The following is a 72,089-nucleotide window of genomic DNA, read 5'->3' as shown; positions in this document are numbered from 1 at the left end:
TAAACAAAGAATGCTTTCAGAAATATAAATGATTGTTTATTGTTATCAATACAAAATGCAAAGTGAGCGAACAAAAGAAAAATCTAAATCAAATCAATATTTGGTGTTACTACCTTTTGCCTTCAAACCAGCATCAATTCTTATAGGTACACTTGCACAAAGTCAGGGATTTTATAGGATTCTAGTCAGGTGTATGATCAAGCAATTATACCAAACAGCTGCTAATGATCATCAATGTCACACGTAGGTTGAAACACAGTCATTAACTGAAACAGAAACAGCTGTGTAGGAGGCTTAAAACTGGGTGAGGAACAGCTAAACTCTGCTACCAAGGTGAGGTTGTGTAAGACAGTTTCATGTCATGGCAAGATTGAGCACAGCAACAAGACACAAGGTAGTTTATACTGCATCAGCAAGGTCTCTCCCAGACAAAGATTTCAAAGCAGACTGGGGTTTCAAGATGTGCTGTTCAAGCTCTTTTGAAGAAGCACAAAGAAACGGGCAACGCTGAGGATCGTAGACGCAGTGGTCAGCCAAGGAAACTTAGTGCAGCAGATGAAAGACACATCAAGCTTATTAACCTTCGAAATCGGAAGATGTTCAGCAGTGCCATCAGCTCAGAACTGGCAGAAGCCAGTGGGACCCAGGTACACCCATCTACTGTCCGGAGAAGTCTGGCCAGAAGTGGTCTTCATGGAAGAGTTGCAGCCAAAAAGCAATACCTCCGACTTGGAAACAAGGCCAAGCGACTCAAGTATGCATGAAAACATAGGAACTGGGGTGCAGAAAAATGGTGCTCTGGACTGATGAGTCAAAATTTGAAATATTTGGCTGTAGCAGAAGGCAGTTTGTTCGTCGAAGGACTGGAGAGTGGTACAATAATGAGTGTCTGTAGGCAACAGTGAAGCATGGTGGAGGTTCCTTGAACGTTTGGGGCTGCATTTCTGCAAATGGAGTTGGAGATTTGGTCAGGATTAATGGTGTTCTCAATGCTGAGAAATACAGGTAGATACTTATCCATCATGCAATACCATCAGGGAGGTGTATGATTGGCCCCAAATTTATTCTGCAGCAGGACAACGACCCCAAACATACAGCCAAAGTCATTAAGAACTATCTTCAGCGTAAAGAAGAACAAGAAGTCCTGGAAGTGATGGTATGGCCCCCACAGAGCCCTGATCTCAACATCATCGAGTGTGTCTGGGATTACATGAAGAGACAGAAGGATGTGAGGAAGCCTACATCCACAGAAGATCTGTGGTTAATTCTCCAAGATGTTTGGAACAACCTACCAGCTGAGTTCCTTCAAAAACTGTGTGCAAGTGTACCTAGAAGAACTGATGCTGTTTTGAAGGCAAAGGGTGGTCACACCAAATATTGATTTGATTTAGATTTCTCTTTTGTTCTTTCACTGCATTTTGTTGATTGATGAAAATAAATGATTAACACTTCCATTTTTGAAAGCATTCTTTGTTTACAGCATTTTTTCACACCTACCTAAGACTTTTGCACAGTACTGTATATATATATATAATATATGTGTGTGTGTGTGTGTGTCCACTAGAGGACACCAGAAAGCCCTAGACCCAAAACACAGTATAACACCACATGTTATATGAATACAATAAAGAATATTTATTCACACAAACACCTTTAAACACAATATCCAACAATACTAACAATTCTTCCTCCTGTCTACCTCCACTAAGTGTTGCCCACTACCTCCTGACTCTGACTCAACCAAAGTGAGTAAGTAGGCCCCTTTTATGTCGAACCCGGGAATGCTTTCAGTGTCGCACCATTTCTTTTGGGACACACTTCTAGGCAATAAAAAAGTAGGGCATTCTCTTCTCCTGAAAGGGCTTCACTTCCACATTAGTCCCAAGCATCCCTGTGGGTGTCCTGACTGGGTTTCCATACAAGGACCACTGCAACCTAGCACATGGGGGATGGAACAACTCCTGATTCTCTGCTTCTGCTGGTCCATCCATTATTCCATACCGGTCGGGCAGAAAGTTATTTTCTCATCCCACTGGCCAATCCATCCATCATTCTACTGTGGCTTCCTGTCCAGGTAATAAACCACACACATACACAGAGAGACAGAGAGAGAGTGAGGGAAAGCACAATCTCACATGTCCCCAGTTGTTTAATCCATTGCAAATATAAAGAGCAATCTCTTGCGGTGCAGTGCACTAAAGTTATCTTGACCTAATCTGCTATTGTATTTTTTCCTTTGACACCGGAAGACTCTGGTTGAACACATTAAGATTAATAGATTAATATTGTTTTCACCTGTGACAGCTATTCACAGAATTTCATAGACCTTTAAAAGGTGATTTTTTTTTTTTGCTTTCTTACTAGGTCAAAAGATAACAATATTAGCTTATAACTTGAAGGGGTTGACTTGCTGAGGACAGAAACAATGATTTTTAGGAATTATATATCTGCAACTGGGCCTCAAAATAGGCTTCAAGAAGAAAACAGCTCAACAAAAGTCAGTAGAGAAGTCTGTTAGAAAAGGGAAGTGTGAACATGGAGCATGAAGTAGCAACAAAATTGGGGACTAATGAGGGAAGTCTTGAGCCATCCCCAAACATTACATTCCCATTAAGTTTATAAATAATTTTACTCTAAATTTCTGTGATTATTCAACTGCTGGATTTAAATTATTACTGTTGAAGAACTATCTCTATTTGGTTTTGGCCTCTATGTTAATTATGTCTTAAAAAACAATGGCCCATGTGGTTGTAGATCTTACAGGCCTATCAGCTTTTTGTATTTTGTTTATTAAATACTTGTCATAATCCAACCCACCATTATTACTGTACATTCTATTAAATTCAGTTCAGTTGATTTTTGCATAGTGCACTTCACTGAGTAAAGAAGGAGGGTGATGTGGCAAGTTCTCACATAACATGCAAATATCCATCCATTTTCCAACCCGCTGAATCTGAACACAGGGTCACGGGGGTCTGCCGGAGCCAATCCCAGCCAACATAGGGCACAAGGCAGGAACCAATCCTGGGCAGGGTGCCAACCCACTGCAGGACACACACGAATACACCCACACACCAAGCACACACTAGGGCCAATTTAGAATCGCCAATGCACCTAACCTGCATGTCTTTGGACTGTGGGAGGAAACCGGAGCGCCCGGAGGAAACCCACGTAGACACGGGGAGAACATGCAAACTCCACGCAGGGAGGACCCGGGAAGCGAACCCGGGCCTCCTAACTGCGAGGCGGCAGCGCTACCCACTAACATGCAAATATAAACTTTGCAAATGGATGGATGATTAGTGTACTGCGGTGGGTTGGCACCCTGCCCGGGATTGGTTCCTGCCTTGTGCCCCGTGTTGGCTGGGATTGGCTCCAACAGATTCCCGTGACCCTGTGTTCGGATTCAGCGGGTTGGAAAATGGATGGATGAATGGATTATTAGTGTATCTACTAAATCAGGGGTGGGCAAAGTCATTCCTGGAGGGCCGCAGTGGCTGCAGGTTTTTGTTCCAACCCAATTGCTTAATAAGAAGCACTTATTGGTCAAGTAACACTTCTGCTTCATTTTAATTGTCTCAATTGCTAAGATTTTGAATCCTTATTGCTTATTTTAGTCTTAAACAGCTGTTGGTTTTTAATTGCTCCTTATTAGCAATAAGATACAAATAACAAAACAAACCAGCATTTCTCTATTTAGTTTGTTTCCATTTACACCTGTGTGTATTTATCATGCACTATTTGGCTTTATTAAATACTTGGTAGAAAAGTGAAAGGAAAAAAAGTGAAGGACTGAGAATTAGTCATCTGTTTTAGCCTTCAAATCATTTAAGTGATACCCTTAGAAAGGAAAAAAAATCTAGGATATGAGAATGACTTGACATGGCAGAGTTAAAGCACTAACAAGCCATGAAATTAAATTATTGGCACGGATTTTTTCTAATTAAGCAACTGGATTGGAACAAAAACCTGCACCCACTGCGGCCCTCCAGGACTGACTTTGCCCACCCCTGTACTAAATCATAATGTTCAGCGTTAACTTAATTTTGCACTGTTAATTGAAGTTTTTTCTTTTTGAGATGTACATATACAAAGATTTATCCATTCATTTAAAGTGAAACACAAAAATGTAAATTGTTAAAAAATATTTATTGTTCTTCAGTGTTCTATTTATACATTATATACATAAACATATACACACATATACAGCACAGTTCGATTAAAAAAAAATCTTCCACACTTTATTGCTATTAAAAAAGAAACATGCTCTTTACTTATATATCTTGAAACAAAATAAGTTTATAGGAGCTTAACATCTTTAGATAAATATTGGCCTATCATACAGAATGACCGCAAACAAAAAATATGCTAGTTCTAAGAACGCATTTCCATGCAGTTTATCAAAAAATGTACTTACTCCTCAATACAAAGTCACACACAAGCTGAAATAAAATCATGCATCCTTTAGTTTGTGAAGATATAAACCAGAGACACACACAGTTCAAGAAAGACAAGACTGCAATAAACACAAACAACATATACCACCACAACATGCTCAGACATACACGGACTACCAAAGGGCTGAATGTCCTATACATTTAGTAGGCGTCCCAAAAGTAAGTGCTCTTTGTGCACCACGGTAAGAGGTCATGAAAGGCGGGCAGGTGAACAGGGAAAACCCTTTTGGCCAACAGCTGACAGTATACATGTGGGACCCTATCATTGGAAAAAATGGGTGCCATGATCTTGCCGGCAGCTTCTGGTTAGAGTTCTAACTTTTTTTTCCATATGGCAGCCAACTACTGTACTGTCACCTACCAGCACATACTGGTTTCACTGACTTCCTGCCTGCCAGTCATGACCTCTGTTTACAATGAAGCACAGAGACAATTTATTTCTAGGACATGTACTAACACAGTACAACACACCCCAGCCTGCCATTGCCAGTGTGGGATGTTATCTTTATTGCCCTTATTTGGCTCATTCTTCATCTTGTGTAACATTAATGTTACCTTGAAAATAAATTGATCAGAAAAACATATTCTCCTTCAAAAATAGTAACTATTCATGGGAACCTGGCAAATGTAACATTTTTTATCCAACTTTTGCTTCTTTAAAATAAATGGCAATATGGCACAACAAACCAGCTATACTCATCTGCCTTATATGTCATTTGCAAATCAGAACATCTGTGGAACAAAAGTTATGTGGAACAATGGATATGGAACAAATATGTTAACAATGGTATACATATTTTTATTTGGGTATTTCAACATGGAATGTATGCAAATGTTCATTAAAACTGTAAAAGATAGCCCAGACACAAACATACACGAACTCCAGATGTCCAAACCACACGTTTTATTCCTCTTTTTCTTCACAGCACACAATATCACACAGTGCAGACAGTACTCCTTATCTTTGTTTCTTCTGCCGCCTCTACTCCACTCCTCGCAAGCTCTGTCCTCTTCCACCTGACTCCGGTTCCTTGAATGGAATGAAGCGGCCCCTTTTATAATGCACCTGGATGTGCTCCAGGTGCTCCCTGATGATCTCCCTGCAGCAATTCCTGGTGTGGAGGAAGTGCTGCAGTCTTTGGCTCCTTAGTCCTTCGGGTGCCCCCTGGCAGTGGCCATGGATCCCCACAGGGTTGAGCCTTCCAATTCCATGGGTTCAACACAATCCAGGATGGCTGCCCTCTTACATCCTGGGGAATTGCCCCTCGCCTGGTCCTCTACTTCTCCAGGCCTCCCAGTGGGGCAAGGTCTCCGGCCATCCATCACAAAACATATAGTCTCTATAGCTGTAACAACTAAGAATACTTGTTCATCTATTACTATAATAGCTTTTATTTTGTGAAACCCTGGAATTTCATAAGAAACTTCAGTGGAAACAATCAAATCTGTGTGATATTCAGCCCCAATATACTTAACCCATTTCACCGATAAAACACTGGTAGACTCTGAAATGTTTAATTTATGAGTAAGGTCTTTACCCACAGGCATGTGACATAAAGGTGTTGCTTTTCCCGGACCAAACATAATTCTTTGTTGGCTAAAAGTTTCCCAGTTAACTGCCATGAAATTCTGGTGTTTTTTGGCTAATGTTAATGTGATATTTTTGAAACATTTCTGTTGTTTTTTGAAAAAGTTATACTTGGGTTCAAAACGCATACACCACATGTGAATAATTGGACCGATCTTTCTTATACAGCAGGGATAGTGGACCATAAAATGGTGTTTTGGTAGCAGATTCTTATAAGGAAAGAAATGCTTAAACAAACTATGATGTTCAACTATCAAATGCTTTAAAAAGTCTGTTAAACCTGTAGTCAACACTGGAGCAAAGATTATATTTATAATCTGTAGCAACAGGAACAAAAGATACCAGTACTGATCATTTGTTTGGACTAGATCACCAAAACATAATGGTATATTACGAAACAAACACCAGGGGCCTCATGCATAACGCTGTGCGTAGAATTCACATTAAAACATGGTGTACGGACAAAAGCGGAAATGTGCGTACGCACAAAAAAAATTAGATGCATAAATCTGTGTGTACACCAACTTCCATGTTCTTCCACTACATAAATCCTGGGGCCTCATGTATAAACGGTGCGTATGCACAGAAATGTTGGATACAAATGTTTCCATGCTCAAATCGCGATGTATAAAACCTAAACTTGGCGTAAAGCCACGCACATTCCACGGTACCTCATACCATGGTGTACGCAATTTCTCCGCTCAGTTTTGCAGACTGGTGGCACCCAGCGTCAAAGCAGTGCTACTGTTCCTGTGTGGTCACCCTTTCTTTCTTAGATCCACATTCCTGACGCGGCTTTATAAATACACTGAAACTAACTGCATATTGTTTATTAGTGTAATGCATCAGATTGTAATTAACCTGCAGCAATATAATGGTCCAGGGAATAGCCATAGTATTCCAAATACCTTAACTGCTTTAGCGTTGTAACTCTCACTGCATCTTCTTCTTCTTTCAGCTGCTCCCATTAAGGGTTGCCACAGCAGATCATCTTTTTCCATATTACTCTCACTGCACCACTCGGATTATTTATATCACTGTATCTGAGTGGGGAATCACAGCAGCAGCTGATCGGAAAGAGAATTATTGGTACACAGCATGAAGCAGACGCTGCCTGAACCATGGCAAAACGCTTCAGAGACTTCCCTGTACGGACTTCGCAGTTTAGAAAAAGTTTCATCACAAGAACTATAAATGCACTCAATCAGTCCATCAAGTGCTCCTTGTAGAACTGTTTGTACTTATAAGTACAATCACCTCACTGTAAAGTTGCACTACAGTTATAATATTGCACAACCTGCGCTACTTTATAAAGCGTGTATTTACATATGATGACGATATCATTTTTAAGATGAAATGCAGCAAAATATGTTGATTATATTATACAGATAAAACTTTAACTTCATTTAAATAATCTGTATTGTTAATAAGTAAACATGTGAGGACACGGTGCCACAGTGCTAGCTAGTTCAGGGATTGTTCCTGCATTGCGTTGTATTCTTGCTGGTGTTGACGCGACACTGGAAGGATAGACGGACAGAATAATTAAACGTGTACTTCAAAGATATTTCAATGTTCCTTAAAAGTTTTGAAGAATCTGCGTTTTAAGCTTTGTAAAGGACAGCCGGGTCCCATGCCCAGCAGGGACGCCTCTGCTACATCTGTTCCGGGGGAGCAGCCATGGACTGTTCAATACCTCCCACAGGACGCTTGGTGGCAGCCTCCCTGGCAGCCAATGATTCCCCAACCCGGCGCATGGCTCCATGGGAGATGGAGTCCTCCACAGCCTGGTTGGGGGCTCGGATGGCCGCCAGGGGGAGCTGCGTGGAGTCAGCAGCCTGGCTGGTCATACCTTCAGCCCCACCCGGAAGGGCAATTAGGACCAGGTGGCCAAGCGCCTGGACCGCTTCCGGGTGGGATATAAAAAGGGCCAGCCATCACCACTCAGCCAGAATCGGGAGGAAGAGGATTAGGTTGCCTGGGAGGAGTGGTGGTGCTGCGGTGGAGAGAAGAAGTGTGGTTTGTGTGTTATTTAAGTGCTTGTGGGGCTGTGTTGGGCCTGTGGGACACAGGAAAGGTGTGCCCCACGGCTGAAGAAAAATAAAAAACTCTTTGTGTTACACGTGCCTCTGCCTCAGTCTGTGCCGGGTTGGGCGCTATATAGCGCCATATTACATTGGCGTAGTCGTTTGGATCCTGGTCCGTCCATTTGGACCGGAACCTGCATAGAAATTTGTATACCAGCTCGGCACAGCACCCAGAGGCACGTACACCACAGCGCGGGGAGCGCACACAACACCGCAGCGTCAAGCGCGCTCAATTGACAGAGAGCGTGCTCCAGCAGACTACAGAGCTGAGAGCGCCCTTTGGACTTCAGAGCGGGGCACGCTCCTGAGGAAAGCGCGCCACCGAGGAGCAGCGCGAGGTATGCGCCGATGGGACTAGCCGGCGGACACGCGCAGCACAGCACGGGGAGAGCGTGCTCACAGCTGCAGGGAAGCCGCGCAGCTCAGTTCACTGAAAAGCGGGTCGCAGCCGGAGGTAGGTGACGAGCCCAAAGGGGATGGGCCGCGGGAAGGGTTTTCCTCGTTCGCGTCAGCCTACCTCCAAAGCGCCGAGGGGCGAACCACCCGTTGCAGGGCTGAGGAGGTTTGTCTGTGGCGTGACGGCGAAGGGAGCTCAGGAGAGAGCAAGGCTGGGTTGTGTCTTCTCTTCGGCCCGAGTAAGCCAGTGAAGGAGGAGAACCCGGATATGCTTCCCAGCGTGGTGTCGCCGCTCAAGGAGCAGGAGCTCCTTTCGGAAACAGGTGAAGGGGGGGAGGGCGTGTGTCAGTTGCCCACCGAGGGAAGGTCGTAGGCAGGGCCGATGGACCTTCTCCCCGAGCCTCCTGGTTACCCGAACAGGCCTGCGGAGAATCCGTAGGGCCGTGATGGCTCGCGGTCGGCAGAAGGGGACGAGGGGAGTCCAAGTCCACCGCCAACCGAAGAATTTAATGTGTTTTGGGCTGCACAGGAGTTGCAACATGTGCTTCTTCCCCTGCAGTCCCTGCTTAAGCTGTTTCAGGTCCTGCAGGAGACGAAGGTCGATTTGGAAAAGAGGATTGGTGCCCCGACGGCAGCCGTTGTGGAATGGCTCGAGAGACGGGGGGCGTCGGCCTCCAGCCTGCAGGACGCAGCGGTGCAGGTAGATGGAGCCTGGGCCGCAGAGAAATTGGGGGGGGCGGAGCGCAGCGACTGCAGTGGTGCTCAGTACTGCTTGCCAGACCGCTCCGCCCACTACACAAGACGTGGCTGTAGTGACAGATGGCGTGGCAGAAGAGTGCGCGGGGAGGCAGCTGGTGAATATCAGCTGCCAAACGACTCCGCCCCGACTTCCCGCCCCGTCTTACGTCCGTCTAAAGGGGTGCAGACGGCACAGGGTCTCCCTTCTTCCCATAAGTGGATCCAGGCTGTCGGTGCACCCCAGAAGAAAAGGAGGACCCAGAAGAAGAAAACGGGAACTCCTAACAGAGCACAGCGTAAGCCCGTTGACTTGACGGCGCAGGAGGGCTACGCTGTAGAGAGGCGGAGACGAAACGTGCCCTCCTCAGAGCGGGCGAAGGGGCAAGGGTTTCCTGCCTGCTTCCGGTCCCACAGGGGTTGGACTGGAGGGGGTCGGGTGTGCTTTAACTGCGGCAGCGGTGGCCACTTCTGGAGGTGTTGTCCAGAGAGGACGTCCGAGTGGCAGTAACGTCGGGGCAACACCCCCAGACCTGTTTATTGTGTTTTTACAGGACACAGCCGCGGAGCTAAGAATGCCGACTCCCTGTCCTGGAGAGGACCAGCCCTCGCGGGGCAAGCCCCAGAAGCCTCATCTGAGAGAGGGGCACTGTAAAGGACAGCCGGGTCCCATGCCCGGCAGGGACGCCTCTGCTACACCTGTTCCGGGGGAGCAGCCATGGACTGTTCAATACCTCCCCCAGGATGCTTGGTGGCAGCCTCCCTGGCAACCAATGATTCCCCAACCCGGCACATGGCTCCATGGGAGATGGAGTCCTCCACAGCCTGGTTGGGGGCTCGGATGGCCGCCAGGGGGAGCTGCGTGGAGTCAGCAGCCTGGCTGGTCATACATTCAGCCCCACCCAGAAGGGCAATTAGGACCAGGTGGCCAAGCACCTGGACTGCTTCCGGGTGGGATATAAAAAGGGCCAGCCACCACCACTCAGAGAGCCAGAATCGGGAGGAAGAGGACGAGGTTGCCTGGGAGGAGTGGTGGTGCTGCGGTGGAGAGAAGAAGTGTGGTTTGTGTGTTATTTAAGTGCTTGTGGGACTGTGTTGGGCCTGTGGGACACGAGGAAGGCGTGCCCCATGGCTGAAGAAAAATAAAAACTGTTTGTGTTACACGTACCTCTGCCTCAGTCTGTGCCGGGTTGGGCGCTATATAGCGCCATATTACAGCTTACAAATGGCTTCACGTCTATTACATAGCTGATTGTGTGGCGACTGGGATTTTGGAGAAAGAAAAGTAAGGACAGGAATTGGAGGTTAGTACGTTTGAAAGAGACAGTACTGCTGTGATAAATTATTTCATTGAAGGTCGCGCAGCAAGCCTCTTGTGTGTGACATAAACAAGCACTGCGCCACCGTGTTCCCATGTTTAATCATCATTCCTATCATCATGAAAAAGATATCACGTATACATCTCAGTATTTTAATTATTCAGAGTGCTGTAATATCAGGAATGTAATGGATTATGTGTCCTGTCGGAGAAAGAGAAAGCCCGTTTAAGAAGCAGGTAGTGATTCACACACATAAAGCACATAGAAGATCAAATACAGAACAAAGCATTTAACATGCCACTTTAGTTACAATGGGATTTGTGAAACTAGTAAATTAAACGATTTTAAGATGAAGTTTATGATGTTCTACTTTAATGGCAAAATAAACTACGTGATTAAAGTGGAAATTTCGAGATTAAAGTTGACATTTCGTGCTTTTTTCCCACTGTGTGCCTATTTTTTTTGTCTGTACCCTAATAAGCTTTCATATGACACTCAGACAGTGGGCTACAACTCGCCTTTTCACGGCGACTTTGATATGTGATTTCTTTTTTATTTCGGGCACTGTGCAACTTTGTGAACTTGAGCCTTCGAGTTTCTCCGACACGCTATGTCACTCGATCAACTTCCTTTTGTTGATTATATCACTGTTTAAACCAACAAATAGTATGTTTTTCCTTTGCCTCCATTTGGTATTCGCTGAAATTCTTATATTTTCCACCGTGCTTTTCCCATTGTCTTTTCACAGAAGGCTATTTATATTGATTTGCATATTCAAAGAGGCGTAATTCTGGGAGGAGTTGGGGCGGGACAGAAGGCGCGTGCACGTGCATTACTTTTCAGGCTGATTGGGATTTATGTAGCGGAAGAACGTGGAAGTTTGTGTACGTATAGATTCCTGCATCTGGATTTTTCTGTGCGTACGCACATTCCCGCTTTTGTGCTTACGCCATGTTATAGTGTGAGTTCTACGCACGGCGTTATACATGAGGCCCCTGGTCTGCATGAAAAGTAACGTACGTGCACGTGCCTCCTGCCACTCCCCAACTCCTCCCAGAATTACGCCTCTTTGAATATGCAAATCAATATAAATAGCCCTTAAGCTCAGCATTCTGTGAAAAGACAATGCAAAAGCACAGGGGAAAAAGAAAAATTTCAGCAAATATCAAGTGGAGGCAAGGAAAGACTTACTATTTGTTGGTTTAAACAGTGGTATAAACAGCAAAAGGAAGTTGATCGAGTGGCAGAGAAACTCGAAAGTTCAAGTTCAGAAAGGCACATAGTGCCCGAAATAAATAAGAAGTTGTCAGATATCAAAGTCGAGTCGTAGTCCACCATCTGAGTGTCATATGGAAGCTTATTAGGGTACAGAGAAAAGAAAAAAAATAGGGACCTAGTGGAAAAATGCTGAAAATGTCAACTTTAATCTCGAAATTTCAACTTCAATCACGTAGTTTAATTATGTCATTAAAGTAGAACATCATACACTTCATCTTAAAATCATTTAATTTACTAGTTTCTCAAATACCATCGTAACAAAAGTAGCATGTTTAATGCTTTGTTTTGTATATGTTCTTTTATGTGCTCTGTGCGTGTGAATCACTACATGCTTCATAAACAGGCTTTCTCTTTCTCCGACAGGACACAGAATTCATTACATTCATGATATTACAGCTCTCTGAATAATTAGAATACTGAGATGTATACTTGATATCATTTTCATGATGATAGGAGTTAAAGCGGGCGGCACGGTGCCATAGTGGGTAGCGCTCCCGCCTCGCAGTTAGGGGACCCGGGTTCGCTTCCCGGGTCATCCCTGCGTGGAGTTTTTTATGTTCTCTGTAGTTAGGATATAGCGGGTTGGATACTGGATGGATGGATGGAGAGGAGTTAAAGCATGTATTAAACATGGGAGCACGGTGGCGCAGTGATAGTGAAGATGCTTGCTGTGCCGTGCACTACCTTTGATGAAATAATTTATTGCAGCAATACAGTCCCTTTCAAGGTACTAACCCCAATTCCTGTCCTTACTTTTCTTTCTCCAAGTACCCGATCGCCACACAATCAGCTCTGTAATAGATGTTAAGCCATCTGTAAGCTTAGAACGCTGATTCTTCAAAACTTTTAAGGAACATTGAAATATCTTCGTAGTACATGTTTAATTATTCTATCCATCTATCCTTCCAGTGTCGTGCCAGCCCCAGCAAGAATACAGCGCGAGGCAGGAACAATCCCTGAACGGGGTGCCAGCTCGTTGCTAGACACCGTGTCCCCACATGTTAAATTATTAACAATATAGATTATTTAAATTATGTTAACATTTTATCTGTATAATGTAATAAACATACTTTGCTGCATTTCATCTTAAAAATGATATCGTCATCATATGTAAATACACGCTTTATAAAGTGGTTCAGGTTGTGCAACATTATAACTGTATCGCAAGTTTACAGTGAGGTGATTGTACTTATAAGTACAAACAGTTCTACAAGGAGCACTTGATGGACTGATTGATTGTGTTTATAGTTCTTGGGGTGAAACTGTTTTTGAACCGTGAGGTCCGTACAGGAAAGGCTCTGAAGCGTTTGCCGTATGGGAACAGTTCAAATTGACAGCATGGCAGAGGTAGCATGTGCTAGATGCTGTATACCGATAGTTCTCTTTCTGATCAGCTGCTGTAGAGCTGTGATTCCACACTTAGATACAGTGGGATAAATACTTGAGCGTAACAACGTTAAAGCAGCTATGGTATTTGGAATAGTTTGGCCATTCCTTGGACCATTATGTTGTTACAGGTTAATTACAATCAGATGCCTTAAACTAATAAACAATATGCAGTTAATTTCAGTGTAAATGATAAAGCCGCGTAAGAGATGTGGATCTAAAAAGAAAGGGAAACCACATTGGAACAAAAGCACTGCTTTGACACTGGGTGCCGCCAGTTTGCAAAACCGAGTGGAGAACTTGCGTATGCCAGGGATTGAGCTAGCATGAAAATGTGCATGGCTTTATGCCAAGTTTAGTTTTTATGCATCGCGGTGTGAGCGTGGAGATGGGCATATGCAACATTTTTGTGCGTATGCACCATTTATACATGTGGCCCCAGGTCTGTATAGCAGTGAACCCCAAATCTTTAAACCCATCATCTAGTTTTACTGCAGTAGGCTTGTTCCTTCTTTCTAAGTATCCGTAATTAAAAGAATGTATTCTCTCATTAATTTCTTGGCAACTGACAAAGTTTTCTTGTATATACTTCAAAACAAGTTTTATTTCAAATGGCACTAGTCCTTATAAGACATCATGCATAATATCTATTGCAAAATTATCAACTGTTTGGAAATACTGTAGAGTATTTAAAGAGACAATTACGTTTCACACCGTACACATTAGATTGTGAAGAATTAGATTTTATAGACTGACAGTGCACGTCATCATTTTTAGTACGCAAAATTACTTTAGAATCATCTTTGGAGAACACAGTCTGAGTCTTCTCTATCCATGAGGCAAAAATGACAACAGTTCTTCCCATTAAACAATTCAATAAATACAAACAATGTGTGAAGACCAAGATTATCTCCTGTAACTTGAAAGATACTTCCACGAATATGGCCACCCAGTGCTGGAACATCAACTCCCTCACTTTCAAGAATTTTGAGGTCGCAAACCAGGGGCTCAAGGATAGAACTGAATCCATAAGTCTTCACATCCTGTGCATGGAACTGTACATAAATGTATGCGCACATAAATGTATGTTAACTAAACTTGAATTATACTTTGGTGGAAAATTCCTCAAAATAAAATAAACTTGACCTAATTTATGTATTCCTTTTTTTGAAACTAGGGGATTGGCAGTTTCAGATTCATCATAAAATAGTTAAATTTGTTGTGTTATTTCTCTTTTGAAAAAAAAGGATGTCTTCTCCAGTAAGATCCATCCTTCACATCTACATAAACATCATCAGTTGGCTTAATACATTGCTTAGTTCACTAATGTTAGAATTTTTCTGGATTGACTGTAAGGTTTGTAAAATTGGAATATACTGTATGCAAATTTGTCAGTTACAACCCTTGATCATAAGTTCCAGTGGTTTTGTTCCTTCTGGTATCAAATCTAGTACCAAGTATTATTTCTACTGGACTCACAACACTCCACTTTTGAGAAAAGTAAAACTGTCGCTTTGCTACCGAATTTAACTTTGTAAAGGGGTTATTAATCTCCTGAAAACACTGCTCAACTCCATCTAAACATTCTGGGTGTTGTGTGGACAAATGTCTGAGTATTATGTCTTTAGGTTGACTTTGGAATTCAAATACAACTTCTTCCATTGAACATACAAAGTTGTTCCCTGTCAACTGACTAATTCCTTCAGTTTGAAGGTGTGCTACAATGGATACACACATGTCAACAATACTGTGGTTTGATACTGGAGACACAGTGGGCGTAGCTGGCACCAAATTTTCAAAATCAGTTTAAAATCATCAATATTCTCTACAAAAGCATTTGTTTCCTCATTTAACACAGTCAAATATTTTCATTCGTGTACCCTTTTTAGATGCTTCCTAAAACCAGAAAATGTACCTGATACATGAAAACAGCCTACGTCACCACATTTGAGTCTAAGTGTTTTACCAGGACATAGGCCATTAATTAATTTTAAATGTTTTACAAGCAAACTTGCATTTAAATGATATGACTTACAAGTAAAACACTTCTTCTTTGAATAGTTACATGCAGTTCTGCGTCTACTGTATAATTCTTTCTCTTAACTCAGACACTCGTGGACTTTCTTTTACTTTACTTATATCTGTTATACACAGTTGTCTGAATAAATGTGTACATGTTGCGCAAACACTTACTGTATGCAGTTCGAAAAACAAAATGTGCTTTAAATAATTCATCAAAGGCTCCAAGTGAACAAACTGCCTTGCAAGGATTGGCGAAATTGTCCATTATGATATAATATGCATGGATACTGCTTCTTCTGGTACCAACAGCAAGGAAATAGGGCTGGCATCTTTGGGTTATGGCATCCAAATGCTCTTGGTGGCTGGTTCCAGTCTAAAAGGAGCAAAACAATTGTTGTATCACTTCAGCTATAAGCAAATACCTGATTATCTAACTCCAAATACATACTGTACAGAAATAAGAATTAGCCTGTAAGAACAATCACAAAACAAAAGAGGTCTTTGTTTAATAGCTATTAAATGTTCATTAACACTGAAGGAGACTGTTTCAAGTACCTATATTTGGCATTTCCTAGCATGTCATTTTAAAAAATAAAGGCTGGTGTGTTTGATGGTCCACAGATTCGGCAGCTCATCAAAGATGAACGCTTCATCAGGACAATGTCAGAATTCAAAAAGAATGCTTGGTTATCATTCAAAGCCATTGTCAAGGACTTTCTTGGAAGCACACAAGCAAATAATTACACAGAAATTGTCCAGAAACTCTTGGAGAGCTACCAAATACTTGGTTGCACTATGAGCATCAAGGTGCATTTTCTGCATAGCTATCTTTCTAACTTCCCGGAAAACCTTGGTGCAGTCAGTGGGCATCGGGGTAGATGGGATGTACATATGATGGATGACTATTGTTGGAGCATCCGGCGGGATTGTCCTAACACTGAACATTCCAGGAAAAGCTATAAGCGTAAATTTTTACCTTAACCACTTACCCGATTAATTTTCAAATGTTTTACTGTAAAAAAATGTCATAGAGTAACAATAAATCCTTTGTATGAACAAAAGAAATTCAAATAAACAGTACATTCAAGTTATTATTTCATTATTTTTTCATTGTATGTAAGATTTGTATGTTTTTTGACAAAAATGGAGGGTACCCTGTATCGTAAAAACTGAATGTAATAGCAAAAAATGGGTCATTTCTGGATTCACCACCCAAAAATTAGTAAAAAAACAAATGTAAGATCTAACTCAACAAAAAATGCGTTCCCCAGTGAATTATACAACTCTCACTTCCTTAGGAATATATATAATATGGGGACAAAAAGAAATAAAAGGAGAAAAATCAGTAACACAAATTGAATTATAGTTAATGAATATAAAATATATGTAAAGGAGAAAAGATTTTGCACAAATGTGAAATTAGACTCTTATCAAAGATGAAGTTAAAATGCCACATGCTGACAAAACCTGTACAGAAGTGTTGGAAACACCCTTGGGCCTTTCTGAGATTCAAACTGCCGTCACACCATTACAAAGTGGAACAGCTGCAGACGTAAATGGGTATCCATCATAAGTTTCTAAAACATAACTAGTCAATTAAGTATTTTGATGCTGTCTGTGTTTGAGGAAGCAAACGAAGAGAGCCTTCTACCTGCAACATTAAAGCAGACTTTGATCAGAGCCTTTCCAAATATTAAAACATGCACGCACAAGAGTCCATAATTTTGCAAGAACAAACAAGAAGATGTATAATATACTATCAAACCTTCAAGGAGTGTTTACTGTAATATATATTTCTGTAGCCCGTGAAGTTCCCTGGTGCTCACTCTTGATGCAGCAAATTAAATTTTGAGGAGAATTATCTTTATAATAAACGAACAGAAGGACCAATGGAAGCTAGAGTAGAAACCAAAAAAATCATATTGATTGAAACAAGAGACAAAAATGAACCACAGGGGAAAAAAAATGCTGCTTCGGGAGTATACAGTATGGGAACATAATAGAACAACAACAAAATAAATGAAAAAAGGAAGAAATCAACATACACATTTATGTTGTATTAATTTTAAATCAAGCATGGGAGGAATAGTCTACAAAGTAAAAAATGGTGATGGAGAAGGGATGGTGTTTTAGTATGAAGTTAACAGTGAATGTGTACATCATAGTAAATCTGAATTTTATGCTCAAGTATAAAAGGCAATCTGATTATAAAGAAATAGCAATATGTGTGTTTCAGACAAATACAAGATAATAGTCAGTTACTATTTCATATTACTTTTCATTGACCTACATTTTAGTAGTTATATTTCACAAATTGCTATATATCGTTTTCTTGAAACATTTATTACTGATGTAAGTCATGAAAGCTATTAAAAGCACCTGTTCCTTTAATACTCATTTAATAATTTTAGATCAAGCTGGCATGTTAAGTATTCTACATAAAATTGTTATTTTTTTCTCCCCTTTACAATTCCCTTTATTCCTGATATGCCCTGTTAATGAAAGCTGCCAGGTGTTATTTTCTGGCACCTTAATCTGTCTGCTGCATTTCAGCATGAACATCACAACCCATATGGCAGTGGCAGTTGTGCAGATTGTTGAGTATTTAACTACAGCAGCAGAAAATAATATACTGTCTGTAATGCTGGATTTAAATTTATGTGATTTTTTTTGTACTTGACCATGTGTTACAAAAAAAGATGAAATATTTCCTGCTCATTTAATAAAAACAATACTTTTTTTAATCAAATGCATTACCTCAAGTGAATATAAATAAAAGAAAGTACATGTACTAGCACTGTAATTGATCACCAATCAATACATTTTCACTTTGGGCTATTGTGTGAGTAACAGTATATCTTGTATTTTTCTGCAGCATCCATCCATCCATTTCCCAATCCTATGGCACCATCTGATTCTTTTGGCACAGATGTATATAGCTGCTGTTAGTTATGTACAGCACATTCTTGCAGTGTGAAGGTAAATAAGTGTAGTTTTTGTAAATAAAATTTAACACGCAAGAACTGGACACTTTCCCATAATCAGTTTCCTTTCTTTCAGTTTTCAGACCAATATCTTAAGATTCAACACAAGAATTGGTCCTGAACATTATTTACAAAGTACACAAGTTTCCCTTCAAAACAAAACAGCTTCTATGGAGAAGAGTTTTAAGATAAATAGTAATAATGACAATTACATTTAAATGAATCCAAAACCAGCATCTGCTGTTTTAATGCAAACTAACAATTCAGTTTTAAAAAGGCTGTGGGATAGGTGGCATGGAAAACTTTCACATAAAGGTTCTTGGTTGGAACTTCACATCCAACTCAGAGTTTCAGGAGGTTCTTTAGCTCAGCATCAGGTGCTAGGATTTAAAAATAGAGTTAAAAAAAGGCCCTACTATTTTCAATAAATTGGTGAAGATATTCAGGGATGCATCTCTTTGTTTCATGCGAGAGTTTATCTTCAGAATCATTTAATTCAGGCCACTTGATATGCTGAAGCAGCAGCTAAACCAAAAAAATATTTAGTCAGAACAGGAAAAAATACACTGGTATATTCCATTAATCCATGCTGAACTGCACCCTTACTTTAAAAGAAAGTGGAGATATCAGATTGCAGATCAACCTTCAAGGACTTTCCAAATATCTTACTGTATATACTCACATATAAGTCAGGTCTCAAAACCGAAAAATCGATCATAAAATCAGACCCGACTTATATGCCCGTTCAAAAATACAACAATTAAATCTTACTTTTTTTACATCTTCTTGCCTCCTCCAATCTTGCATCAGTTTCTCAGATGCATCGAATTTTGTTGCAGCAGTGCAGTTACCAATTTCTTTCACTACTTCAACGACGTTTAATTTAAAACCAGCTTCATATTTTCTTCTGATCGAACGCTCCATCGTAGATAAGGGATGCTCTTACGATAAAGGTGTATGAGGGCGTGAGATACAAAAAAACACAAAACAGTGCAAACGTTGCTTCAGAATAGTTCGGGTATTACCGTGTGGTCACATAGGCACAGTAGAGAGAGAGAGAGGTTAGGAGCACACGCTAATACAGCGCATTGCCGCACCCACATAGAAAAAAAAAAAGAAGTGTGCTCCGTGGTTACTCTAACAAGTGGGCGTTAGCATATCATAATCTCTTGGACCAATAGCATGAGTTTTCCATGTTCGACTTATACGACCTACATTATAAAATACCAGAAATTATACGATAAATTCAAGTCCTTACTTATCCGCGGGAGAACTTATCTGCGAGCATATACGGTACTTGTGAGTCACATTTGAGATTAGAATTCCTTAGAAAAACCAAGGGAATTACATCAGGTTTCTGGTTTTTGAGAGGCCAAACTTTAGTGTCTTTTAACCCATTTCTTATACAGGTATGTTTAATTTGGTGCATGCTTCTTCCAATAACCTAACAGAAAATTAAACTTACTAAAATTCATTGATACTGCAATTAGGAACTCAACATTATATGTTTCCGGACATACAAAATTATAGCTTGCCCATTTCTTGCATGACAGGATCGATGTATTACAAGTTTCTCGAACATAACAATTCTCACACACCCACACACACAAAAAAAAAATACATCACACGTGTGACTGGGTCTTATTGGGTGGATGCTTAATAATGTTGACCTTGGCTTTTGCAAATTCTGAATGAACTTTGAACCTTAATATTACAATTCAGCATTATCAAGGTGCATTTTTATTGAATCAATTTCCAACTTGTCAGACAAGATGATATTTCAGACCATTACTGCATGAATATACAGCCTTTCAAACAGCCACTTCCAATTTTTTTCTGTTACAGAAGGTACTTCCCAATGTTCTACTAATCTTTGAAAAGCTTCTTTCTCCACATCCGACAGCCTCAAATCCCCGTTAAGTTACAGGGAAGAAATTTGTATTAAGAAAAACCACACACACACACCACCGCCTTGCAGTAATCTGTTTGGACATTACATCTAAACTAAGAAATACACCTTATCCACCAACTGAAATGTCTAATACTGCGTGTGTATGTTTAAAAAAAACAAACAAAAAAAACCCAGTTACCACATACCAACATGACTGTATTACGAGTACGTAGATTAGGACAATCTCTGATCTGAATAGTTGAAGTTTCGGCAGTGCCTCCCAACAATACATGCACCAATCCAGTGAGACAAGGACCTGCATGCAAAAACATATGTCCATGTGCCATCAGAAACAGGTCACTTTCTATGAGGAACTGAGAAGATGAGGGCACCAAGTGGTCTGGTTCCCCCTCAAACAAATGTGTGTAACTGCAGTGTTTCATGGTTGAGAGGAGGGGAAAAAGTACATCTGCAAAAACAGGTCATTTTATGATGTACCACAACTTCAAATGATGTAAAACATGGTTTTGCCTGTGCAGAATTCAGCTGAATAAAAAACAATATACACCATCTCCAACAGCAGCATCACCTGTTTAAAACAAAACCATTTTAAACACACACCCAAGAAAAAAAAACACTGTAACTTGTGTTTTTCTCCTATAAATTAAGATTTCACACATTCATGGTTCTACAAAATGCACAATAGTCAGATTTATTGATCTCATATAACGTAATCAGAGTTCAACGTATGCCAAATTCACAAAAAATACTATATGGATTGGCTGAACAAGGACCTACAGGTTAGATTTGATGATATTTACACTAACTGTAATAATAATTGTTGTGATGGATGGCCGGCAGCTCAACCCAGCCGGGACTACTTTTGGACAATGCCTCCCCAAAGATGATAGATGGCAGCTGCAATGGAATACAGTGGTGCCCTGGATTCCCACAGGGCATCCTGGGACTTGGAGTTTGGTTTCTCAGCTGTGTTGGGTGCTGTGGGTGATGCCAGGGGGTGCTGTTGAAGGACCTGGGGAGTCATATTTTCCCTACTGCCCAGAAGTACTAATGGATCATGCAGATGGGAGCCCTGAAGTACTTACAGACTGACTAAAGAACTTGGATTCTCCAGCTGACCCGGAACTGCTGGCATATCATGTGGGAGGAAGAACAGAAGCACTTCCGGGTCAGGGAGTTTTTAATGCACTGCTGGGAACCCAGCAAGTGGGCCGGAGTTGGGAGTTGTAGGACAGAGCTTACTGGGAGGTGTGGTGGAGAGAGAATTTATTATTGTACTTGCCATTTCTCTTTCCTGTTTATTTGTAGCTGTGGTGCTTGTGGGCACTTCATAGAAGGAGAAGAAGAAATTAAACAACTTCTTTGTGTTTTTAACCTGTGTCCTGCGTCTATCTGTTTGGTAAAAGGGGCAACGGCGACCCCTAGTGTCCACACATTTACACTGTATACACACTAAAGACAACATAAGTAGCACCTTTCTCCAAATGTGCATCTCAATTTGCTCTATAGGTTAGTAGTCTTGACAAATGGGACATCTGAAGTTGTGTTCTGATGGGAAGAGAGACAGGGAGAAGTGCAATTGTGATTGGTTATGTTTAAAACAAAAATAGGAAGAGTATATGCAAAAACAGTAGGTGACTTGATTATCTTTATTAAAACTATTAATAATCTTGAACCACAGAAGTCAAATAAAGAACCTTAGTTTTAAATACCATCAAAACCTATTTTTCAATGTATGAGCAGTTGCAGTTAGCCTCAGAATCTTCCACTTCCCTTTCCGAATTGACTGCAGTCAAGATTTTCAGGGGAAAATATATTTTGCACATAGGAGAATTAGACACAATGTATATTAAATATTTTGTTTTCTTTAAACTTCCAGTATTTCTTTGTTGTACTCCACACTGACCTGTGCAACATGTTTCACATCTTTGCAGCTATCGATATGTAGAAGGAGAAATTGCAAAGGCATACTGACTCCACATTTTTGGCAGACTTTGGCATCTTGCTAAACTCTGCAGCATCATGGTAAAGAAGCACAACATCAAGTTCCTCTTGAAAAGGAATTATATAGAGAATGATTTTTCCACTTTGTGAAACGTTCTTTAGTAACTTGGCTGCATAGCGACAAGTTTCTGGTGGAACAACTGAAAGTTTCCGCTGCCCAGTTCCTCCTATTTGAGAAATCAAATTAAAAATGGCAGTAGAATCATAAAGAAAAAACACTGAGCAAAAGATATTTTTCAAGATTACAATGTTAAGACTAATGTGTCTTGATGTAAGGTATAGGAAGAAAGGAAGACCTTATGCCTTGTTATTGTATTTTAGTTACCCAGTGCACTGTAAAATACCCATCCACCAGGCAGGTTTTCCAGTTTTGGGAACTCAGTTTTAAGTAAATTATTTATCTACTGAAAGGAAATAATCATATAAACTTTAATTTAAATACAATATTATACTACTTTATTATGCACCCTCACAAATAGTCAGCAATGCCAAAACATTTGTTTTATAATCTTAAGCTGGAATTCTTTAAAACTATTGACATATACCTATTCATGGTCGCTATCTTCTGACATTGTAACTGTTCGTTTTCCTAGGCCTGTCATTAGTGAACCTAATTCCACTGAGCACTTTGGGGTTCAGTCTGTTGCCCTTGGTAGCAAGTAAAACTGCACATCAGATGATTTAACTGCAAATGTTTTAGCTGGTGCAAAGAAACTTCTTTCACCTCGAGGTTGTTGCTTTCTAATGAGTGCAAACAAAGAAAAGTGTTATAAGAAGTTTATCTTAAAAGTTACAGTAATATTAACCTTACCATATCTTGTTGGACAGGGATCGCTTCTGGTGAATCTCTTTATTGTTGTCCAAGAGTCATATCTAAGGAGCTGTAAGAGGTCTACATATCTTATGAAGCCCACATGTCACTATGGGTTTGACAATGAACCAACACCTCCTGTTCAAACTGCCTGGAAAACTGGCCCGGAAGCTGCTGCAATTGTGGTTGGCTTTGATTCAAACTTTGGGATAAAGCCAAAATAAGATTCCTAGCTGCCTATTCAATATATAAATGGCTGACCTAATTTAAAGTAAATGGTATGCATACTTTTAATAGAAACATATTAGACTTGCATATTTCAAACAATTACAAATGGTTTTATCTCATAAGTTTTCGCATTGGACTCCTGCCAGCTGCTGTTCTGCTGTACTAAAACTATTCGCAACAGCCACGTTGAGGGTAAATATACGTTTTTTAATTAGTAACTTTTAGAATGCAAACACAGGGTTTTTTTTAAATTTCATTCATGTTGCACTTAATTTCTTTATCAGAGGTCAGATCTTTTAAATTGGAATGATTAATGTTACACATGGAAGCCTGGCAGAGTGAAATTAATGTGACTTAATATTATAGACATAGCAATTAAATAGTATAGTAATAACAAAAAATCACCCTGTCTGTAGCTGTGGTTTGTTCAGACTGAAACATTTTCACTGTGTTTTAGAGAAGTATGTCTTACAAAATGCATGGTGCTCACACATGGACTTTTGCCAGTAGCGCCGCACAAGAACACTGCCAAAAATCACGTGACTCCAAAAACAATTCCAAATGTATCACTCTTACTCAGAATATAACCTGCGCTTGTAAAATGTGCTCAAAATGTAACTTGAGTTTGAAAAATGCACTTAAAATGTAACTCGCACTTACAAAATGTGCTCAAAACACACCTTGTGCTTATAAAGGCCGGGATACTTGACTTTTGCCAGTAATCTAACTCCATAGTATTACCTCAAGAATAAAAATCAGTAGATGGTGCAGAAAATTGGGTAGATTATTTTAACAATGTTTCTAATTTCTATGTAAAACAAACAGGTTGTATCTGGAAGTTTACAACTTATGCTTATTTGTTCAAAGAATGCAGATAGTTCATCAATATAGTGATCTCTAAGTGTCACAATCTGCAAGTGTCTACCATAGATTGAATACTGCAAAGGTTAAGGAAGGATAAATTAAGTGATTGTCATGTATAGGGGCAATGAATAAGAGATGGTCTTACTTAAAATGTGGTGAATCACAGGATTGCTGGTAAATTGGCAATAAGTAGTTGTTTACTGGAGCACAGAGCAAAGTAAATTTATACTTGATAGATTTAGAACAGGATTTCTTTACCATTAAAAACCAAGTAGGTATAGATTCTTGGACTTCTCCCAGTTCTGAATATTTTATTATACAAGTTTTTACAGCCTTGTAATCGAAACTAAAGTTAGTTCTGTATAAAATCACCTTTTTGATGCATGGACATTTCCAATTCTAGATAAATGATCTTTCAGTTTAGCCTAACCTCCTAAAGAAGGATTTCTTGATGTGTCTAGGGATCTTCTAAAAAAAGATAAAGAAGCTTGAGAAGGACATTCATTTTGACAGTGGTAACTCAGCCTAAGTAAAATGGAGATAGGTCCATCTACTGTATCAGTATCTTGTTTTTGGTTTCCAACCTGCAACCAACATTTTGTTTAAAGAGATTTTTTTATGTTTCCTTGTAATAATTATCCCTAAATATTTATGCTCTTTTGATACAATCAGTAGAAAAATATCCAGCCCTAGTCTGACGTGCTAGAAAATTTCCTGAAAAAGAAAAAAAGTGGTATAGATGATTGTGATTCTCAGCTATAAAGAACCATTTCATCGACAGGCCTTTGGTTATGATCTGCTTTATCTCTTCCAACTAATGGCTCAGTGGCAATCACAAAAAAAACATTGGTGATAGTGAACATCATGGTCTGGTTCCTCATTCTAATTTAAATTAATCTAAATTCATATTATTAATAAAGATTGAGGCTTCTGGACTGGTATACTGTAATTTAATCCACGTAGATATACTAGGGTCAAACACAAATTTGCACAGTATGGTAAGTTAGGTATCCCCATTCATCTCTGTCAAAGGCCTTTCCCTGCATCTGTAGATAGTAAGACCTCTGGAGAATTAGATCAGATTTTGTAAGGTGAGTGTATTACATTAAAGAAGCATAGAAGACTGGAAACTAAATGTCTGTTTTAATAAATCCAGAGGGAAGAATTTTCTTAATCTTCCAGCTAAAGTTTTTGCTAGTATCTTAACATTACTCTTTAGTAATGACTTTGGCCGAAGTGACACACATTGTAACCATGTCTTTATTCTTCTTTGGACAGACAATAATAGACACTTTGTTTATGGTACCATCATCTAATTAGATACTAAGCTACAGAATTTGTTTGTGACAATTAATGCTAATTGTATATAGGAAGGATTTAGTTCAGGATTTTCTCTCCGTAGCTTGCCAAGCAAGTTTAAAATAATTTATGCGTAGATGATTTCTGTAGTATTTTTTATTAACACTAGAATAACTGAAGTCTATGAAAATATTCACAATGCCAGGCCACCTTAAATCATCCCCCACCAAGGCAGCTTAAGTCAAGACAGATGCAAAATTCTCACTGCTGCACTCTCTTTATCTGGGATGTAGGTGTCTGGAATTGTATATGGTTACAAATATATTGTTAATTAGAATATATACATTTCATGTGTGTTCCATGTCTGTAGCGATCTGTGTAAATTTAGGATGACAGGAAATGCGAGGAAAGAAATGTTGAACACATAACAAAACAGAAACTTTTTTCAAATTATAGCCAACAGTGAAAGATATAAAGTGTGACAAAATTGAGAAACGTGTCGAAAACAGAAACTATTGACGGTAATGTTGTTCTGTATTAATGTTAATGTTCTTCTGCATTGTAATTTTCTTTTCAAATTCTGTTATATTATGTTTTGTTATATATTATGATGTGCAGGCAGCTTGTGATGTGCTATGTGGGAGCAGAAACTTACTTAGACTTAGTTCCTCCCATGCATTTCCGCACATCGGGAAACAAGCGTCCGCCAACGAGGTCGATCCTCAGCAATAGCATTCATATTTTGCCAACTGATGTCGATGTTCTTGAGGTCTTCATGCAGGGTTCTTCTCCAGGTGATCTTTGGTCGTCCAACTTTCTTTTTTCCCCCCGGGGGAACCCAGTACATCGCGATCTTCGGGTGCCGATTTTCTGGTAGGCGGAGAACATGCCCTGCAAGGCACATTCGTCGCTTGGCGACAATCGCTTCCAGTCGGCAAGTGTTTGCTCTTCTTAGAACTTCATTTTTTGTGATGCGGTCGCGATAGGAGATTCGAAGAATTTTTCTCAGGCAGCGTTGTTGGAATGTGTTCAGCTATCCGGCGACTCGCTTCGTATGTTTCCACATCTCATTAGCATAGATGGCCGTCAGAATAACAATGGTGTTGAGGAGGCGTATCCTGATGGGCGTGCTGACCGATGCCTATGCCCAAATTTGGCGGAGGCGTTGGAAGACTGCTGAGGCCTTGCCAGTTCTGTAGCTGATGTCCACATCTGTGCTGCCGTCCTTGGCCACGACGCTCCCGAGGTATGTAAACTGGTTGACCTCATCTGCCAGCTTATTCTCGATCTTGATTCCTGCGTTGGTCCTTCGGTTGATGGTCATGATCTTCGACTTTTCAGTGCTGATGCGAAGACCCACCTTCGAAGCCTCTTCACTCAGTGAGATGGTCATTCGTTGAAGGGAGGGTTTGGTCGAGGCTAGTAGCACTACATCGTCCGCAAAATCCAGGTTGGTGAGGCGAGCTTGGTCTTTCCAGCTGATACCAAAACCCATGTTGTCCATCGCGCGTTTGGTGACAAAGTTGATCGCAAGGAGGAAGAGAAAAGGCGATAGAATGTAACCTTGGCGGACGCCCGTTTCGATATCGAAGAAATCCGTGCGGCCCTCTTCGGTCTTCACACAACAGCTTGAACCTTGATACAGATTCTTGAAGATGGAGATGAAGCGCTGGGGTATGCCATAGAGTGCGGCTATGCACCACAACAATTTACGGTGGATACTGTCAAAGGCTTTTTTGAAGTCGATGAAATTTATCATGAGCGGTTTTTGGAATTCGGTGCATTGCTCGATAATGTTCCTGAGCGAAAATATCTGCTTACTACATGATCGTCCTTGCCTGACCCCCGCTTGTTCTTCTTGCAGCATTTGGTCTATAGCGCGACGGAGTCGGTTTAGCAGAATGATGCCAAGCACTTTTCCAGGCACCGATAGTAACGTGATTCCTCTCCAGTTCTTACAGTCAGAGAGGGCCCCTTTTTTGGCAGCTTGACAATGGCGCCTCGTTTCCAGTCCACCGGGACCCGTTCTTCCCGCCAGATGCTATCTAGCAGTCGGGTCAATCGTCAGATCGTCTCGTCTCCACCATGCTTCAGCATTTCTGCTGAGATCCTATCTAACCCCGGGGCCTTATTGTTCTTAAGACTTTGAATCGCCTTCTTTACTTCCCCCGTTGTGATTCTGTCCACACTCACCTCCAGAGGCTCGGAAGGAACGATTATATCTAAATTGTGGGTTGAGTCCGGAGCTGGCTGGTTGAGGGTCTCGCAGAAATGCTCTATCCAACGGGTGTTCTGATCTTCCTTGTTGAGGAGGATATCGCCGTTCTTGCTCTTAATAGGCACGTTGGCGTTGCTCTTGGCACAAGACAATTCTCGTACAATGTGGTAGAGCGTCTTTGTGTCGTTTCTGTCGGCGGCCTCCTGGGCTTCGGTGCTCTTCTTCTCCATCCACGCTTTCTTGTCTGTTCGACAGGCCCACTTGACTTGATGATCGAGATCTTGATATCTGACGGCGGTTGCTTCTTTCTTAATGGAGGTCTTCGCTTGGTCACGGTGGTGCTTCGCCTGTCTTCTCTCGTCGATCAATGTCCACTTGTGGTCCCGGATCCAGCGTTCGTGTTGCATCCCTCGTCTGTGTCCAATGACATCCTCGGCAGTTTCAATTATGACATCCCTAATCTGCGTCCATTGGCCCTCGATATCGATGCCTACATCGTCTTGCAGCAACTGGAATCGGTTCCTCAATTCCAGTTGGAAGAGGTCACTAGAAGTTTGATCTTTGAACTTCGCAATGGCGAATGGTCAGGCGGGTTTCTGTGCTGGTGTCTTCTTCAATTTAAGCCGAACCGTGGCCACTAGGAGATGGTGGTCCAATCCAATATCGGTGCCATGATAGACCCTCACGTCCCAGAGTGATGATCTCCACCTTTTCCCGATGCAGATATAATCGATTTCATTGCTGTTGTTTCCATCAGGTGAGCGCCAAGTCTTCTTGTGAATGGTCTTATGGGCAAAATACGTGTTCCCAACGGTGATATCGAGGAGGCTGCAAAGGGACAATAGGCGATCTCCGTTGTCGTTGGTGTCCACCGCCGATCCATGTGGACCGACCGCATGTTCCCATCCTTGTCGATCATCGCTGATCTGGGCATTGAGGTCTCCTATCAGAATAAGGACGTTGTGCTTCGGAATGCCATTGAGTGTGTCGTGCAGTTGTTCGTAGAAAGCGTCCTTCTCGTCGTCGCTCGCATCCTCGATTGGTGCATATACAGTGCATCTGGAAAGTATTCACAGTGCATCACTTTTTCCACATTTTGTTATGTTACAGCCTTATTCCAAAATGGATTGAATTCATTTTTTTCTTCAGAATTCTACAAACAACACCCCATAATGACAACGTGAAAAAAGTTTACTTGAGGTTTTTGCAAATTATATTAAAAATAAAAAAACTGAGAAATCACATGTACATAAGTATTCACAGCCTTTGCCATGAAGCTCAAAATTGTGCCTCGGTGGGGGAATTTAAGATGGCCAGGCATTACAAATATTTTCATAGGCTTCAGGGATTCTAGTGTTAACAACCCATAAATAAACATACGCGTTATTGCTACACCCTGCCTAGATGTCCAGCAAAAGTAGCACATATCCTCCCTTTTGGCCTAATGTCCTCAATTTGCCAGGCTTTGCTAAAAACTGTCCAGGTTTTGTAACAATCCATTAATATGGCTTGAGTATGGCTCGAGTACCTGCAATAAATGTTTTCTCATGGACACTTTGTATCTCTCTCAACTTGATTCTCCAAGGGTGTACTCCCATGAAACAATGTCTATCTCAGCACAATCAGACCTCCAAAGGGGCACCCATGAGCCCACTACTGTTAGGAGACTCCAAAAGGGAATTTTCAATGTGTCCTCCTTTGTCATCCTTACCTCCTTTTATTGTCATCCTGTGACTACCCTGATATCTTACAACCCTAACCCTGCCTCCGCTGGTTAAGATCTCTAAATTACTATTATTATTATTATTATTATTATTATTATTATTATTATTATTATTATTATTATTCACCCAGTGACTCAGCTCTGGATAAGGAGGTTAAGAAAATGAATGTGTTAATAATTAATCATTGAGTCATTATGATTGCTAAATAAGTAAACTGCTTTGAGGCAATTAATGAAAACTGAAAAATTTAAAGCTGGTGTACAAGAATATTTATAGTAAATGTTTTTATACACATTATTAAATCCAACATTTTATATAACACCTGTAATAAATTTAGTTTTTATGCAAATTATATGTACAGGTAAGTGATATATTGCACTTTATTATCATTTATCAAGAGATATTTTTGTATATGCAAGTAGCTGGCAAGACATTTGACAGAAACTGCAAGTAAAATTGATGATGAAGGACACCCCTCTCTGTTTCCATGTGTGAAAATAGGGCAATAGATCTGTAGAATGGACAGCCTAATAGGCTGGGACATGGAGTAGTAATTTACTTAGAACTTTTCCTTTCTTGCTTTGAAAAACATTATCCAACCTAGTCAGTAAAGATATTATACTAATCCTTAAATTTTTATTTATTTCTCAATGTATGGTAACCTTGGTCCCAAATGTATTACTGGCTACTATTTCTTTGTTAAGTACTTCATGAGCTAGCACCTTTTTAATCTTTTCTTAGCTCTGCCTTAAATAAAAAAGGTATAGAAAAAATATTTTTAGTGGAGCAGGAGAGAGCCAAAAACCTGCAGCGAAACAAGCCCAAAAAAACAAGTCACCAGAGCATGCCTTTAGTCTTTTACCACGAATTAATCTTTTAAAACCTTCCTCATCAGAACAGAAAAATTGTTTATTTTTAAAGAATCAAGAATCTTGGACACAAGAAGTAGCACATGGTTTCCTTATATACTTCCTGGAACTGATGTCAAAACATGAAGCCTTCTGATGTCACATTGGTAGCAATGGAGAAATGAAGTAAGCAAAATAGTTGTACCCACAAGGATCAAAATTAGGTTCAAAGATAAATACTAGAAAAAATTTTGTCACACATTAAAAATAAAAAAAAAATAAATACAGTCATTTATACCCAACCAAGATGAGATGATTTGTGCTCGACCATAAGAAAACAATAGGGCAATAATTTTGTAGGAATTGCCAAAACCTGCTGTAGTAATAAATATTTTGTTATTGTTATTAATATAATTATTATTTCTCATGTTTTTTTACTCTTGTTTTGATCGGTGCTCTCCATGTGGGTAATTCTTATGCATTCAGCTTGCACTGCCTTCCTTACACCAGTTTAACCCAACCTTTATAGAACTGTGACCCAGTTTCACTAGCAGCAATTGCAAATTGCTCCCTTGATGAAATGAGCATGAGTGGGGATCCCTCTTGGGGAAATAAACAAACTTAGAAACAGGGGGACATATCGTGCAAGCTGCCAATCACTTAGATGACCCAGCACAAACTAATGACAGACACCCGCAACCCACCATCAGCAACCTGGGTGGTTGAGTAGCTTAGGCGATCCACTGTGACCTATCTGCAGACCAACAACAGCAATCCTTTAACACACTTGTGGTGTGACCCAGTGGTTGAGAAACATTGTCTAACACAGACCTGTTGCGCAATTACTGAGACTCAAAGTTCGGTTTGTGCTTGTTCATATCACTAGTTAAATTATGCATACTGTTGACCCACGCAGACCCATCCTCAGTTGCAATGATCCTGTACACTTTGTGACCAATGTATAGTCAACTTGATATACGGTCAAAAGGCCAGTCCCAAATGGAGTCATGTTGGCGCATGGCTGTAGTACAGAATGACTATAGATATGGAACCAGCTTTGTTCCGAACTGCAAAATGATGATTTTTTTTTTTATAATAAAAATTGCATGATCTCACTTTGGTTGTTCCATTTTTAGGTGCATTCACATATAATACGAAAAGCACCTAATCCAATTGCTTTGTCTGTCTGTCTACCAGCACGCATGGAACAATTTGGCTCCCAGTGGACTGATTTAATTGAGATACTGCACACTTATTCTTCAAAAAACTTATAGGGAAAGTTTAATTTTCATTCACATATTTTGAATACATTACACTGTGTACACATTTTTGAAATTCAAAATCCCCCACCCATTGGAAACTATTGGCGAATTTGCATATTCAGCTGTCTTAAAACAAAGTAACATTCTATGTAGCTTCAGTTATGGATTACTTTACAGTTTCAAATATTGTGGATTACTTTATAGTTTCAAATTTGCCTTGAGAGAGGTTGCTTCATCTTGTATATTTTGCTTATCTTCCTGCTTTACTTCTGACAGCCAATCCTGAGGGCAGATCTTGTAGACCATCTCACTCACCATAGAAGGTCCTTAACCCGGTATCTGCTCCTTTGGGCAAGGAGGAACAGGATGAGCACTGCCAGAGCACTACAAAATGACCTCCAGCAGGCCACTGGTGTGAAAAGTCTCTGACCAAACAATCAGAAACAGACTTCATGAGAAGTGGCCTGAGGGCCCCACATCACTCAAGTGGGCCCTGTGCTAACTGCCCGGCTCCGTGGAGCTCAATTAGCATTTGCCACAGAATACCAGAATTGGCAGGTCCACCACTGGTGCCCTGTGCTTTTCTTAGATGAGAGCAGGTTCACGCTGAGCACATATGAACAACGTGAAAGGGTCTGGAGAAACCATGGAGTACATTATGCTGCCTGTAATATCGTTTGGTGGAGGGTCAGTGATGGTCTGGGGAGGTATATCCATGGAGGGACGCACAGACTTCTACAGGCCAGACAACGGCACGTTGACTGCCATTAGGTATCAGGATGAAATCCATGGACCCATTGTCAGACCCTATACTGGTGCAGTGGGTCCTGGTTTCCTCCTGGTGCATGACAATGCCCGGCCTCATGTGGTGAGAGTATGCAGGCAGTTCCTGGAGGATAAAGGAGTCAATACCATTGACTGGCCCACATATTCGCCTGAGCTAAATCCAATAGAACACCTCTGGGACCTTCTGTTTCGGTCCATCCGATGTTGCCAGGTTGCACCTCAGACTGTTCATAAGTTCAGTGATGCCCTGGTCCAGATCTGGGAGGAGATCCCCTAGGATACCATCCGTCGTCTCATTAGTAGCATGCTCTGACGTTGTCAGGCATGCATACAAGCATGTGGGGGCCATACAAACTACTGAGTACGCTTTTTGAGTTGCTGCAATGAAATTTTGGCAAAATGGACTAGCCTGCTGCTTCATTTTTTTCACTTTCATTTTCATGGGTGTCTTTGAATTCAGCCCTCTGTAGGTTGATAATTTCCATTTCCATCAAACAATGTGGCATCTTTTCATTCCTAACACATTACCCAGTCCATATCAGTATAGATATCCAGCATGATTTTTTTTCCTATTGAGATCTGATGTATTTTCAAAGTGTCCCTTTAATTTTTTTGAACAGTATATATACCGCAAAAGCCTATTTAGTCTTCTTAAAATTAAGTCTCCACAGCTGCATTCTTGCATTTTCAAAACAATGGCCTGTTTTAGTTCTCTCAAAGTACATAACATCCTTGAATCACTGACAATTAAAACATAACAACTGAATAGACAAATAGGCTTGTTTATAAGCAAAAAACTGGGGCCTTTATGCCTTCAAATACATGGTGACCTTTTAAGCTACTTAAAAGAAATGACAAGCATAAGCTTTTAATAGTTAATAGTTCTGAAACTAATAATAAGGTACATTGATCCTTAATCTAAATTATCAATAGTATTAGTATAAGATATTGTTTTTACTTCAGTGATATCAGCTGAAAAAACTGTGCTAAATCCCACCAAATTCTCTTGATAATGATTACTGTGAAGAGGGTGTATTCACCAGACTTTAAAGTGCTCCTTCCATCATTTAATGACTGTATCCGTGAAGGTACAAATTTCCTCAACCTTGCTAGAAACACCCTAGGTGAAATCCCACACACTCTTACTGCATTTCAGAATAATTTGGCAACACCTCTTTGTAGCAATTCTGAATACATTCTCTTTGGTCTCATTGAGCTTTTTTCCATATATGGGATAAGCAACTGCCTTATTGGCCTGCTGGTAGCTTTAGTTAAAGGCAGAGAAACATCCTGCTACACTTTTAACACTAGAATTACCAGAGTCTACGAAAAAACTCGTAGATCCGGCCCACCTTAAAACCGTTGTCACCTCTCTTTTGTCTTCTAAATGTGCCGATTAAGACGAGCCAGCAAGCAGCCGGCTATTCCATCCCCCACCGTCGCAGAACGTTCACTAAGTTTTCCCAGCTCATGCCTTGTTTGATTATCTGGGAGTGACTGAACTGCTACAGTTTTAGAGTGGAAATAATAGATCGTTATTTGGAACACACGCATTTCATGCGTGTTCCGTTTCTACAGTAATCTGTGTAAACACATTGTTAAAACAGAAACTTTTTCACTTGTTCCATTATATTTGTACCTTTCGTGAAAGTGTTTCTTTGATATTTGGATTTCAGGCTTCATACATTATATAGTTTATGCCTACATTTTGTCATTTACTACTAGAATATGAAAAAACTTTGTTTTAAAAATGTGTTTACACAGATTACTGTAGAAACGGAACACAAATGAAATGCGTGTGTTCCAAATAACGATTTATTATTTCCACTCTAAAACTCCACTTCACTCCCATATAATCAATCAAGGCATGAGCTGGGAGAAATTTGTGCATGTTCTAAGTTGGTGGGGGGATGGAATGGCTGGCTACTTGCAGCTTGTACATTTAGATGACAAAAGACGATGGCGGAGAGGTGCGAAAGGATTTAAGAAGCGATTTAAGGTGGGATGGATCTACGAGTTTTTTCGTAGGCTCTGGCAATTCTAGTGTTAAGGAATGCCTCAGATGTTTGACCTTATTTTGACTTCATGGACTTCCTCATGTATTGGTGTCCTCCAACCAGTTCTAAGACCATCACATGACAGAAAATGAGCATTTTTTGAAAACATATCTTTGTAGATACCACCATTAATGAGGTTTTATTCTGGATACAATTAGTTTCTGCATTATTGACCTGCCCAATATGGATCAGAGGGTCTTCAATAAGTGCTATTAGTTATTAGGTATCTTTTCACAGGAGACCCTCACCCTTTAATTTAGATCTGATCATTTGTCAATAGCATCAATGGGCGGCCCATTAATTCTGGATACAGAGAGCTCCAAAAAGACTAAGTTGTAAAAAGAGGATTTCTAGAGGTTAGGAAAAAGAGAATCGAGTGACCTCTGTTGTTTTGGTGAGATCCAGGAATTACTCCCATTGTAGTCACTTATAACAACAGCTAGACTCCCTGATGATGGCAGTGAGTGCACAGCAGATTGTCACCATGTTGCTGGCATTACTTCCAGGCATGTTCATGCATAAAGATGCCTTGGGTGATTGTTGCCACTTATATAAAACTTTCTATAGTGATTTTTTTTTTGGTTTTGCTTTTTTAAGAAAGAGCTTAAGGATTTAGTTTTATTTAGTTTTGTAGTAAAAGCTTTACTAGGTTTTAAAGCTGAAATCCTCATTAGTTGGGGAATTGATTGAGGCAAAGTTGATTAATTGAACATTGAATTTGTGCTTTTGTTTTTTTAGTGAGACAAAGAACAAAGGCAAATCTCTAGTGTGTAGTAGTAGGGGGAAAAAAAACTAGGAAAAAGAACAAAGGGAAGATTTTGTGATCCATATTGATTGTGGAAAAGGAGCTGGAGTATAAGACCAAGGAAATTAATAAATGTTTGGTGTAAAATAACTATTGTTTTTAATTTTTGTCATAAAACAATCAGAGTATTCGATTGAGCCTTTTTGGGTTTTCTTCATTGAAAGTTTTTAACATCAAACTAAATATGTATGCACGTCTGTGGCTCAACCTCCAGGCCCATCTGAAACAGGTATTACCCCCCCCCCCACCCCGGGCTGGGAGGGGGGCACTCGCACTAACCTTCTCATATTTTTTTCCCTCCACAGCACTGAGAAGACACCAAGTGGGAGCAATTGACTCTGTTCCTTATGGTCTTTTAAAGTCCACCACTGCTGGAGTTGGTCAGTATTGAACTGACTAAACTAGACAGTGAAGCTCCCAAAAACTAAATGACAAAGTTAACAGAACCAGCTTAATTGTTTTGCTTTTATTTTTTGTAGTGGTCCTTTTTTGTTTCATTTTGACTGCATTTAATGGGGACAACATTTTTTCATGTGGGAACCTGCATCACCTTATTCAACCACAATATATCAGTATCAGAATTCACTTTATTGGCCAGGTACACTCATGCATACTAGGAATTTGTCTTGATAGTATTGGTGCATATAAGGACAACACAGAATACAAAAAATAAATATAAGAACATAACATCTAAAATGATAAAATATGATGCCGCATACAAGGGCAATAACTAACTAAGAATAACTTCAAGTGGAAAAAACTGTTTAGGTGGCAGATTGTTGTACCTTTCACTGCACAAAGATGTTTGCTGGAGGGAAGTCTTTGAAGCAGGTGATGCCCTGGGTGAGTCAGATCACCAAGGACCATTGTGGCCCTTTTTCTTACCCTGATCTCATACAGGACTTCAATGTGCGGTAAGTTACAGCCTCCTTTCACAAGCTTTAATGATGTGTTGTAGATTGGCTTTAGCACCAAACCAGACAGTTACAGATGAGGTCAGAATGGCCTTGATGATGGCTGTGTAGAATTGGACCAATATTGCTTGAAGGAGATTGAATTTCCTTGGACGATGCAAAAGAACATTCTTTGATGGGCTTTTTTTAATAATGCACATGATGTTATTGTTCCACTTGATGTTTTGTGACAGCACAGTAATCAGAACCTTAAATGATGCTGTCATCCCAATGGCTGAGCCAATTATCGCCATTGATTGATGAGCAGGTGAATGTTTCCTGAAATTTATGATCATCTCCAGAGCTTTTTGAATGTTAAGATCCAAATTATTGTGGCTGCACCACACTGTCAGAATTTCCACATCTTGTGTGGACTCATAAATGTTTAAAATGAGGCCTATTAGTGTTATGTCATCTACAAATTTAAGAGGTTTGACCTACGAATCGTCAGAGGTAGAGTCATTTGTATGAAGTGAGAAGAGTAGTGGGGAAAGGACGCATCCCTGTGGTGCACCAGTACTAAGGGTTAAAGGGTCAGACATGTGTGTGCCCAACAGCAAATACCGTTTTCTACCTGTAAGAAAGTCTATGATCCAATGGCAGATTGAACCAGGCAAGTTGATCTTGGTGAGTTTCTTATATATGACTGTACTGAAAGCAGAGCTATAGTCCACAATCAAAATCTTCACATAAGTCCCTGGCTTATCAAGGTGTTGGTAAATAAAGCTCAAGCCTAAATTCACTGCATCATCCACAGATGATGGCTCTATGTAAACTGAAATTGTAAAATAAGCATTACCTTGCTGTATATGTTTTATTTGATGTAGTTAAGTCAGGAATCAAATGAGTTATTTATTTTAGCCATCAAGATAATGCCTTGAATACAAAGGTATACTTTATAACAACAACAAGAACATTTATTTATATAGCACATTTTCACACAAACAATGTAGCTCAAAGTGCTTTACATGATAAAGAAAGAGAAAAAAGACAAAAAAAAAATAATTAAAATTAGGGAACACTAATTAACATAGCATAAAAGTAAGGTCCGATGGCCAGGGAGGACAGAAAAAACAAAAAAAAACACTCCAGATGGCTGGAGAAAAAAATAAAATCTGCAAGGGTTCTGAAGCCATGAGACCGCCCAGCTCCCTCTAGGCATTCTACCTAACATAAATTACCTCAATCAGTCCGCATTGTATTCAGGGTTTTCATGGAAGAATTTGATGATGTAAGGACATCACAGTGCTTTGATTAGGTGGTGGTGGTGCAGATCGCCACCACAGAAAAACGGAAAAAGAACAGAATAGAAAGTGGGATTAATACGGATTTTGGAGCCACCATGAATAATAATGATAATTAATTGAATATACAGAGCATCAGAATTTAACTAAGATGAAGCTATGAGAAAGAAAGTTAAAGTAATGTGTTTTCAGCAGTGTTTTAAAGTGCCCCACTGTATTAGCCTGGCGAATTCCTATTGGCAAGCTATTCCAGACTTTAGGTGCATAACAGCAGAAGGCCGCCTCATCACTTCTTTTCAGTTTAGCTTTTGGAATTCTAAGCAGACACTCATTTGAAGATCTAAGGTTACGATTTGGAGTGTAAAGTGTAAGACATTCCGAAATATAAGATGGAGTGAGATTATTTAAAGCTTTGTAAACCATAAGCAGTATTTTAAAGTCAATTCTAAATGACACAGGTAACCAGTGTAGTGACATCAAAACTGGGGTGATAATCTCGGATTTTTGTTTCCGAGTTAAGATTCTAGCAGCTGCATTCTGCACTAGTTGCAATCGATTAATGTCTTTATTGGGTAGTCCTGAGAGGAGTGCATTACAGTAATCTAGCCGACTGAAAACAAAAGCGTGAAGTAATTTTTCAGAATCTTACAATGTTATAAGAGGTCTAACTTTTGCTATATTTCTTAAGTGAATAAATGCTGTCCTTGTAATCTGATTAATATGTGATTTAAAATTCAGGTCAGAGTCAATAGTTACCCCTAAATTCTTTACCTTCGTCTTGACTTTTAATCCTAATGCATCAAGTTAATTTCTAATAACCTCATTATATCCATTATTGCCAATCACTAAAATTTCAGTTTTCTCTTTATTTATTTGAAAACATTACTACTCATCCATTCGGAAACACAAGTGAGACATTGTATCAGTGAATCAAGAGTGTCGGGGTCATCAGGTGCTATTGATAAATAAAACTATGTGTCATCAGCATAGCTGAGATATGCCCTGAGATAATCTGACCTAACGGAAGCATGTAAATCGAAAAGAGCAGCGGACCCAGGATAGACCCTTGTGGAACACCATATAGAATGTGTCTTTGAAGTATAATTACCACAACTAACAAAGAATTTTCTACCTGCCAGGTAGGATTCAAACCAATTTAAGACACTGCCAGAGAGGCCCACCCATTGACTAAGGTGATTTCTAAGAATATTGTGATCAATGATATCAAATGTGGCACTCAGATCTAAGAGGATGAGAACAGATAAACGGCCTCTGTCTGCATTTACCTGCAAGTCATTTACTACTTTAACGAGTGCAGTTTCTGTACTGTGATTTGTTCTGAAACCCAACTGAAACTTATCAATAATGGCATGTTTATTGAGGTGGTCATTTAACTGCATAATGACTGTTTTCTCTAGAATTTTACTTAAGAAAGGCAGGTTAGAAATAGGTCTAAAAGTTTCAAAAGCAGAGAAGTCAAGATTATTTTTCTTCAGCAGGGGTTTAACTACAGCAGTCTTAAGACAGTCTGGAAAGACCCCCATATCTAATGATGAGTTTACTATGTCAAAAATACTATCAATTAGCACGCCAGATACTTCTTTGAAAAAATGTGTTGGTATTGGGTCAAATACGCAGGTGGAGGGTCTCAGTTGAGAAATTACTTTATATACATCAGGTAAATCTATCCTGGTGAAAGAATTTAATTTGTTTATAATGGAGTACCGGGGTTTAAGAGGATCAGTATTGGGGAGTTGTACTATATTATTTCTAATATCATACATTTTTTGATTAAAAAATACAGCAAAAGCCTCACAAGTTTCACTGGAAGTATTCTGGAAGCATGTTTGCAATAGAGAACAAGAATATATCATTTTAATGCTTAAACTTTATTAAGAATATTTATGTTAACCCAACTAAATACCAAGTTTCTCTGCTTGTTAATAGAAGTTAAATGTTTCTTAATCTTAGTGCAATTCTCAGAAAAAAAGAAATCATCAAGACCATGTGACTGTATATTTCATAGTTGGTAAGGTTGGTTAAATTTCAATATCCTTGGAAGATATGAGGTATGGAGCAGTGTAGTTTATGTTGAATACTGATACACTTTAAGTGCCCCTAAATGCAAATGTGGATGCCATCTCTATTGCACAATTACTGCAATATATTTTGGATAGATACAGACATACGCTTCTCAAAAAAAATAAGGTAACACTTAAATCACAAATTGGATATTGATGAACAAAATATTCAAGTGGAAAATCTAGTAATACTGTGTAATTTGTTGAGAACAAAATGATGTAACAATGGTTAATGATAATCAAAATCACCAGCCTATTGGGGGCTGGATTCAACTTCACACTGAAAATCAAAGTCAAAAATTTAAATCACAGGCTGATTCAACTTGTGTGATTGTCATCATGGCAACTCATAATGTGACTCAGTAGTTTGTACGGTCCTCACATGCCTGTATGCACTCCTGACAGTGTCTGGGCATGCTACTGGTGAGACAGAGGATAGTGTCCTGAGGGATCTCCTCCCAGACCTGGATCATGACATCATTCAACTCCTGGACACTCTGTGGCATTACTTGGAGGCATTGGATACACCAATACATAAGGTCTCAGAAAGTTCTCAGTTGAATTAATGTCTGACCCACCATCAAACTGGTCATGCTGTATAATGTTGTAGGCTGCATAGCATTCACTATGACATCTCCAGACACTTTCACGTCTGTCACATGTGCTCAGTGTGAGCCTGCTCTCATCTGTGAAGACAACGGGGTGCCAATGGCGGAGCTGCCAATTGTGTATTCCCTGGCGAATGCCAATTGAGCTGTATGGTGATGATGGGCTGTGAGCACAGGTCCCACTAGAGGATGTCTGGCTCTCATGGAGTCTGTTTCTGACAATATGGTCACAAACATGCACACCAGTAGCCAGCTGGAGGTAGGACTCCTCCTGTTCCTCTTCACACAAATGAGCATATACAGTACTGGTCCTGCTGCTGGGTTGATGCCCTTCTACAGCCCTGTCCAGCTGTCCTCCTGTAACAGCCTGTCTCCTGGAATTTCTTACATGTTTTTGAGACTGTGCTGGGAGACACAGCAAACCTGCTTGCAATGGCACGTATGGATGTGCGATCCTGGAGGAGCTGGACTACCTGTGCAAACTGAATTGGCTACAGGTACCACATTATGCTACCAGTAGTGACAAGGACACTAGCAAAATGCAAAACTAGAGAAGAATTAGTCAGGAAGGATAAGGAGAGAGCAACTGTCTGTAGCCACCACTTGAAAAACTATTCCCTTTTTGGGGGTTGTCTTGCTTTTGCTTCTCCAATGCACCTGTTGTCACTTTCATTTGCACCAAAACAGGTGAAGTTGATTCACAATGCTTCCTAACTGGACAGACTGATATCACTGAAGCTTAATTGACTTGGTGTTGGACTGTGATTAAGTGTTCCCTTTAATTTCTTTGAGCAGTATATTTAATTGACAGTTGTTATTGGTCCTACATTATGAAAAGAAAACAAGAAAGTGGGCGGAGGTATGAATCAATCAAAGTATTTTTGATAGTTTTTTCCAATGATATCAAGGACAAACACTTTTAAAAAATCACCACAAAGGTAATGTCTGAAGGTGCATATATACATACAAGAAAATATTATTAACCTAATACATTGTAATGAAAATAAAAGCAAGTTGGATCATCCGACACATCAAAGAATATTTCTTTCATATATTCTAATATACTAAAAAGGCTTTTAGCCTAGTTTACTGACAAACCTAAAAGGTGAATTTAATGTGCAAATAATAAATGTGACATGTCAGAAAACAGCATATTTCCCTGATGGATATGTAGACCTGTCATGCATAAGATAAACTAGCAAAAAAGCCAGTTAGGGAAATGTAGATGCACACTAGCTGCCAAACTGTCACCATTCATCTGAAAAATCAACCCCCATAGGGTGAAATCACATCAACCTTGTCTTCCCTATCCCGACATAAGAAGCAGTTGTACAGAACCAGTGACTTGCCAAGATTAATAAGATCGGCCATAACTTACAAGACAGTTGCTTGGCACTTAGTGGCTTTCAATGAAAATCAAATTAATGAATATTTTGAAGAATAATTTATTTCCAAGAGTACAGACAACTTTATTATACAGTTTATATTTCTATTGACCAAAAAAAGTATGGATTAGAAATTTTGTCTGCAATAAAAAAAAATTGTAAAGGAAGAAAAAAATTGTGAAATCAATAAATACATACATCTGAAAAAGCAGAAATTTATTAACTTGCTCTAGACAGAATAAAAAGTGGATCTCCAATAAGAGTGTAAAATCTAAGCATAGGAAGGAGCTTATGGAGGAATAAGGATGAGATTGCAATTTTAACTCAATTGAAAAACTGTGCTTATATGCAGCTTCATCTATAAAACTCCAAGAAATGTTGCAGGGTGCTAGGTCTTCTTCTTCCTCTTCATCATTTCCCACTTCTAGGTGGGATCAATGTGCATAATTATCCTTCTCCAGATATCTTGGTTCTGCACCTTCTCAAAGGTCAAACAATTTTACTTCAGGTCCTCTTTTACTTTATCCATACTCCTCCACTTTCTCTTCTTCTGTACTTCCATTCCCATCATTCTTTTGCTCATACATTTATTGTCTGTCCTTGTAAAATCTTCATACCACCTCAACCTACTTTCCTGTACTTTCTTAGATATCTCTCCCACTTTTTTGTAACTCCTAACATCCATTTCAACATTTTCGTTTCTGCCACATCTAACTTCTTCTCCTTCATTCCCTTTACTAACCGTGTCTCACCTTCATACACCACTGCTGGTCTTACTTTTAACCCATAATTCTTCAATCACACAATACTTCTGATACCTTTTTAAAATTGTTCCTTCCGCACTGCACTTTATGGGTTATCTGTGCATCTAGTTTTCCATCTCAGACTACCACTGATCTTAGATATTTAAGTGTATCTACTCTTTCCAATAGCTCTCCCTGTAGTCAACGTCTGAATACTGAACATCATTAACTCATATATTCTTTTTTCTATTTATCTTCAACCCTCTTTCCAAACTGGCAGGGTGCTAGGTCTATACAGCTTATATTATACTAATTTATATTTCTATTTGTATCTCTTAAGAGTAAGAAATGCAGAACGTAAGTACAGAAATGAAAACACTCTGATATTGTTGTCATAAACCTATAAAAAAGTACTTCCCTTTCATTTTTAATTTTCATAATATTAACTACCTTTACCGTCAATTTCCAGGATTGCAAGTGTTCAGTTGTACACAATGTTATATTGAAGGAGTAGAAAGATATGCCAACAGACTTAAATTTTATTAGGCAGACTGACACTGTTCTGCATATTAGTCTGGACTTTCTAGAGGCAATGGCAGAGAGAAGGATGTTAGGGAAGCTGCTGTCTTCCCTGAAGAATGGCTCTTGTCATGATACTTTGGTCAACTTGCAGAGCACACCTTTACCATAAGGTGCTCCAGGGAATGCTGTTACTGGTCTTTTATACCGGGTACCACTAGATATAATTTTAATTATATTATGGGCATATATATTTACAGTAGAACACATAACCAGTGCTCCGGTGCGAATGCATGAAGAAAAATAGGAAATGTACGCATTGTTTCCCTTCCAACTTGTAAATGTGCAGGTAATGAGTTGGTAGACAGCAAAACAAATTATCTTTACTTTAACTACTGATCAAAATTTATTGGACACAATGTCAAAAAACCAACATACTTTAAGTAATTACTTTGGCATTCTGTCATATGCAAAGAAATGCCAGACCAAGATGGAGGCTGAGCATAAAAAACATGTTTTCTCCACAAAATGGCTCCAGGAGATACTGTGGCTTGAAACTAATGATGAGCACTGCAGGATGTGATGTATGATTTGCTGTGAGTGCAAGTAGTAGATAATAACCAGTACTTTTATACAGGGAGAATGAATTTCAGTCACCCAGTGTTTGACAAGCACGAAAAAGAGTAAAGAGCATACAAACACTGCCCATACTATAGCTGACAAACATGGTAGCCAAAATGAAAAATAAATGAAGAACAATGCCAAGCTCTCTGTAATATTTTCCTTTTAGCATTTCATAAAGCAAAACACACACATCCCATGTGTTCCTTTGCAGAGGTTGTTGCTCTCTTGAAGAGGCTTGGAGTGAATGTCAGAGGAGAATATCATTCACGAGAAGGTAGAACATGAATAATGCAAAGCATTGCCCAGACAATCAGTTTGGAACTAAAGGAAAAATGAAAGTCGGCTGAATTTTCTGAAGATATTACCAAAATGGACCACGAGATGTTTACATTTTGTCTATATCCAGCAATGGAGTTTTAACTCTGATTTCCTTAGATTATCTGAATTGGGCGTGAATCAAACTGCATGAGATAAATTTGACAAGCTCGTGAATCTTTTACGTGACTCAGGATTGCATGAATGAATGTCAAGGTTGGCATTGGTTTGCACAGACAAAGCTGCTGTCAATATCGGTATGTACAACAGAATTGTTCCAAACCTACTAGAGATGGCTGTGATTGGAGATTCCCTTGTTCATATTCTGTGTACTGCACACACCCATGAAAACTGTGCGAAGTCAGTTGTTCGCGTGGTTCCATACTGTGAGACATTTAATTGTTCTGTTGTCGAATTGCTGACATATTGTTTTCGTAAAGGTGGTGCAAAAAATGGAAGCACTAAAGAAATTATGTGGTGAGAAATGCATTTCCTTTCTGAAATTGGGAAAGTTTCACAACATTAGATGGTCTGCTTGGAGGCATGAGACTATTAAAAATATTAAGGCTGTTACCTGCTATTCAAATTCAGCTAGCTGCAACTGATGACACTGACCTACTGGAAGTCTGCACAGTGCGTTTTCAAGGTTTTCTAGCCAACATATTAGATGTATTGGTGGCATTTTGGAGCTCATGTTTCAGATATCAGCAGGAAACCATTGGTGAATGCAAAGACAAACTGATGGAAGCTGTTGGACAGTTCACGCTTTTGCTTGATGGTGAGGGCAAGTACAGGAAAGGCAGCAGTGGTACATGTGCTGAAAGTTTGAAACTAGTTATTAATCTGTCAAGCCATGTGATCCATTTTAAATTTTTCATCCTTCAGCTTGGCCATAGGAAATGTGAAGCTGCCACAATTTCGGTAAAACAACAGTTATTAGCATTCTTCAAAAATATGAGACCACTACAAGAGAATAGAACTATGGATGCAAACTGCTCATCATAGGATCAACCAGGCAGCAGCAAGTATATATTCTGCTAACAAGAAAGAGGCTAGCGGAGAAGGCAGCGAAGAAGAGGAATTGGGCAGAGGAAAGTGAGGAGGAGAAGGAGGATGCATAGTCAGACAATGATGCCTAAAGGGTGACTACCAAACAATATCTTCTAGTGCTCCTCTGAGAACCTGGCTAAAAAACTTACTGCACCCCTGTATATTTAATTATATGTATTTATTTTAGAGTTTTTCTCTTGAATTCTGTGTAGTTCCTATGCATTGACTGCTACAATACTGTTTTTTCCACTTGGAGATAAATGATATATCTTATTTATTGTCTGTTATTGTTAGTCTAAACACTTCTATGTGTAGCCTGGGTGCTGCACCGGATTAATTTAACACCAGACTACACTGGCTTTCTCCATATACCAGGGTTTAGCCATTATTATAGTATGAGAACCATACTTCCAGAGGTGTGTACTGTTTAACCAGCCTGTAAGAACTACAAAACACATAAGTGCAGGCAGAGCCACTGAAGAAGTCAAAGATAGATGCCTCAATAAAATAGGGTTTACCTTAAGACTCGAGGCTGGGCATGAATCTTACTGTGTCTTTTAACTGGCAACGTTTTTTTCTACTTTGCTGGCAGAGTCAATGAAAAAAAAACTATAAAAATAATTAGGAAGAAGAATTTACAGTAAAATCCAGGCAATAGTCATGCTTGGGGTATTTTAATTTTTCTGTATAATTTTCCTTCTCTTAAATGCTGATGAAAATAGCATCACAGCTCATTAAGTAAGCAGTTTAGTTCTCACACCTGCTATTCTATTGCTGTCTTTTGAATCTCACTATAAAGAAGCCACCACATGGAAGTGAAATTTGTTGCACTGTCAGTTGACCACCCAGTGCTTAGATTACTCTTACATGATTACTTCCAAGATGTGCAGGATTATTTTTTGATGAATTGTTAGATTTTCTTGCATGACTATTGGGGATTGTTGGAGAAGTGTGCTAATCTTTTGTATTCTGAATATTTCACCCTAGCCCCATTTCTATGTACTTTTAGATGGAAAACATGGACTTAACTCATGCATCCTTACAAAACATAATTGGGAGCCTCTATAAATGAACTCCTGTTTATCACAACTTTGACTATAACCATTAAACATGCAAAACAATTTTAACTTTAGTGCAGATTGTTTAATTTAGTGAAATAGCGACAAAGAAATTATTGATAATTACGCTTGAATCTTTATATGCAAATGGTAATGATATCTTCCTGTCATGGTGCTTGCTGCTTTCTTGCAAAATGAAAAATATATGTACACCATTTGAAATACAGAGCTTTTAAAAATAGATCAGGTTTTCCTCACTTAATTGTTAGAGTAGCCTTGTCTTTGAGTAGGCTGTTCCCATGACATTTTATGGTGCAGTTTTCTTCTCTGTAGAAGTGAAGCCCCTACTATGCACAAGGAGTGTCGTATATTGCAAGAACTACCCAAGGCAGGGAATGTGAACTCCTGTGGTAATATGGTTATTTTGGAAAAACTATTTCTTCTTTCAGAATTTGTTGTTGGGGTGCAATTACTACTGACTAGAAAACACTAGTTATTAAATAAATAAATGTAAACACTACAAAAGGAAAAAAAGAAAAATAATCAATAATTGAATAATATACTTTTAATCCTAACACTAATCAAACACCAAAAGAAGTTTAAAAAAAAACATGGAAGAACCATTATTTGAGGTCAAGGGCGGAATCCTATATACTGTAGATGGGTACAAATCCAAAGGTACTATGAAATAGTAAAGCTATATTACAAGGATATTATACCAGGTACAACTGAGAGACAAACAAGTATGTGAATAGAAAAAAATACATCCTGCATACCCAAATCAACAAGTTAAAAGAATTAATCATTGCCAATACCAAAAATCAGGAAGCCACTACCATGCAAATTTTGATTCAACATTATGAAGAAAGACTCAGGGAATTAACAAACCAGGTGGATTCATTACTACTACACGACGACTGGGAGGTTCCTTGGGAGACAGCTAAAATATGGCAAAAAATAAATTTCACTAAATGTGGCTGGATTAAACAGCACAGATATTTTGAAATTAAACTACTGAAATGTTATACAAGACTATGTACCCAAGAAACAAGAGTACAAAACAATAACAATATACAAATAGGAGAAAAACCTAAAATCTTAAATAAGGCAAAAAAGAAAACTTAATAATAAAATTACAAAACGATCTCATCCATTTGTCATTATATCCCAAAGAATTCAGATACAGAGAATTAAAATGAGTACAACTCTTTCTCTAACTGTCACAATGGTATACTATATACTAGACAGAATCAGACTGCAGCCAATACCCCGCAATCTCAGATTGGATTGATTAGGATCTTCTGACCCAGAGTTACAAACCACCTTTACAACATAGATCATCAATATAGACAGGAACAATCCCATAAACAACTAATCAAATCCCAAGAGATCCATGAAAACAATAAGTCAACAGGTGGGATATCTTTGATGGAAACAGAAATTTTACAAAATATACGTATCTACACTGTAGACACCAAAAGTGAAACAAACTCTTAACACAGCTAAAACAGAGTTAAATAAAGATTTGGTACTATAAAAACAAGAAGAAGAAGAAAAAAAAAACAATAAAACAAGTTACAACACATAAAAGCTCTCAAAACAAAACACATGAAGACAAAAAACACCTTATAAGTTAGTATCTGCTCATCAGAAACATATGTAAGATACTACAATGGAGCAAAGAATAAAGATGGAGAAACACAAATGCTTGAAATACAAACAAATGCCAAACGTTTCCTTTCAGAAAACAAAAACAAGAAGGCACAGAAAGTCTAGAACAACAGGATGCATTAACCCTAAAAGCACCCTCTTCACAGAGGCAAAACAAACATGAAATACAGGGAGAAAAAATACACATATACTTCCTAATCAAAACCAGGAAGCAGAAAATGGAACAATTCCCCTAAATGATATTTAAATCCGAGATACAGGAGAACTCTGAAAAATTAAATCAAAATAACAACAAAAACAAGAGACTACACAAACTAATACCAAAATAATCCATTCAGAATAACAAAATTCTAGAGAAGAAAACTTTACCTTAAATGAACAGGCCTCAAAAAACCCAAATTTACTGACCTATGGAGAACAACAAACCTTAAGTGTACAAGGAGACTGAACTATAAACATATTTAAACAAACCAATACTTACAATGAATTGTCTCCACAAAATAGGATTACCTGAGAAGTGCAGACATAAGATTGATGACACAGTGCCTTTTGGAATTGTGAACATGAAACAAAGCACAATCACTTTGACTTTGAATTCAAAAACCAATTCTTCTCCAAATAAAAGGCACCGTTATGGGCAAAAAATTTGCATCAGCATACACAAATACTTTATGGCTCATTGGGAAAGGGAAGTACATTACCCGTAATACAACCAGCTACATCCAGGACACCACTGACTTCTTAAAAAAACTGTCTGCTTTAGGCCCCTTACCTGAGGGAACCTTACTGGCCACAATGGATGTTGAGGCACTTTACACAAACATCCCCCATGATGATGGCATATTGGCATGTGAAATGTACCTCAAACAACATGATTTACCCACAAAGTCAGTAATAGAAATGATAAAATTCACTCTGACACATAATCTATTCTCTTTTGGTCAAGATTGCTACTTGCAACAAATGGGGACTGCAATGGGCTGTCAGTTTGCACCTCACTATGCAAACCTATTTATGGCAAAATTGGAGGAAGATTTCATGTCAATGTGCATCGTAAAACCAATGTTGTATCTCCGTTACATAGATGACATCTTCATAATCTGGACTGCCAGTGAGAAGGACCTCCTCCATTTTCATAATGAATATAATTGTTTTCACCCCAACATAAAGCTGAAGCTGAGTTACTCAAAAACAGAAGTCAGCTTCCTTGACACCACCGTTCAACTGAAAGACAACACCCTTGTAACTTCTGTTTTTCATAAACCGACAGACAGACGGACCTACCTGAAAAGTGATAGCTTCCACCCCAAGCATATAAGGCGCTCCATTATTTTCAGCCAAGCAATACGGTACAATCGTATTTGCTCACACCCGACAGACCGGGATCAACAACTGCAGGAGCTCAGACAAGATTTCATCAGACAAGGTTTCACCCCCAAAACAACAGACACTCAAATAAGAAGAGCTACTGCCATACCCAGAAACAACCTTCTGGAATATAAAAACAAAGACAACAAGAACCGCATCCCCCTTGTTGTCACCTACAACCCACATCTTGAAACACTTCGAAAAATTATAAAAGAACTTCAGCCAATACTAAACAATGACCAAACACTGAAAAATGTATTTCCTGAACCTCCCCTCCTGGCATACAGACAACCACCAAACCTTCAACAACTAATTGTCCGAAGCTCCCTAAGTGAACCAACAGAAAATGGCACATCTCCATGCTTACAGAAAAGATGCAAAACATGTGCCCACAGCTATGATACAGACCGTATAGTTATACCACACTGCCGACTTGAACATCACATAAAGGGATCATTTTCCTGCAGATCATCTAATGTAGTCTACCTAATTTTCTGCATGAAATGTCCTGACACTGCACTCGATGTGGGAGAAACTGGACAAACACTCCGCCAGAGAATGAACTTACACAGGTTCCACATTAAACATGGCAACACAGATGTTCCTGTAGCGGCCCACTTTAACAGCCATGGACACTGTGAGAGGGACTTTAAAGTCACAGTGCTTATGGGCAACTTCAAAACACAGCAAGAGAGAAAAGAATGGGAAGTTAAACTCATGCTAAAATGTAATACATTACAACATGGCTTGAATAAAGACAAGAGTTTTATGGCCATATATGAGGATTGTTTACATCTCTCAGAATGACATACAACCTGTCTACAGATCCACATTGTTTTGAAAAAACTCATTACAAACTTCAAAGGACTTTGTTGGACAGTTATCTTATCCAGAGATCTTGACCATACATTGTTCTTCTCTCTCTTGTTAAATTAACCCTAGCCTGAATGAATCTATTAATTTTTTACATTTAAGATTTCTCACTTAAAGATTTACCAGTGTTGTTTCTTGTCCTAGAGTGTGTATATAAACACAGGGAACTTCAGTTTCTGTATTACATCTTGCCTGAAGAAGGGGCCTGAGTTGCCTCGAAAGCTTACATATTGTAATCTTTTTAGTTAGCCAATAAAAGGTGTCATTTTGCTTGTCTTTTCTCTACAAAGCACAGGAAGAAATAGTTTGGTTGAATTTCCAAGCAGCAGTTTTTTGCTAATCTTTTTAATCTTTTTTTCTTTCATTCTTTAGATGACATTCAGTTTTCAAATTCTATCTCTCTTTTTTCCATGCATTCACTAAAGGCCAGTTTAGTTTTTCTGATATCCACTTGTTTGTTTATTTTTTCTCCTATGGCTTTGAGAATTTGTTTTTCTAAAATTTGGTTCACATTCACAATAAATACTACAGAAGAGACTTTCAACAGTGTGAATTAAATAGTATAGAAATTCTACCCAAAATGTAATAAGTTTATGTCTTTGTTTGCTTTCCTCTTTTCAAACAGCAAGCGAGAAGACATTCCTTTGCAAATATTTTTATTTTAAGTATTCAAAGGATTATGTACCTGTGTGTGTACTTGAAGGAGTTTAGAAACAGACACAAATAATGAGTCTCTCTTCAAAGTTATTACTTTGCTTCAAACAATAATCATATCATTATCAATTGCAAAATGAGAATGTGAAGATTCACAGCCATGTTTAATTCATTGTCTAATTCTTTGGCAGAGTAAATATTTACTTTGGGTTGAAAAATAATTAAAACAGTGAAAGCAACTTACTGGCACAGATGGGCCTCGTTAAACGATTGGCAGCTCATGCCATCTTTTCAGTTACTTGCGGCATTTTGCAATAACTACTCTGTTTTTCAGATTACAGTATAACTGACTGCTTTAACTACCATGGGGCATGTGAGAGCTCAAACACATGATTGACTGAGTACATTGGGCTAAATTAGAGGGCAACAAAATCTAAATCTTACTATATGTTTACAAATCATAGCTGGCTCTGTAGTAGATGACTTGTTAGCAAAAGTAATGCCTAAAGCTAATGAGTATGTATTTCTAAATGGATTTATGTTTTTTTTTCTCTTTTCAGGCAACTTATGAAGTTGTGAGAAATGTGATCACATGTCAGGAGGAGGGAGACTGGACAGGTGTTCACAATACACAGGCATATAAAAACACACTCAATTTGTCAGTTTATACCAAGGGAGAATATATTAAATTTGCCACAAATGCATGCAATTTTGTAACGCTCATAAACAGTGCTCATAAGAAACAGCTACAGTAAATACCTTTTATGCAAATGTTGCCTTATCTGAACACATGCACTGCATTAGTTTATTGCAACTATCAAGAGCATAGCACCTCCTGAATTAACTACCACATAACATAATGTCTACAAATTTAAATCTTTTTTTTCTATTTTAATCAAATATGTATATAAATTGTACCATCAAATGCTGTTGTGGTTCCAAAAATTATACACATTTAATATTGAAAATCAGAAAAATCACTGTGTATAGCTACTTTCACCAAATGATAATTTTTATTTCAGCTTAGAAAGCAGCTGATATCGTCTCTTCAATAGTTCATATTTGCAATAGAAAACAAAACAATAGGATATTAAGTCTTATTGACATACAAATAGTATTTATGTTCTTATCAATGTCATTCTATCTTACTTTTAATGTAGGGTGGCATGGTGGTGCAGTGTCGTTAAGCCACAGCATGGTATTTGGATATACAGTAATCCCTCCTCCATCGCGGGATTTGCGTTCCAGAGCCACCCGCGAAATAAGAAAATCCGCGAAGTAGAAACCATATGTTTATATGGTTATTTTTATATTGTCATGCTTGGGTCACAGATTTGCGCAGAAACACAGGGGGTTGTAGAGAGACAGGAACATTATTCAAACACTGCAAACAAACATTTGTCTCTTTTTCAAAAGTTTAAACTGTGCTCCATGACAAGACAGAGATGACAGTTCCGTCTCACAATTAAAAGAATGCAAACATATCTTCCTCTTCAAAGGAGTTCATAGGACTGTTTGGCTTAAGTATGCGAAGCACCGCGGCACAAAGCTGTTGAAGGCGGCAGCTCACACCCCCTCCGTCAGGAGCAGAGGAAGAGAGATAGAGAGAGAGACAGAGTTTGTTTTTCAAAAGAAAATCAATACGTGCCCTTTGAGCTTTTAAGTATGCGAAGCACTGTGCAGCATGTCGTTTCAGGAAGCAGCTGCACAAAAGATAGCAACGTGAAGATAATCTTTCAGCATTTTTAGACGAGCGTCCATATCGTCTAGGTGTGCGAACAGCCCCCCTGCTCAATCCCCCTACGTCAGGATCATAGAAAGTCAGCGCAAGAGAGAGAGAAAAGTAAGCTGGGTAGCTTCTCAGCCATCTGCCAATAGCGTCCCTTGTATGAAATCAACTGGGCAAACCAACTGAGGAAGCATGTACCAGAAATTAAAAGACCCATTGTCCGCAGAAATCCGCGAACCAGCAAAAAATCCGCGATATATATTTAAATATGCTTACATATAAAATCCGCAATGGAGTGAAGCCGCGAAAGGCGAAGCGCGATATAGCGAGGGATTACTGTACATAAATACATACTTTATATTTGATCATGTTTTCACTTAGTTTTCTTGCCTAATTGATCAGCTCTCTCTCTCAGGCCATGTTCTACCACGTTGATAAGTCCTGCAGTGGCATGGTAGCCAATAAATGAGCTATTAATGAGTAGAACCACTGACCAATAGATGTTAGTGTGAGCTTCAATTCAAAAGCTCATTCTCATAAGACTGCACCCCCAGCCGTTCATGAGAGGGTTTTGCATAAATTGTTTTATTTGACACTATTTTAGCCATAATACATGTGTCTTTGGGTGTTGTGATGATATAATTGGATATTTGACATATAGATTATATGAAATAAACTTAAGAATTGCAGTTATATTGCTGAAAGCTGTAGGTTGAAATTAGAGAGAAAAGTATAATTATGTAAATGACTGGGAAAAAAATCTTGATATGATAGAAAAATAAAACAGTGGAAGTGATATTTTTTAATAAAGAAGAAAGGCAATTGGACAATAAGATGATTTTTAATCATTTAGAGTATGAAAATTACTTTAGACTATTTATGCAGCCCAGAAAGATAAGACAAATATAGTTAAGCTATGACAACATAGGAAAAATAATTCAACACAGAATAATGATTTATAAGCTTTGTTTTGCATTTTATGAAAAAAATACCTTTGCAATGCAACATAGAGCTTGAACTAAAAATAGGTTATATTAAAGGAGTGGATACTTAACTGTGCAAAAAATTTATGATATACAATGAACAAATGTGATCAACAGGGATTAGTATTCATATGATAAAACTGAAAAATAAATCTTATATGAATTCAGAAAAATAACTCCAATTGTACTAAAGCAGATTTCACAACATCAAGCCTTCATCATGACAAAATTAACATCCATCCATCCATCCATTTTCCAACCCACTGAATCCGAACACAGGGTCACGGGGGTCTGCTGGAGCCAATCCCAGCCAACACAGGGCACAAGGCAGGGAACCAATCCCGGGCAGGGTGCCAACCCACTGCAGGACACACACAAACACACCCACACACCAAGCACACACTAGGGCCAATTTAGAATCACCAATCCACCTAACCTGCATGTCTTTGGACTGTGGGAGGAAACCGGAGCGCCCGGAGGAAACCCACGCAGACCAAAATTAACAGCTTTTAAATAAAACTTTACAAAAAAAAATCCCATAAATACATGCAAAAATATGATAATAAGAAAAAGGCAAAAGAATTACATAGTGGGTAAAACAAATCCAAACAAACAAAATACAGAAACAAATTGTCACTGTGATGGGATAACACTCTCAGCTGGATTCAGTACATACTGTATGTTAGAAGGACCTGAAAACACTAACAAGAGTGTCACGCAGTGGGGATTTTAGAGTGTCTGAGAAATCAATAGTGCATATTCATAGCATAAATTTGATGTGGATTCTAAGCAGAAAAAGCATGTGAGTTCATTCATTGGCAGAAATTGATGACACTGGACAAGATGGCATTCCCATCAAATTAAATACAGTGGTAGAAGTAAGAACAAAAATGGAACTTAATTATCTATAAAGCAATACTTATTTATAGTGATTATCTGAACTTACTGTACATGTATATGCGGATGATGTGATTGATTTAAGTGAATACAAAATAATGTGGAGGATACACATCTGTTACTAAATAATTTCAACATTAATAAAAAGTCACTCATTGAAGAAAATACTATCCTGAAGAAAATAAGAACTCAGAGAGCCGTATAATCCTTTGACATAAGCAAAGTCAACTATCTAAATAAACAGTGTCACATAACTCATTGTATGTAATAATGATCATCATGAATTAGACTAAATGGTACATTTATAGAAAAAATCCCAAATCAGTAATTACTTCAAGTCAAACCGAGGACCTTTGCAACAGGTTACGCCCCATCATGCTTTTCATGGTAATTTTACTGACAAGCCTAATTAATTATACGTAACACTGTCAAAATGTGAAAACCAGCCAAACCATAACAAGCACCCTTCATTTTTCATTAATAGCGAATGTGACTTAGAAGCTTTCTGGCACTAACACTCTTGGGTCTGCATACTCATTTTTTTATTCTAAAAAGTTTCCTTTGTGGCAAGACTGCATAGAAATAGTAGGCACAATATGCTGATCAGGAAAAAAGAAATGAAGTCAAACTGGTCATCTTTACAACAGGTTGCACCTAATCATGCTTTTCATGATAATTATTACTGACAAGATTAATCATACTCAAAACATGAAAACTAGCCAAACCGCAAAAGCACACAATTCCCCACAGTGATGTAACTTTGTCTCTTCACCTGCATATGAAAACAAGGCAAACCTTCAAGTCTGATAAGAAAAATGTTGAATGATTTTAACTGTCTAACATATCATGCTTAAAATGTGAGGCTTTTCAAATGTAATTTCTGGTTAAACTGCTAATTCTGGTTTATATGTGTAATGTGTCCAGAAAGTTATCTATTTTATATTCATTTTGTGCATTCGTTTGCTATACTGAGTATACAGTCTACATATCTCTGAAGATAAAACACCTGAATTATTATAATTCTTCATTCCTTTTGTTTTTGTTTAAATATTATTTTGAGTTTTAGTTACATTAGAAAATATGCAAAATTGGGCATTGTTATACTTGCATACTTTAAACAATCCTATAGTTTTTGCATACACAAAGTCTTTACACAGAGATCGAGGCACTGAATAAATGAAAGGACTTGCAAAAATGATATGTGAGTGCAGCCTTTACATAAAAAAAACAAATTAAAGGCTAATTGTTTAGCAATTATGACATCAAAAGATAAAACAGTAAAATGAATACTAAAATATTTAGTTTGCATAAGGGCTTTCAAAATGAACAAACGCTTTATAATGTGGTGAACAATTCACTTTTAAAACTATAATAGAATAGAAGTGATAAGATAAAAATGACCTTTCTTGCAATGTATCTCTCCTCTCCTTTAGTTCTTGTCTTTGGGAGCCAAATATTTGATTTTTTTTTACATTTTATTGAATTTATTTCAAATCAGTCAAACTTGGTTGATTTGAATTTTAATCCTTTCTTATTTTCTCTTTTTTTTTTCTTCAAACAGAACATGGCATCAGAAGGAAGCACCTTTACATACATGAAGTTATCCTGAAATAGAGTAGCTTCTGTTGACGCAGTGTTTATATTTGTTTGATAAAAACAGCACACCATTTCTAATGTCAAGCCATACAAATTAAATCTTTAATACTAAGAAATGATACACTCAAAAATGATATACTTTGTAAGATACTTATTCTATGCACTTTATAGTGAAGACAGACTCTTGGCCAACAAGTGAAAAGGAAAGGCAGATCTTCAGATCAAAAGGGTAGTCCAATGACACTTTAGTTTGTTTATGATATACAATTATTATTCTGGAATTGCCTATTTAACCATATTTTAGCAAAAAATGTATGTGTTTTGCATGTTTTATATATACAAATGGATAAATTAGAACATTAAAAAGATTTAGAAAGGCCATTCAGCCCAACAAAGCTCACCAGTCTTATCCACTTACTGTACTTTTAGTTTTGAAAGTCCCTAAAGTCCTGCTGTCTACCGCATTATTATTTATTCCATGTGTCTATGTTTCTCTGTGTGAAGAAAAACTTCCTAATGTTTACGTGAAATTTGTCCTTAACTAGTTGCCAGCTGTGTGCGTGTGCTCTTCCTGAACTCATTTAAAAGTCTACTAAATCCTTTCAAGTCAAAGGAGGTCATGCCTAAGTTATATAATGCATTTCTGAGGCCTCATGTGGAGTACTGTGTGCAGTTTTGGTCTCTGGGCTACAAAAGACACAGAAGCACTCAAAAAAGTCTAAAGAAGATCAACTAGGCTGATTGCAGGACTGTAGGGGAAGAGTTATGAGGACAGATTAAAAGAATTTAACCTTTTCAGTTTAAGCAAAAGGAGATAAAAATGTGACAAGGCTGAGTGTTTAAAATTATGAAAGGAATTAGTAAATTAGGCGGATCAGGCAGGTTACTTTGAAATGATTTCAACAACAAAGAGACACAATTTGAAACATGTTAAGGGTAAATTTTGCACAAACATTACGTAGTTTTTCATCAAACAGAAAACCACAGACAAGTGGAATAAGTTACCAAGTAGTGTGGTAGACAGTAAGACTTGGGGTATTTTCAAAACTAGACCTGGTATCATTTTGGAAGAATTTATTGAATAAAGTCAATGATCTTTGCTGGACTGCATGGTCTATTCTCGTCATAATTTTTCTAAGGTTATAATCCATAAGAAAGCATGGAATTAAAAAAAATCTAGGTGCTAATACAATTTTAATTGAAAAAAAGAAATGTTGAAAGGTGGGATTCATAAAAGAAAAGATATGAAAATGAAAGAGAAAAAAGTGAGGTGTGTTAGTGTAACTGCAAATGAAATTGTTAAAAGTGGACAGACACTCAGTAAACATGTTCTAAAAACCTTAAAAAAGGTTTACCAGAGATCAGTTCTAATGTACAAAGGAATCTGACATAACAAATAAACAATAAATGGAAATGGCACTGGATTATCTTATTCATTGGATGAATATACTGATTTTAAATACAAAAAAGGAAACTGTGTGTATTGTGTCAGTTGTCACCCATTCATTAACATTCATGTATTTCCATTAGCTGTATGTTATCTTATGTTTGAATGGCATGTTGGTGCAGTGATTAGAATTACTGCCTCATGAATGCAGCATCCTGTGGCTCTTCACCTTCTGTGTGTTTAGTCTGCGAGTTCTTTATATTTTTGTTTGGATTTTCCTATGTGTTTTCCATTCATGGTCACAAAAATGCACTGGTTAGGTTAAATGGCAACACTACTTTATCCCCAGGGTCAATGTATGAGATCGTGCCCTGTATAAAATCCTGTCCAAGGTTGTTCCATTTTACACTCAGTGCTGCCAGGGTAGCCCAGGCCTCCTGGGTTCCTGTACTGGAGTTATCAAGCTTGAGAATATGTCTATGTATATGAATCCATACTGTATGTTATCTTTGGAACACTCATCAGTATTTATCAATTAAACATCTTCAATGCTAATAAATAAAATATGATGACAAGGGGATGGAAATGGTTGGTTTCTGCCTTGTGCCATATTATTGTAGAGATAAGCTCCAGCTTCCAGGGACCCTCTACTGGATGAAGCAAATTCAGGAAATTTTTGGACGGATTTTCCATGTATGTATTACTATTTAAATTTTCAAACAGCACAGAGTTATGCTGTAATTATTATTTTTATTTTATTTTATTTTTGCATTTTAAGAAATCAGTAAACAATGTAATTTAAATAATATAGAATATTTTGGGAAAACTGTAGTGTTTAGGAAAGCAAAAACCTACTTAATGTTCGCAAATCTAAAGACCACCTTCTTACTGTTTTCAAGTAAGGATGGTTAAGTAAAATTAAATGTACTGGAAATAAAGTTGAAAGACAAAACTGCCATGATATTTAAAGGAAATACTGCATCTACAGAATGTCGTATTGATGATAAGAAAAAAAACCTAAGAGAAAAAGTCATTATATTCCAACATTTCCACCTATTTTTTTAGTAAATATCAGCAAACCTTGCCTCAAACGCCTCTAGGCATACCCACCCTTAAATGTCTTCAGGCACCAATTTTCTGCAAAATCTTGTCAGAAACATGGCACACTTTGTTATTTCCTCAGATGATTAACTTCAGACTTAAATGAACTTTAACCCCTTTAGAAATATACCTTTATAAATTTGGAATAAATATAGTGCAGTCTGTCATATTGAGTATTTGTAATTAACACATTCTAATGTGAAATTTTCTGTAAGGTTGAGAAAAGTACCATTTTACTTGTTGTAATGTACATGACAAGCATTAATCCAAAGAAATTAAGGTTTCAACAGTTATACAGTGTAAAGACTGTAGCATATACAGTAGCCCCTATGACAGAATAATTACAGTAGAAAAGATTTTATCTTTATAAATAAAAGAGAAAATATGAAGGAGAAACAGAAATTTTTATTTTCCTTCCAGCTCTGCCACACTTCCCCACTGTCAAAAAAAATAGTGATTAGTTGGAATGTTTTCACTTTTAAGCACACTGCACAGAAATGTTGCCCTTCAATAACTGGTAGGTCCTACAGGCAATGTAATCACAAGTATTCCAAGCAAAGTATCTATATTTGGCAATGTCTACCCAGATATATGTTTAATAGGATGTTTTGTGCATTAAATAAGATGCATAGCAGTTACCAGCCAATTTTATTTTATATTGCCTCATTTACAATGAACACCATCCCCAAGGATTTATACCTGTATTGTTTACAATTTTCTGTAATGAAAGGAGAGACAGATTAAGTGACCTTTTCATGGTCCTACAGAAGAATGTTATAACAATGTTAATTATAACACTCTTCACCTTGCATGCAAATTTGTAAGCTTCATGATATGCCAGAGCTCTTGAGAAGCTTTTAATCAGCTTCTCAAATGATTTTATAAGAGTTCAAGCAACATGTATTTTTTTTTTTAATTATTAAATATTGTAGATTAAAATAATCATAAAAGCACTGGAGTAAAATTTAAATACTCAACTATTCCTGACTGTAGGTATCTTTTTTGAATGAGACACCTTATTATAAAATAAATCAAAAGCAGAAAATATTAATCACACTAGTTTATGAATACTTACTAGTATTCAAAATAATGCACTTTAGTGAGATTGCTTCCAAGAACCCATTGCTTATTAGAAGGCAGAAATGAATGTATAGAAGCATGCAGAGAGACCAGAATATTGTCTTAAATATGTCTAGATTACATTTATATGCTTAAATATGTGCCTGTGCTATGTATCTTCTGAACAGAATGAAGTACAGTACATTTACAAAAGTACATTTAGGTAAAAATTTAAACACTTTCTCTCAGCAATTATCCAACATTCAAGACATGTCTGCAGGATTCCCTGCTTTAGTCTATAGAAAGAGCAGATACACAAAGTGTTAAATCTGATCATGTATAAGAATCCAGGTGTCAAAAGAAACCTGAAAAGTGTTATTGAGAATCCACAAAGGATCTTTTTCTAACCTTGGTACTCATTTCTTGGTAGTGAAGTTTTAGCTGCCAGTTGATTCTGATTTCAAAGATGGAATTCATGGTATTTATGTAATAATAGGATGCTGTAGTTGTGTGTTATAATATTTCTATACTTTCAACCTTCTGTAAAAAGCTAAATTTTCTCTTTTGGACACATAAAGTACTATCATCCATCCATCCACCCATACATCCATTATCTATTTGTCTAAAGCTGCTCTGTGGCATTTTGTTAATGAAGAATATGCTGAAGAACATTGTTTAGATATTATGATTGTGTATATATATACAGTGATACCTTGAGATACGAGTTTAATTCGTTCCGTGACCGAGCTTGTAAGTCAAAATGCTCTTATCTCAAATCAATTTTCCCCATTGAATGAATTGAAATGCCATTAATCCGTTCCGGACCCCCAAAAAACAATGCAATTTTTTTGTTACATGTTTTTAAATAAGAAAAATGTCTTATAAAAACACAATACAATAGAATGTACTGCCATAAACTGGTTGTATTAAGTACAGTACAGTATAACGTACAGCAATTACCTTGGAGATCAGACGAGTTGAAGATGCTGACGGAGGTGGTGGAGAAAGGCTGAACTGAATGTTATTCACTGATTTTTGCCCTTTTCGCCACACCTACCTCACTTTCACCTGCAGGGGTTTTCGAAAAAAACCTGTCCAATGAGGTTTGTTTCATCCTCCCTTTCAGAATGTTTCTAAAATGCGTGATGCAAGTGTCATTAAATAGCGCAGTCGCGTTCCCAGTTGAAACTTTTTCTGGGTGTTTCTTTTGAATAAAATCTGAAAGTTTCTCCCACATTCCCAACATTTCCTTTATCTCACTTGTAGAGATAACTTCCTCCGCCTCCTCCGCGTCACTTATTTCCTGCAAAACCTCCGTGTGCTGCTGTGTCTGTAGCTCCTGAAGCTCCTCCGTTGTCAGTTCCTCAGAGTGCTTCTCGATGAGCTCATTGATGTCACCTTCATCCATGTCCATGCCCATGGTCTTGCCAAGGGATACAATCTCCTCCACAACTGCCGCTTCAGATTCAGGTCTTTCAAATTCCATTTCAGACACAACCTCAGGCCACAGCTTCTTCCACGCAGAGGTCAATGTCCTCTTTGTAACACCCTGCCAGGCCAAATCGATTATTCTGAGGCATATCACAATGTTATCGAAGGGTGAGGTTTGTGCTCTCCGTCACCTCAAAGCAGCGGCGGAACAGGTGCTTGGTGTAGAGCTTTTTAAAATTAGAAATCACCTGCTGATCCGTGGGCTGCAGGATAGGGGTGGTGTTGGGTGGAAGGTAGAGAACCTTTATAAACCTGAACTCTTCGAGGATGTCATCTTCAAGGTTAGGTGGGTGAGCAGGCGCATTGTCCAGGACAAGAAGGGCTTGCAGAGGTAGGTTATTTTCCTGGAGATATTTTTTAACGTCAGGATCAAAGACCAAATTCACATATTCCACAAAGAACTGCCTGGTGACCCACGCCCTCGGGTTTGCCCTCCACATAACCTAAAGTTTTTCTTTCATAATCTTTTGTGACTTAAAGGCTCTGGGGTTTTCCGAATGATAAACGAGCAGCGGCTTAATCTTGTAGTCGCCACTCGCATTGGCGCACAGTGCAAGGGTTAGCCTATCCTTCATGGGTTTGTGGCCTGGCATCCTCTTCTCCTCTGCTGTTATATAAGTCCTCCTTGGCATCTTCTTCCAGAAGAGTCCTGTCTCATCACAGTTGAAGACTTGCTGGGGGATGTATCCTTCGGCTGCTATAATTCCTGCAAAAGTTTTGAGATAATCCTCTGCTGCCTTTATATGAGTGCTTGCTACCTCACCATGCCTGACAACGGAGTGAATGCCGGTCCTCTTTTTAAAATTCTCGAACCAGCCCCAACTGGCTTTAAACGACTCACCCGATGCCTCGTCTGTCAAAGTGCCTGGGTCTGCTGCTGCAAATCAGCGTAAATCGCTCGTGCCTTCTCGCAGATTATAGCCTCTGTCACGGTATCTCCTGCGAGCTGCTTCTCCATCAACCACACAATCAGCAACTTCTCCATATTTTCATGGATAGATGTCTGCTGTTTAGAAATGATTTTAACGCCCTTGGCTGGCGTTATAGCCTTTATCGACTCCTTCTGCTTCAGTATGGTGCAGATTGTAGAAGTGCTACGCTCGTACTGCTTCGCCAAATCGACTACACGCACACCTTGCTCATGTTTTTCTATAATTTCTTTCTTCAATTCAATGCACATCATCCACTTCTTCTTCTTCTTTGCACTGTCCTATACACTCACTTTCTTCAGACCCATAGTTGGAAAAACGAAGTTTTGCAAAATAACTGCAAGCACAACACTGAAGTTTCCACTGCGAGCTAACTGCTTAAAGTGAATGAGTGAGTCACGGGATGTTGCGGCATTCACTGTGGTGAGCTGCACGAACTAGCAGTGAGGTGGGTTATCTGAAGACGGCTCATAACCCAAATTTTAGCTCTCAACTCAAAGCAAAAAATCGGACAAGAGACTGCTCGTATCTCAAAAAACTTGTTAGTTGGGACACTCGTAAGTCAAGGTATCACTGTACAGTGATCCCTCGCTATATCGCGCTTCGCCTTTCGCGGCTTCACTCTATCGCGGATTTTATATGTAAGCATATTTAAATATATATCACGGATTTTTTGCTGGTTCGCAGATTTCTGAGGACAATGGGTCTTTTAATTTCTGGTACATGCTTCCTCAGTTGGTTTGCCCAGTTGATTTCATACAAGGGACGCTATTGGCAGATGGCTGAGAAGCTACCCAACTTACTTTTCTCTCTCTCTCTTGCGCTGACTTTCTCTGATCCTGACGTAGGGGGTGTGAGCAGGGGGGCTGTTCGCACACCTAGACGATACGGACGCTCGTCTAAAAATGCTGAAAGATTATCTTCACATTGCTACCTTCTGTGTGCAGCTGCTTCATGAATCGACATGCTTCGCATACTTAAAAGCTCAAAGGGCACGTATTGATTTTTGACTGTTTGTTTTTCTCTGTCTCTCTCTCTCTCCCTGCTCCTGACGGAGGGGGTGTGAGCTGCCGCCTTCAACAGCTTTGTACCGGCGGTGCTTCGCATACTTAAAAGCCAAACAGCCCTATTGATTTGTTTGCTTTCCTCTCTGTTTCTGACAGTCTGTGCTCCTGACGCGCACTCCTTTGAAGAGGAAGATATGTTTGCATTCTTTTAATTGTGAGACAGAACTGTCATCTCTGTCTTGTCATGGAGCACAGTTTAAACTTTTGAAAAAGAGACAAATGTTTGTTTGCAGTGTTTGAATAACGTTCCTGTCTCTCTACAACCTCCTGTGTTTCTGCGCAAATCTGTGACCCAAGCATGACAATATAAAAATAACCATATAAACATATGGTTTCTACTTCGCGGATTTTCTTATTTCGCGGGTGGCTCTGGAACGCAACACCCGCGATGGAGGAGGGATTACTGTATAAGCCTAAAAGTGCAACGATTTTATGTGACATTTTTATGTTACTTTTTTGTCACGCTTTAATCTGGTTTATTTTAAAACCTACATATATATGTTTGGTATCATTCTTTTCAGAATTTTTCAAACTTTAATGTGATGTTGTTAGATTTTCAGATTCTTATTCCATTTTTAAATTATAAACTAAAATATCAAGAACTCACGTCTCAAGAGACGAGACTTTGTGTCACCAGATTTAACCACGCCCGGGGCTGGAAATAAAAGACAAAGAGTAGATGACAAAGACAGCTGCTGTACAGGCTTTTAAATGTTTGAAGCACCATGCAAGATGCAGATCACACGGCATGGCAACCGCAGCAAGCCAGCAGCTGATCAAACAAAGAGAAGATAAAAACAAAACTATGTTTGTTTCCCATTGTATCACCGTTTACGAGGGGGTTTTGACCGCGTCTCCTTGGGGTGTGTTCGGCACCCCTCTACACAACACGAGCGGCATATATATTTATATTTAGTTGTAAATACTTTCAAATACTAAAATACAAGGAATTATTTCCCTGTACTCAAATCAGCTTTACTTTTAAGTCAGTTATTTTCTAACCTGCTTAGTCCTGAACTGGGTTTTGGGGTGCTGTAGGGCTACTTTCCCACCATGCTGCCCCCTATGGTTTTAAGTTTAATTCTCTTTTCAAGTAAATAAGAGGGTATGTGTGAATAAAAAATGTCCTTGAGAAATACTGTACAGTGGATAAAACAACTTGCACAGGAAACATTTTTTTATTAGATTCAGCACAAACTAAAATATAATACTGTGAACCATGTTCTAAAGTGATTTATTTTAATAAATAAAAATATTTATCTTTAAACTTAAACTCTTAAAAGGATGATTTGGAAGGAAAAATATGTTAATTTCATTGGGATAGAAGGCATCTAAAAAACAGATTCATCACATTTAAAGAAGCATCCATTCCAAGGCAGAAATAGTGCCAACACTAACACTAGAAAGACAAATGGGAAAAACAATTACCATAGTTGATTAAAAAGAAATATTCAAGAGTAATATGAAACAGCACATTACTAAAACTGGAGTAAGCAAAGCTAAAGTAATGAGTCTTCATCCTTAAATTAAATGCTGATAATGATTATTCTTCTCTAATATTGGTACTGTAGGTAGATCATTCAAGAGTGTAGGTTCTAATTAGACGAGAACAGGCCATTCAGCCCAACAAAGCTCGCCAGTGCTATCCAACTATTTCTTCCAAATCAGCAAATTAGCTAAACTCTCTGACTCTATGGTAACTTTGTTTATAATTAAACACTTTGAACATGGGAAAGGTGGTTTGAAAATTAAATGTATTATTATTATTATTATTATTTCTGCCGTTTCCAGTGAGAGTTGGACTCCACCAGGGGCTTCCCTTTGTCACCGATTCTGTTCATAACTTTTATGGACAGAATTTCTAGGTGCAGCCAGGGTGTTGAGGGGGTTTGGTTTGGTTGGCTCAGGATTGGGTCACTGCTTTTTGCAGATGATGTTGTCCTGTTTGCTTCATCAGGCCGTGATCTTCAGCTCTCTCGGTTCGCAGCCGAGTGTGAAGCGGCTGGGATGGGAATCAGCACCTCCAAATCCGAGACCATGGTCCTCAGCCAGAAAAGGGTGGAGTGCCCTCTCAGGGTTGGTAGCGAGATCCTGCCCCAAGTGGAGGAGTTCAAGTATCTCAGGGTCTTGTTCACGAGTGAGGGAAGAATGGAGCGTGAGATCGACAGGCGGATTGGTGCGGCATCCGCAGTGATGCGGGCTCTGCATCAGTCTGTCGTGGTGAAAAAGGAGCTGAGCCGCAAGGCGAAGCTCTCAATTTACCAGTTGATCTATGTTCCTACCCTCACCTATGGTCATGAGCTATGGGTAGTGACAGAAAGAACGAGATCGCGAATACAAGCGGCTGAAATGAGTTTCCTCCACAGGGTGTCTGGGCTTTCCCTTAAAGATAGGGTGAGAAGCTCAGTCATCCAGGAGGGCCTCAGAGTAGAGCCGCTGCTCCTCCGCATCGAGAGGAGTCAGATGAGGTGGCTCGGGCATCTGATCAGGATACCTCCTGGACGCCTCCCTGGTGAGGTGTTCCGGGCACGTCTAACCGGGAGGAGGCCCCGGGGAAGACCCAGGACACACTGGAGGGACTATGACTCTCGGCTGGCCTGGGAACGCCTTGAAATTCTCCCGGAAGAGCTAGAAGAAGTGGGCCGGGGAGAGGGAAGTCTGGGCATCTCTGCTCAAGCTGCTGCCCCCGTGACCCGACCTCGGATAAGCGGGAAGAGGATGGATGGATGGATGGATGGATGGATGGATGGATGGATGGATGGATGGATGGATGGATGGATGGATTATTTCTGCCATGCTTTGAAGTAACTGGACTGATTTGAACAGAGTGATCATAAAGCACTACAATGTTTCAATTCTAATTGAAACAAATGAATGAACAAACAGTTTTAATTTTACTATATGTTGACTATATGACTGAAGGAAACAGTCTAGGAGAAGCCAGATAAATATTGGGGCAGCAACTGGGTCACCCCTTTTAATTGCTGTACGTGCTTGGAGCACAAAATAAAGGGCCTCAGTCAGCCTTGAAAGCAAAAAACAGGAGCTCTGTTAATGTCAGATGCCAGGTGAAAATTAGAAGCCACCTACTTTTATTGTTCCTGTGCAGTATGGCGCAGAGCCTCCTTGCAGCATTGTGGGTGGGGGTAGGTGTCCTCTTTGAGTGATTATTCTGTTTAAGAGGTAAAAAGAAGGTAGGTTAGTACCAGTGCATCCTGGAGTGGCATGGCTTACCTGTTTACAGCCTGGAAGGTGGTCCCCTGGTGCACATGCCTAAGTGACAGAAAGCTGCTTTTAGAAAGCACACAAATGTTATGACTAAAGGCCCAATCTGTGTCCAAGATTACATTTCAGATGGATTCAACTAAACTAAAACTTTTTGAGTTAAGAGCACACAATATTGGTTTATTATTCACAAAATGAATATCTCCTAAAATACGTTTTTTCTTGAATTAAGACACCCATAATTATCATTCATCCATTGTTTTATATCTGTAAAATAGCCAATGACACAACTAATGGAAACTTATATAATGAAAACAGATTTGAATGCTTATCCACATATTAGAAACAATTTAAAGTAAAGCAACTAAAAACAGTGCACGACAGGACAAACTCTTAAATTTCAATGTTTTTGCATTCATGTTTAGACTGGTGACCATTAAAGCCCACTTTAAACTGCAAGAACAGGCAGGATGTTTTTTTATAAACTTATATAAAATAAAGCTTCACTTTGAGATGAGTTTGAGTGGAGAAAAAACATTAATGTAGCTGAGAGTGTGAACTACAGGGCAACATAAGATTGCAACATACCCAAGTGAAATACCAATTTATGTTTGCTGGTATACATGTAAGCGGTACTAATTTAATGTATTTATTAGGCTCATGGGGTGGGAAAGTTAATGCGTTCATTTTTGGGATTAGCTTGACCTGTTTAACGCGTTAAAAAATATTGTCGCATCCAGGGCCAGCAACAAGGCAATCATGTCAGGCAGTGCTTTGCTCAGGGCATCATTTTTATGTTTTTTTTTTACACTAATACAAAAAAGTTAAGTGTGAACCTAAAGAATTACAATAGAATCCAGTACCATACATATATACTACCTTTAAAAATTTTATGAAGTAAAATTTTCATTTAAAGGTTTAAAATTTTGTATTATGTTGTACGCAATGATACGCCACATGTCAATCCATAGCATTGATGACTATTTCCTTGATTTATATACACTGACATAGGTGTAGGGAAGTGGGAGGAAAGGGGGTGGGGAGTCCTGGTGCAATTGAGAAAAGTTGGGAAGGTAAAAATGACACTCTTTTCTTTTTTTTTTTAATTTCACGTTTCTGTAAGAAGATCTAATCAATGTCATATCACATAAGTGCTAAAAATCCTATCTTTGAGTAGCACTAAAACCAAAGTAAGTTTCTAGTACCTCTGTATTTAACGGACCAGTCTGCAAAGTAGCTTACAGTGTTGACAGCCCTAAAATAATGACAAAATTCTACAAAGTACAAGTGTAATGATTATCCTTACCCAGTATTCCAGTTTGCAGTATCTTTGTTAATTTGTGCAAAGAATACAGCATAACCATGCAAGTAACGGGCAGTGTCAATTTTTAAGTGAGATATCACCTGCGGAGATCTTTTTTAGCGTGCCAGGAGCATAGGTGTAGGTAAAGTAATGTTTTCCAACTGTTTTTCCCAAGGCACACCAGAATTCTACCAACCACAACAGTATTAAATTTCTTAGATGTGCTAAACTGTCCGAAGGGGTGGAAAAGGGGCCGGCAAAAAAGCAGCTAGGAGATTGACATTCACAGACAGAGCAGAGTGGAGTATAATTTTCAGTTATTGATGGTGATGAACTGTTTAGGATAGCATTTGTGGAGTTTTAACACAGGTTTTAATATATGCCCATTTAAGAGATGTGAATTCTTTCAATTAAATCAGACTTTAGCAGTGCATTCAAATTCTACAGTCTTTTTGATCATTTTTTACTTTGACACGTCAGTGTCTCATACCAATCTGAGAATGACTACGTTGGCCTTGTTTTCTGATTGCATTCCTTTTCAACGTACTTTTTAGGAAGGCATTCAAATTCAGGTCATACTTACTTAAGTAGTATTTTGTTAAAAGTTCAGGTTTAAGTGTGAACCTGCACCATTACAGGACTGAGCATATCGTTAACACAACTTAAGGATCATCTCGTCTCTACTACAGATTGTGGAGTGGAGTTTCCTCTGTGCTCTGCAGGGGTGAAGTAGCTACTTATTTTGGCTGCATTGCTCGTTAGTGTCAACCAGGCCTGCAATATTTTATTTATGGTACCATTTCAGTTTTCTTTTTGCTAACATTAGAAAAAAAAAAGGCATTTATTTATTTATTTATTTTTTTAATTAAATTATGTCTTCAAACAAGGATCTTTTTTTCATGTAATATATAACTTTTGGGTCACGTTTAATCTTCCTCAAGAAATGAATTTAATATTTTCAAGTTACATTTGTACATGTCACTGATATGTCTAATGTAGGTGTCGTTAATGTATGTGTTTATATTTGTGAATAAAAGTTCATATATTCCGCGGTGGGCTGGCACCCTGCCCGGGGTTTGTTTCCTGCCTTGCGCACTGTGTTGGCTGGGATTGGCTCCAGCAGACCCCCGTGACCCTGTAGTTAGGATATAGCGGGCTGGATAATGGATGGATAGATGGAAGTTCATATATTTAAACTAATGAAATGAGTAATTGTGTGCTTTTGATATTAACTGGGTATAGCTATAACAGTTGAATAGAGCATTATTGTTTTGCTAAGGTGTCAGTAAATGTATATAAATTGTAAGTTCATTGTGCTATCAAGTCTGGGAAAAGAAAAAAGTGAAAGAAGGATTACAATAAAGTGCTGAGAACTAGTTTGGATTGAGTATATTCACAGGAACTCAGGTCAGCGAGCTCAATAACAGCCAAGGAAAGCAAAGGGGCGCTGCATACCACAGAAACAAAAGCTCTCTGTGAGGTGTCAATGGCTGTGATTAAAGGCTACTTCTCAGATTGCATATTATTTTGATAAACAATACATTAAAAAGAGAGTGGTTTATCACCACAGAAATCATGCTTAGATAAACTATGATTTATTAAGAGCAAACAATGGTAAATAAATATAAAATGACTGTGAAATATTAAGGATGTTTTTAGATGGATCCACAGACATTATGATGGGAAATAAAGCATCAGCTTTTTGTGTAGCAGAATTCCAATTGTATATAAAGAAAAAACTGTCTGATTATTGTATTTGTATACAGCTGTATTTACAGCTGCCATTATTTTCACTTTACAATGGATTTGGAACTTAGTCCAAATTTGGTACTTGTCTGTTCTGATTCTTTTGCTGAAGGTCATAGAGTAATAAGACAGGTCATTCTTCATCAAGGCTTAATTTACTATTGGAAATGACCCAAGCATTTTATCGGTTGCAGAGTATGGGTTTGTATGTTATGTTTTTATGGATCTCGGCAAATAAAGGGGTCAAAGGGTCAAAGGGAATGAATTAGTCGATGAGTTGGCTAAAATAGACATTAAACATCCTTTTGTTGATCTACAGAGGTCTTTTCTGCCCACTACTAGCAATTCAATGCTTCCACCTGATGTACTCATTTTATTTATTTATTTATTGATGGGCTGTATTATCTGTCTTGTGAGTCTCTAACCTTGATGTATGTTTCTGCTGCTGAAGAGTTTAAACTTTTTCATAGAGCCATATTCCATCCATTTTCCAACCCGCTGAATCCAAACACAGGGTCACGGCCAATCCCAGCCAACACAGGGCACGAACCAATCCCGGGCATGGTGCCAACCCACCGCAGGACAACACACAAACACACCCAGCACACACTAGGGCCAATGTAGAATCGCCAATCCACCTAACCTGCATGTCTTTGGACTGTGGGAGAAAACCAGAGCACCCGAAGGAAACCCACACAGACATGGGGAGAACATGCAAACTCCACGCAGGGAGGACCCGGGAAGTGAACCCGGGTCTCCTAACTGTGAGGCAGCAGCACTACCACTGTGCCACCAGAGCCATATTCTGTTATTTAAAAACTATAGGGTATCAGAGAGCATTAATCTGCTGTCTATATATAAAATCCTAAGCCTAAAAGTGCAACGATTTTGTGCAACAATTTTATGTGAAGTTTTTATGTCACTTTTTTGTCACGCTTTAAATTGGCTTATTTTAAAACCTACATATATATATATATATATATGTTTGGTATAATTCTTTTCAGAATTTATCAAACTTTAATGTGATGCTGTTAGACTTTAAGATTCTTATTCCGTTTTTAAATTATAAACTAAAAAATATCAAGAACTCACATGTCGCAAAACGAGACTTTGTGCCAAGAGATTTAACCACGCCCAGGTCTGGAAATAAAAGAAAAAGAACAGATGACAAAGACAGCTACTGTACAGGCTTTTAAATGTTTGAAGTGCTGAGCGAGATGCAGATCATGCAGCAAGGCGGCAGCAACAAGCCAGCAGCTGATTGAGCAAAGAGGAAGTAAAAAAAAAAAAAAACTGTATTTGCTTCCCATTGTATCACCATTTAAGAGGGGGTTTTGGAGGAACGACCGCATCTCCTCGGGGTGCGTTCAGTCCCCCGCTTCACAACATGAGTGGCAGAGACACGAAGAGGGTGGTGTGTAGCACAGAAAAGAGGGGTTGGTGAGTGAAGCAAATGGGGGTAAGCCCACTAGTTGGACAATTAAAATTATGTTTGCTTAGGTATTTTTATCCATAGTAAAGTTATTTTTTTCCTCTATTCTGCATCACACTCCACTCCAGTTGGTGATGGTGATGCACCATGAGTAGTGCATCTTTTTAAGGGATGACCAATATGTTGGAATCCAAGTGCAAGGGTTCTGGCCAGAAGGAATGGAACCAAATCCCACTGGAAAGGAAAAAACTAAGTTCTGCTTTTTATTTGCTGACTAGAGAAAGGTTTCTTCTGGCCACTGTGTCAAGGTATTCTGAATCATTGCATCTATTTGTGTTTCAAATAAGCATGTCACATGATCAGCTTTACTAATGATTTTCAGAGATTCTCTGGAAGGTACACACAAGAGCCTTGTTCTTGAATGTAGAATAATTTCTACTTAGAATCTTTATTAAGAGGGGCATTATTTTGCAGCTGCCATATTTCAGTAATACATACTTTGTCATCTGAGGTCTACTCATTCTGCCATTACAGCTCAAGGCACACCATCTATGACAAAAACACTGTTGATAGCACTTTGTTGCACATATTTCAGCAGTAAATAAAACACTGGCAAAACTCCATCATTTAAATATAAGAAGCCTGGTGTTTGCCCTGGCACTCTTCATAATAGGACTGTTTTTAACCTTATTTCAGCAACAGTCTTTGGTGGAATGGGGGCAGTGGATTAGGTTAGTGCACCTGGGAAGGTCAGCCTCCACATTTTGTTATTTATCTTCCAAACTCTTGGGTTTGGCAAGCTTAACCACATTAAAGAGGCTGAGAGAAATCTACCATTTGAGTATGTATCCCTGATGTGGTCATAACCAGATGATATGCACAGAGCACCAGGGGATACATTTTTAGCAATCAATGCTTGTAGTTTGTACTGTAGATTTAAAGTTTAATGTTAATAAAAACACATGCTAAATAACTAACTGTAACAGTCAATCCAATGCAGAATCACAGCTGATGACATCAGCCTTAACCACATCACCATCATCACCACTGCCATTAGCAACAGCAGCATCAACACCTTCTTTAAACAGTGTATTGGAGCTTCTAAACTATTGTGTTAGTGAGTCAGAAATGTGTAAGTAAAAACCTCACCGATTCATACACAGTTCATCATGTAGGTTCACTTTAGCACTGGAGGGAATTACTGAGTGCTATTATGAGCAATGCTGTACATCCTCTCTCTGACACACTAACACTGAGTACTTTAACACTAGAATTACCAGAGTCTACGAAAAAACTCGTAGATCCGGCCCACCTTAAAACCGTTCTCACCTCTCTTTTGTCTTCTAAATGTGCCGATTAAGACGAGCAGCGAGCAGCTGGCTATTTCATCCCCCACCATCGCAGAACGTTCACTAAGTTTTCCCAGCTCATGCCTTGTTTGATTATCTGGGAGTGACTGAACTGCTGGAGTTTTAGAATGGAAATAATAGATCGCTATTTGGAATACATGCATTTCATGCGTGTTCCGTTTCTACAGTAATCTGTGTAAACACATTGCTAAAACAGAAACTTTTTCATATTTTAGTAATAAAATGTTACAAAATGTAGGCATAAACTATAGAATCTGTGAAGCCTGAAGTCCAAACATCAAATAAACACTTTCACAAAAGGTTCAAGGCTAATACAATAGCTTCCGTGGCTTAACGCTGCGGTTTGTTGACTTGGAGCACAGAGACCTGAGTTCGATTCCCAGCTTTGAAGAAAGTGTTTTTTTTTTCCTCAAACGGACAATAAATTTATAAATTGGTATGTACTGTAAATCGTTAAGTTTAAAATGTCAATCGCGGTTATTTCTGTTGATTAATTCATGCTTTTTTACTTAGAGTCAGAACAGGAGCTTTTTCAGCTTATTCAGCTTCTGATCTGAC

General features: G+C 38.8%; 1 pseudogene; it reads right to left on the bottom strand.

Annotated features, from left to right (window-relative positions):
* Positions 1-27,434: 27,434 nt before the first annotated feature.
* Positions 27,435-60,454, bottom strand: LOC114652787 (uncharacterized; annotated as a pseudogene).
* Between the last annotated feature and the right edge of the window lie 11,635 nt (positions 60,455-72,089).

This window comes from Erpetoichthys calabaricus, chromosome 5, assembly GCF_900747795.2.
Source record: "Erpetoichthys calabaricus chromosome 5, fErpCal1.3, whole genome shotgun sequence".
Classification (NCBI taxonomy): domain Eukaryota; kingdom Metazoa; phylum Chordata; class Cladistia; order Polypteriformes; family Polypteridae; genus Erpetoichthys; species Erpetoichthys calabaricus.
The sequence above is the reverse complement of the archived record's forward strand: the minus strand, read 5'-3'. Positions and strand labels throughout refer to the sequence as shown.